This window comes from Wyeomyia smithii, chromosome 1 (assembly GCF_029784165.1).
Source record: "Wyeomyia smithii strain HCP4-BCI-WySm-NY-G18 chromosome 1, ASM2978416v1, whole genome shotgun sequence".
Lineage (NCBI taxonomy): Eukaryota > Metazoa > Arthropoda > Insecta > Diptera > Culicidae > Wyeomyia > Wyeomyia smithii.
Window position 1 is genome coordinate 34,659,757 of NC_073694.1, and position 59,877 is coordinate 34,719,633.

The 59,877-nt window shown below is 39.0% G+C and overlaps 1 protein-coding gene across 6 annotated transcripts; it reads left to right on the forward strand.

Moving 5' to 3' along the window:
• Window positions 1-7,520: 7,520 nt before the first annotated feature.
• On the forward strand, window positions 7,521-52,803 carry LOC129718382 (septin-4). 6 transcript variants are annotated; one of them, XM_055669129.1, is made up of 6 exons: window positions 7,521-7,767; window positions 37,199-37,537; window positions 50,351-50,789; window positions 50,854-51,170; window positions 51,235-51,479; window positions 51,661-52,803. In XM_055669129.1, the coding sequence occupies exons 2-6, from the start codon at window positions 37,531-37,533 to the stop codon at window positions 51,742-51,744; spliced, it is 1,092 nt and encodes a 363-aa protein (XP_055525104.1). In that variant the 5' UTR covers window positions 7,521-7,767; window positions 37,199-37,530; the 3' UTR covers window positions 51,745-52,803. The 6 variants fall into 6 exon arrangements, with proteins under 6 accessions (XP_055525104.1, XP_055525105.1, XP_055525106.1 ...); XM_055669130.1 differs by having other exon boundaries at window positions 7,521-7,702; XM_055669131.1 differs by having other exon boundaries at window positions 7,528-7,680.
• Window positions 52,804-59,877: the final 7,074 nt, after the last annotated feature.

The following is a 59,877-nucleotide window of genomic DNA, read 5'->3' on the forward strand; positions in this document are numbered from 1 at the left end:
ACAAATCACATAGTTTTTTTTTTTTGAAGTAGAATACTTCTCTCAGGAAGTTCGGCTACATAGGGATGTGAAATGAAAATCTAAAACCGAAAAAAGTGAAAAATATGTCCAATTTCAAATGCTAATAAATCGGTTAGTATTCGATGGTTTTCCTTCGTTCTTGCAGCAATAGATTGGAAAATCTTCTAAGATTCTTCCCAAAATAAGATAATTGTAATTTTATTATTCACACTATTGTACTATTGAAAATAGTCAAGCCTTGTCAAAACGAAAAATTCGACCTCTAATTGGTCGTTATATGCTTGCTTCCCAAGCACGGTCGACAGGATCATATACCTTGCAATTGAAAACATGCTATTTGGCCCATATAAGAGCCTGTTTCAGCCGGAGCCGCTCATAATAGTTCTAGACAGCGACAACAGCAGTCGTCCTTCCTTAGCAGCAGCACTAGCCCTGTGGTTGGTCACCACGTCTCAGGAGCAGCGCGGTTTTTCTCAGCGTGTGTCGCCAGACAGCCATTATTCCCCCCGTGTTGGGGCAGCATGAAGATTGCCATCAGGAAATCCAATTTTGGAAATCAAAATGCCTTTTTTCAAGGCAAATGAACAAGTCATTGAAAGTTAATAATTTTTGTCAACGCAAGCAAGCATTCTGTGTTGCATCCTAGAAATTTAAATCTGTCGCACCCGTCGAATTTACTGAATGCTAAATAGCTTCCACAGTGCATGTTGTCCGTGTATCTTAATTCCCCCAATGTTAGGGCAGCTCAAAAGCTGTAATCAGTAACCGATTTTGTATCGCAAAATGCTTTTTTCAAGTCAAATAAACAACTAATTGAAGGTTAATAATTTTCTGGCATCAACACAAGCAGACATTCTGTGCGGGATGCAATCAAATTCTGTTGTAGTTGTCTAATTTTTACTTTTACTTCATTTAGTAAACCCCCCACTGTAGGGGCAGCGCAAAGGCTGCGATCAGCATAACCAACTTTGAATAACAAACTGTCCTATTAGACCGCATCCACAAAGACAGTTAGTTCGACTATGCAGAGCTAATATGAAGTCGATTCAATCAATCAGCAGTAACAGAATTTCGTCGTCTCCCAGTTGCCAAGTTGCAACATGATGCAACACGCAACAGCGAGCAAACGAAATCGCTTGATGTTACAAACCACAATAAGATACGGGTTAAAACCGTTGCGTCTGTGAGAGCACCATCGGTGTTTATTCGCTGGATACAAAAATCATATGCGAATTCTGGAATAATTTGTCTGTAGAACATTAGAGAATGGAACAACTGAACTGAAAGGCGTGGCCTATTTCGTAGCACCCTTCGGCTATAAAAGAGTGTTTCTGGGAAAACTAGCTACATTCATTAGTCGGAAGGTGAGCTGGATGGACCGTCCGGGTTGCGCCTGTGGCTGCCTTTAAAATGTCTGAGAACGAACGCCAACGCGAGCGATCGGGCGAGGCGAAACAGTTCGGGTGTGCTTAGACGATCGTCATTTTTCGTTGTTGATATTATTCCCCACATGAAACGACGCGCTTTCGTACCATAGCGGCGATATTAGCGGTAGATGCATTGCCAACACTTTCTCCAGTAAAGCCGTGTCTAATTTTCAATGTGAAAACACCTTTCTATTGTGTTGGCCGTGCGCATTAGGCCTCTACCAGGCTAAACGCGAAAAGCGGCGCGAACCGATTCGCCCGGCCGTAGGTTAATATACAGCCGTAAGTGGAGCTGTGTAAAAGTATTCTACTTCAACCTTGCGGTCGTGGCTTTACATACAACCCTCCTGTGATTTTTGCTTTTAAAAAACTTTTAGCCGCGTCCAAAAAATAGGTAGTCTAGAGCATTAAAAGGTGAAAAAATTTATGTTATTATTTCTAGTTTTATTTGCCATTTATTTACAAACATACAAATTTTTATCGAAACTAGTTCTTTCTTCTTGTTGTTTTTCAATTTTCGGTCCGTTGTATAAGAACCATGAATATTTGCTTACGGATTGAGACCTTTTCAATTATTTCTCCGTCCTTTAGGATTTCGAAACTTGCATTTTCCTCGTTGAAAATGATTGTTTGAACTAACTTTTCAATACACATAAAAGTGGCTCAGATATGCACTTTGCATAGTGGTTTAAAACACGTGAAAAACGTGATCGTCAACCTTTTGAGTGTAAAAATGCCATTTAAATGCTGTGGTATATTCGACAAGTTTTTTTATATGTTGAGGAGAAACATTTGATGCAAATAGATTTTTGATTTATCTGTCTAAAAGTGAGATGAAAATTTTATTTATTTTATTACTTATCAAAACAAAATGAAATCTTCAGCAAAGTTGTAGATAATCATATGCAGAAAAAAGTTTACTGAAGAGACTTCGGTTCTATCTCATGAAAATTGAATACATACAGGTAGTTTTAGACACGCACAGTCTCAAAATGTCTAAGAAATGAATACCAATTAACTTTTTGGGGTGTGATTAGTCATTAATTTTTTCACATTTGAGAATTACATTATTCTGCCGAACATACCTTAAGCATATTTTTAATGTTTTCCTAGGTTCTATGACGTTTTTGATAAAAATGATCTTTTTCAAATATAAACTTGTTTCAGTTGAGAGGATGTTCAAGAGCGGTTTATAAAAAAAAAACTGGGTTTGGCACATTTTTTTGAGCATTGTATTTTGAATTTCAAACAGATTGTTCAGGGGTCAAACTTTAAGTCATTTTTTATCAGCTCTCCCGTTCCCATTCACACTATTTCATGTTTTCTCGGCAAAATTAATTTTTTTACGTTTTTTCAAACTCTCGCTAAGTGTAACGTAATTTTTGGACACTCCCTGAATAATCAATAGTAAGCAGAGATGTTGACAAGATAACCAATATGTTGTTTATAGAAGTTTTCATACCAATTTCGGAGTTATTTGTAACATAATATAAATATGTACCGTATCGAGGTAAAATGTACCTTATATCGAGTGACGCTATATCGCAGGTACCTTATAATGAGGGTACCTCATATCGAAGTTTGCCTGTACTATATGAAACATGACATATTTATTCACAACTTGAAATGGAATATAAAATATATTAGTGAACTAGTTTACCTAAATAATGTTTCAGAATACAAGGTGAAAAACAAGCACAAATAACGTTATCAAAAAATGTCCCCTGGAAACCATCCCGAACAAGAAATACATATCAATTTACTGCTCATATGGTACGGTAGGATGTCATCTTCAATGTGCTGAGGAAATATTATGTATTGAATTTGTCTCGATTTAGTAAACAATATTTTTCTAAACTACTTTACAAGCTCTTCTGGGGTGAGATTGTGCCAAGCTATAATGATCGGCGAAGTGTGCGGAATTCACATTCACGACAAAATTATATCAGTGTACACTGAAACACTCGCATTGTTCACATACGGTATGTTTCCTAGCTATGGTGTTATTTTAAATAATGACTAAAAACTTGATAACTATAAGCTAACAACTGTTAGATAGAAAATTACAATGACTGATATTACTTATGGAATGTAACAAAAATTTGTACACCTATTCCATATAAACTGATGAATTTTAAAGCGAGGAAAGAGGGTTGTGGGTACGTGTCCAGCGGCTTTGAGATCACCAATGGAATATACAGTGGTCAATAACAAATAATATTTGGAAAGAAAAGTCTTCTGAGGCTCTATGTCTTAACGTTTTTCCTTTTTAGGAAACCTAGAGACGCTACTATGAGTATAGAGACTGTCTATAAGCCACGTTCTCATAACTGGTCATTCCTGATATCGAATTGATCCAATCATATATTTTTTTTATAATTTGTATGAAACGTAGTTTCGAGTCAACCCCTTCCAGCCCCTTAATAGTTCACGTTGTTGATGGTCGTCCCTATACTCACTATTTTATAATGATATCCATGTAAATTATTCGTAGATACACTACTGGTCATTTTTCAGGTATTAAACTCAAAATTTTTTTTTCGTCACAGTGTCACCTCATAGAAAGGGGTGAGATTAGGCCAAAGTTCATGTATTTTCGGCAAAATTATAGTTTGTTGTAACTGAACCATATTTGCGGTAAATGTTAACAATACATTCAAGCATGCATTGACGTATTTTGGATTAAATCATTGCTTAAATGTATGCGTTACAAGCTAAGGAACAAAAAAGCAACATTTTTCGTTGAAGGCCGTACCGAAAACGTTTAAAAAGGCCTAGTTTGAATAATTCTCAACTTTGTATTTGTTTTCAATTGAAGCAGTAAAAATGAGTTTTACCTCTAATCAAAATTCAAAATTCAACTTCCATTTTTCATCGAGCAGGCTTCAGTTCCACCCGCGCTATTTTGTTTTGACGGTGAAGTGGTACTTGATTAACCACCATTAGCGTCAGTCAAATTAAAATAGTAAAATCAATTTTTTGAAATACTATAGAAATCGATCAAAAAATTCTGTGCATGGAGAATCGTATCTCTGTTTAATGGAAGATTCTTTAGATTAATCTTCACAGAGAGCCAACGGAAGTCTTTTTCGGTAGAGAGACTTGATCATTCGATGGTCCAACTTCAAACATCTTGACCAGCTGGTAGGCCACGAAATATATAAATTTTAGTAGTAAGCAAAGCAAAACCTTGGTGCTACATTCCGATTCGGAACTTGACCTTCTGTTTATTACACAGACTTCGCAGCCAACAGTTAAGTGTACCAGACAATTGCGGGGCTAGCGTTACGATTCTACTGACACTAACAGTCTCTCCCGTCAAGATTCGAACCTATGACGGCTGGCTTGTTAGGTCAGCATCGTACTTCGAGACCAGCTGGGGAGGCTAGTAAAACAGGTAGTAAAAAAGGTAAATTTTCAAGGTCAAAAAGGCTAGAAATATATGCAATATATGAAAAGTATCCAAAATGAAATCCTAGCAAATAGGTTTTGGAGACCAAAATGTAAATCAACCTTTTATACAGTACACTGGCGACACAGGTACGCTCCAAAAGCACAAACCGGAAATGATGAAAGATCAAAGCTATTGAACCATTCCTGCGATTTTTGTTGTCTCTGACCACTAACTTTTTTTTAAAAGACTTAAATAAGTTTCCTCTTTAACCTAACGTTGAAGCGTCGAACCCGGCGAGCAATTTCTATACGACACTTTCACGTGAGTTGACGCGTTTTGGCTAGGGGCACCAAAAGTCATAGAAATGGTTGGAAAGCTATAATCTTTCAGTTTTTTTTTTCGGTTTGAGCTTTTGGAGTGCACTTTTTTCATTTTGTCGACTAGTGGTATTTATTCTAGTTTAAGAAAATTGAAAAAGAATTCTTTTTAGATTTTTTGCAACTTTTATCCACTGCTAACTCAAAGTCTTCTTAGTTTGACAATTGGGTCCTAAAGTTATACCAGGTTTTATATATCATTTGATAAAGCCGCGTTTTCTGAGCAAAACGTGATTTAATAAAAATGGTTATCGTGTTCCTTCAATTTTTAAATAAGGAATAAAAAAACTGCTCGAAAGGTCTTAGATGACGTTTCGCCCGTGTACGGTATATGAGAGAATTGTCATTTAAGGGATTTTGAGCAGTTTTCATTCTTCATTTAAAAATCGAAGGAAAACGATAAACATTTTTTAAAAATCACGTTTTGCTCAGAAAGATGTACTCTTCCTGCTGATATATAAAAATCAAAAAAACCGTTTAAAACTTTAGGACCCCATTACCTAACCTTCTAGGATGCGCGATCTGTGTTTACCAATTTTCGAGCAGGTTTATTCTATTCATATTTTTCGAAAAGGTTTCGAAAATCTGAAATACAAGGTTAAATATTCAAAATTATGTTTTGAAATAAAAATAACACCAATGAATTTTTCCTTTTGTGACAATCATCATTATAAAAAAAAACTATGTCATAACTGTTATTGATTTTGGGTGAGAGAGAAAATAGTCTGGGAAAAATTGGGAAATTTTATTTTCGAAGTTCACAGAATTGTTATATGTATATGTATTTTATTTATCTAATGCATGAAGATGATCGCAATCCATAATGTGGTTAAACAAACATTTATTACCATTTGAAATGTGATGAAACATCCCTGGTGGAATCATTTGCACTCTCTCAGAACGAACTTTAGTATAAATAATATAGATACAATCTTTTGTCGAAAAAATGGTCGAAATTTATGGGGTAGTAAAAAAAATGTTTAGATACTGAAAAATCGGTATTAGGTGGACACTAATAGGCCAGTAAAGGTCAAAGCAGAAAATAAATTCAAAATTGGCTCAGAATCGCCTAGATACTCTTTAAATGGTCAGAAAAGGATAGAATAAAAAATTATCCAAATCTAATCTCAGAATTATTGAAATTAAAGGCCAAAGAAGGTCATAATAATAGGAATGAATTCTTGGAAAATTGAAAAAGTGCCAACACCTAGGGTAATAGCTCCATTATTCATCTCAACAGTCAGATTCATCTCAACAGTGCACCTATATTCATCTAATTTCTCTCATTTGATCAATTCTCGATTTTGTCAAGTGGTTGAAAGTTTTACGTTGAAAATATGGTAAAATTTGACGATAAATTGATCAAAAAGGCGTGATGAGATTAATATAGGTAGAGCTTTTTTACCTTTAATATCCACTATAACCACCATGTGTCTCCATTGGAAAAAGTTCCACCAACGCAAAAATATCAAACGATAGAATCCCCTGGGTCTTGAACTGAAGCGGGTTTCTTAGATCAAAACACTTTAAAATCCAATGATTTTTAGGAAAAAGGCACAACATGATTATAGTTCAAAAGATTGCAGTCAGAACAATGTGTAGTTTATAAATTCGGTGTCAAAGAAAAAAAGTTTTGCAATGTAAAAACTATGACAAAATTGCGTTAAATTCATATGATTGGATAATTTTATAACATAGCTGAGACGGAACTATGAGTTTAAGCTTTGTAAAAAAAAAAATACTTCATGCCCCTCCTCCCTTCTCCTCACCTGAAATTCCGTGCACTGTTATGTAGTCTATAAATTTATGGTGCATATAGAAGACCTTTACACTAAAAATAAGCGAGCGAATTTGATTGACTTCAAAACATCGTTCAAGTTTCTCCAGTCGCGTTCATCATCTACCAACTGCGGTATCTTCTAGCGTAAACGTTTTCCGCGCGTTTGCCCGTCGCGGAGAGCCCGGTTGCAGTTCGACCGCCGAGGCCTTCAACAACAACAGCTACAAAGATCCGAGATTCGAGACCTCCGCTGAAGCCCCAGCCCGCAGTGCTTCGGATCCAACTGAAGCCCCATCGAGGTGCGGTGTGCAGTATGACGATCTCGCGCGCGCACTCTCGCACTGCCTTCCCCGACTGAGCAGATCACTGTGGGTTCACTCTGCGGCCGGAATGAACTCACCGCTATGTGGAAACCGCACACATTTTGATATCGTATTACCGGCAGACCCCGGGTCCCCCGCCCGGGTACCGTGTGTGCGCACCCAGCCTAGAGTCAGAGTCAGAGGAAGCCGCCCGGTAGTGTGTTGGATTAGTTGCGTTTCTCTCATCGGTTCGCGCACACACGCCTTTCCCGTACGACGTCGCAAGGCAGTGTTGTGATCTTTTATTGTTACCACCGTTGTCGAAAGTCACGCGCGAGAGTGTTAGTTTACAATAATTGTCAGCCGCGGTCGTCACGCTGTACGGCAAAATAGTTTAACAGGTTAATCATACTGAACCCGATTTCGTCGGAAAACCGTCGACTGTTATCGGGGAACAGTAATTAGTGTATGTTTTAGTGGTTTAATCTTTATGGCGACAAAGAAAACAGAAAAAAAACAGAATGCCGCACTCTGACGGGAAACAAATTCCTATCTTCTCATATCGTGTACGATGTTCCCGTATATACTAAACAACAATAGTAGTGCTATCAGTTGGTGACCATAGTCGTGTTATGCGAGTGTCGTATTAAATCAATTTCGCTCCATAAATTGACACTGGCCAGCGGAACTATGAGTGACATAAGCGGTATGGAAAATATTCTGATTGTTGTTTTTGCATGCGGGTGGGAGGTGCAGGTGTGCTTTGTTTCAAGTATTGAAAGATTAAAATAGACTGTTTGAAGTACCTATGAACATATTTAAAAAGTATAGGATTTACTGATAAATGAAACATGATATCACAGTTGCGGTTTTATCTGCAATGATAGTTATGGATTTAGTTTAAATAGTTTATTTGACACGGCACGATACATTCCATGTTTTACTGAGCCAAATAAAATTCGTATTATTTCTACGTTAGCTGCAAAAAGAGGGAGGCACTTTTTTTAATTTTCGCGGCCGGCTATGAGCTAGTGGGAATTTCAGGTTAGAGGAGGGGAGATACAATTTTGACTTAAAACTATTTGATAACTTTTAAAAACATTTTTTTTTCAATAATTATGGGTAATAGTATTGCAAATACATAAAAGATTTTGCAGTACTGTGCAGTATGAACCTCCGAAATGCGGCCCATGAATGCCTACGCCTGTAAAATGACCGTCAAAATCAAAGTTGGTTTAAGTGATGATGATCAACTGATGTGTTCATAGCCAATAATGATAAAAATCTGCAAAAAAAAGTTAAATGGTTGTCTGTATACTAATTCCGGCAAGATTTGTAGCGAAATAAAATATGTACATTTTTATCGATATTACGAGAAAAAGTATACGTTATATGGATTGTGATATGATGCACGATTGACGGCGTTACCAAAAAAAAAAGAGAACAAAAGGAAAAAACGCATCGGTATTTATATACCTGACAAACAAACCGGAATGGAACTGATTAAATTTTCTAACTGTTACCATCTCGTAAACATTAGATACGAAGTACTCTGATCAGTGTTGATGGGAGTGCTATGAATCGTTTAGCGTTAAGAGCCGGTGCTCAAGCGCTGTGATGAATTGTATAGAAGTTTGACCGCGTTGAATTCATCCAATCTAGCTAAAAGTATGCCAATTTTCACTTATAAGAATCCTCAAAAACAAAAGTGACTGCAAATAGGAGAAATTCGTTAACGGCACATAATCAAACATGCAATCTCGCGAAGCGAGGAATGATAAACAACTCCAAGAGTGGTTGTCTGTGTTCGAACGAAAGAGATATTATAAAAATGCTGTATACGCGTAGGACACGTGCCGCTTTAAGCTGCGAAAACATTGCTTGAAAAAATCTCTTATTTTTTTAATGACTTTTCTTTCAACAATTTTGAACGACGGAATCCATTTTTCAACAACTCTTGACTATTTTTTTGAAGATATTTCAATCATATAGTCATGATTATTTTTACCAACTTTTTAATGACATATCAATAAATTCCGGGTTTTTTTGACAATCTGCTAATGATTTTTACTGCCGCCCCAACAATATTTGACGACTTCCCGGCGAGCGATATTTTTATAACGTTCTGATGATCTCAGATAACTTTCTCGTAATTTTTATCTTTCCTAAGGCTCCTAGACGCTTTTACTTTACGAAAGAATGTCACTTTTTTCGTCCCACGACTTCAATAAGAACTTTTGCCAAGCAAGCGGGGACAGTGGTGCGTGAGCTTAAAATCGTGACCTTTTTTCATCTACTTCCCAAATTCTGGTTTTATTGACATAATATCTCCAGAAGAAATTCAATACATAGAAAGCCCTAAAGAGTAACAACAAGTTCTAGTTCGAAACTCCGTTAAAGGCACTGCAAATCTAACTTTTCAGTATTGCACTTCAGTGAAATGCTGTCTTCAGCAAGGTTATAGATAATGTTGTCACAAAAAACTTTGCTGAAGACATTTTTTCAGACATATCAGACTAGTCCCTAAAACTCGACTTTTTTAATATTTGAAAACTACAGCAATGAAAACGTAACAATATTCAACATATATATTTGTATATCATCGGAACACACAACTTTGTAGAAGACACAAAAAAGCTAGCTTTCACATAGACTTAGTTATTGACAAAAAATTAAGTGTATAAGAAGCCTCAATAATTTTGCATTTAAGAGAAATGGTGTCCTCTGCAAATAATAATATAATATTGTTATAAAATATTGTTTTGCAGATATACCGTTTTATTATTATTATTTTTTCTTTCCATAACTATTGAACCACATATCAAATTGTTATGAAGTTTGTTATTTGTAAGTTTGAGAGGTGACTCGTTCGTATGACACTAGTAATGTTCAAATAAGTCGTGTAATCTTTGAGATAATAGAATTTCGTTGTTTTATTAACAATTTAATACATAACGGTTGCTTTTTTTTCCTGTATGGACTTCCTCACTGCGACCAGAATCGTAGATCTATTGTGAGATATGCCCGGTCGTCTGCTGTATCCCGCACTTCTGTTAATAACAATACCGCTATTGAGAAGTGGCATGCTTATTATTATTGTTCATCAGTGCTTGTGTGTAATGTGATACTCTTCCTAACACGCTTACTGTTCTACTATACCGATACTCGTTCCTCTTGCCAAATATCACCAATTATAATTCCCTGGAGAAGCTTCGTCGGGCGTCCTTCTGGCCAGTTTTATTGATAAGAGGGACTTATTTTTTGTTGAGTGGAAGTCACGCAAAGGTATTGTAGATTTCAACGTAAAGGAAGGGTAACTGGTGGGGAGCCTGAGAATAAACTCATGTTAAGGTCTTTTTTGACATCGGATGGCCTGGTTCTAACTAAGTTTCGAACCCACGACCATCCGCTTGACAAAGCGGACTCTGTAACCTTGCGGCTACGCGCTACGACTACGTAATAATAACGGTTGCTTAGTTCGATTATAATCAAATGAAATGGGAACGTATAGGGCAGCCAAACTTTGAAACCACGTGTTAAATCATAATTCATCAGTTAACCGTTAACTAGCCCGTTCATCTGATAATATTATTGATCAAATCGGTTGTGTACTTTCTGAGATAATGAAGTTTTGTGATTTTCATAATTCGGTACATTACAGACGAAGTTACAGTTCGATTACAGTAAAATTCAATAGGGTGTTATGAGTCAGCTAGACCTTTCATATGACACTGATTTTGTGGAAATCAGTTCAGCCATCTCTGAGAAACATGAGTGAAATTAAACAGTCTTCAGAAGTCGTTTCTTTTCATAACTTTTGAACCACATGTTCAATCTATATAAAATTTAAAAGTTAAGGGTTTAGATAGCCCGCTCATTTGATACCAATTTTATTGAAATCGGTTGTGTGGTTTCTGAGATATTGATGTTTCGTTATTTTTACATTTTTAAACATAACCTCTAAAATAAAAATCCAATTACAATGAAATTGAATAGGGCCTTATGGGTCAACTGGAACTTTCATTTGCATATAATTTCATTAAAAGCGGTCCAGCCATCTCTGAGAAAAGTGAGTGAAAATAAAAATCTGTACATACATACACACACACACACACACACACACACACACACACACACACACATACAGAAAATGCTCAGCTCGTTGAACTGAGTCGAGTGATATAAGCCATTCGGCCCTTTGGAGCACTTTCATATCTTCGGTTTTGCAAGTGATTGCTGTACCTTTCTAGGAGAAAGGCAAAAAGTTAAAAAAATTATTAATTAGGAGTAAAACATTCGTGCTGAAGAAATAGCGAAATTAAAGAAATTACTTTGAATTCCGTACACTTCAATCACGAGCAATACCGGGAACGTACGAATAGCACAATACCAAATTTAAATTTTGTTGAAGCCATATATTTTGATCAAAGCAGTTACAGTTTTAAGGTGAAACCTCATTGAATCCAAAAATGGCCGACTTTGAGTTACCCCTTCGAATTAAAAATAGAATTTTCATAGGGAACGCAATGAGTATTTCCCAGTCTTGTGCTTTTGAAAATTCGAAGTGGTGACCCGAAGTCGGCCATTTTTGGATTCAATGAGGTTTCACCTTAAATAGTCTTTGAATTTCGTTTCTTGTCATAACTTTTGAACCACATATCAAATTGCTATGAAATTTCTTACTTGTGAGTTTGAGAGACAACCCAGGGGAACCTATAAAAAAGCCAAACTTGGGAAAATGAGTGAATTTGAAAAGTCACCGGAACATGTTTATTTTCACAATTTTTGAACCACGTGTTTAATCACTATAAAATTCATCAATTAACGTTTAACTAGCCCGTTCATTTGATACCAATATTGTTCAAATCGGTTGTGTACTTTCTGAGATAATGAAGTTTCGTGATTTTCATATTTTGATACATTACAGACAAAGTAAGAGACCGATTACATTGAAATTCAATAGTGTGTTATGAAGCAGCTAGACCTTTCATTTGACACTAATTTCGTGGAAATCGGTTCAGCCATCTCTGAGAAAAGTGAGTGAGTTTATGTATTCTTCGGAATATGTTTCTTTTCATAGCTAGATTTCACATTTTTAAACATAACAGGCAAAGTAATAGTCCGATTGCAAAAAAATCAATAGGGTCTTATGGGGTAATTAGACCATCCAAATGACACTGATTTTGTGGAAATCGGTTCAGCCATCTCTGAGAAACATGAGTGAGATTAATCACTCTCCAGAACACGTTTCTTTAAATAACTTCTGAACCACATGTTTAATCTTCATGAAACTCAAAAGTTAAGGGTTTTTTAAGTAGCCCGTTCATTTAAAACCAATTTTGTTAAAATCGGTCGAGTAGTTTCTGAGATAATGATGTTTCGTGATTTTCACATTTTTAAACATAACCTCTAAACTAAAAATCCGATTACAATGAAATTCAATAGGGTTTTATGGGGCAACTAGACCTCTCATTTGCAATTAATTTCATGAAGATCGGTCCAGCCATCTCTGAGAAAATCGAGTGAGATTGGGAGAGCGTTACATACACACACACATACACACACACATACAGAAAATGCTCAGCTCGTCAAAGTAAGTCGATTGATATACGAGATTCGACCCTTTGGAGCACTTTTATACCTTTGGTTTTTCCAGTGATTGCTATACCTTTCTAGGAGAAAGGCAAAACATACAAAATATGTCTTTTTGAATTGTATGTCAAGCAATAAAGATACTGGAAACGACAAACTATACAGATTTTGTCTGTTTGTTATTTTTTACCATTTTTTGGCAATAAATAGGTCTGTACAAAAGCTATTCTTATGGTGTCTTCTACAATATGTGTTTAGACGATGTACAAATTTACGTTGAACAACATTGCCTTCTAAATGCTACAGTTGTTAAGATATTTAGGAAATGAAATTTTGAGTACTGGGGTGACATTGCGCATTTCGATTCGAGCAACTCGAACAAAACTGAATGATCGCTGGGGGGCGTTATGTTTCGGTTTTCGTATTTTTTTCGACTTTGCGGGTTAGATGAGCCGCAGGGCAAATGACAATGACAGCTCCTTTTAAGCTTAAAGCATACCTGGCAGTATGTGACCTACTCGAAAATAGCGAGAATCGTTCGAATCGAGCTGCGCAATGCCACCCCTGGTCTAATATAACACGGTGCATCTCCAGAATAAGAGAAGTTACAAGAAAAGTGTCTTGGCATTGTTTTTTGTGACATCATTATCTATAGCTTTGCTGAGGACACCATTTCTCTAGATAGTATTTGGAGTATCGTTTGCATTAAAAAAATGAACTTTTTTTGGATGATGATAAAAACTAAGCCAGATAATTGAATTTGATAAATTTCCAATGGAAGGTAACAAATCGATATTCAGCAGCTCCATCTCCTCCAACAATCGCTTCGAGTAGTGGGCCGACGCCTGATCCGGCCAGAACACCGCGTCTAAGCGGTAACCTAACTTCCGGCACTATAAATTTCCCCGTTCACGGCCAGTGCGAAGCGAAAGAAGAGCGACTTTGACATCCTTTTCTCGCTCATTGGTAGCCACAGTAGCACCTTCTTGGAGAACTTGGTATGTAAAATGAAGTCTTTCGTGGGGAAGTAAAATGCGAAGTGCCCTACCAGTCGTTGCCATCCAGGGTGAGATAAGTCTCGTTGATCATCTCCAACGCCACGTAGCGATTAGCCGGGGAGACAGACTTGACCATCTTATTCAGGCGCTGCGTCATTGCTTGCAGCTCCGAGACCAGTGGATGGGACTGCCGCTTCCTGACATGTATGTCCAAGCTCCCCTTTGTTTTTTTTTCTTTCAAAGTTTGGTCTTTTGCACCGACCTCCCAGCCAAGCACATTCAGAAATATAGCCACTTTCCCTTCGGTCTTCCTCTACAGCATCCTTTGGAGCTTCTTGTCACTTGGGTTCGTCGGCCGTCCGGAACTGGGCTACCTTTCGATACTCTGATTGTTGTCCAATAGTCCCACGCTGTTTTTTTTATCATACAACATTTATTTGACACGGCACAATACAAATTAATGTTTTACCGAGCCAATTAAGTCTAATGCCTTATGGTCTAAAATATTTTATAAGCTAAAGGCAAAATGTCCAACAGTATTATCACCCTCCGTTGCGCCTGTTCTATAATGCACCTCGCTCAATTACGCAGACTACCTTGCGAGGAATATTTTTGTGACTGAGGGAGAATATCATTCACGCGCAGGTACAGCAGCGACTTACTCTTATATACAGTGTCGGACATAAGTTAAGCAACTAGGTTGAGGTATGCAAACCAGACTCAAAAAATATTGACCTAAGCGACGCTCATTGCTTTCGGGTTCGGATAATGTTTTTTTTTTTTTCATTTACATCATTTCAGAAAGATTGCAGTTATTTATTTGGAAATAACATTATGTAAGTATAGAAGAAGTTGAAATACGATGATTTTTAAAACGTCAAAAAATAAGAACTGAAAGATATCAATTGATTATAGCTGATTTTCTTAATGTTTTGTTGCATATGTTTTATGCTATTGCTGTGCATCGTCGTGAGCCAAGTCTTAATTGTTCCCTATTTCGGATCCTGATGTAAACAGTCGTTTCCAGAGCAACGTTCGATTACGCGGACCACTCGTGGGCTAGTTTTTCTCTAACGGCCGGAACGGGCAGCCGTTTCAACCTTTTCTTTTTCTTTATATCGCTTCACTAGGCGAAATACCTACCACTGACTGGTGAATACCAAAAAGTTCACTTAGTTCTTTGTGAATACGTCCTTGTTGAATGAATTCAACTTTTTTTTTGGTTTCAAGTCGTTACTGTACACATTACGTGACATTTCTACAGATCACTTTGCTCAGTACTTCAGCAAATAATGAAAACTCCTAAATTCAACAATATTTGTTCAATTCAACAAGTTTGAGAGTTAGGAACTGTAAAACAGTAGTAATTGTCCACGTAATAACCTATATCGACCACTTTGTTTACCAAATTTGCGAGTTGCCTAAATTATGTCGCACTTAATTAATATTTTTGAACAATGCTGCCAATAAACTTCTCACAACGTGATTCTACAAAATGGTGTGTAATGGCTTGTTGTTAGAGTAACATATGGATTGAATAAATACTTGCAAAAGTGATTCTACTTCAAGCAATAATAAAAGTTATTTGTTGTACCACCCAGTTGCTTAACTAATGTCCGACACTGTATATGAAAATATATGTCCCAAAAAAAATCGATGTTGAAAAAGTCAAGGTGCTCAGCCCTGAATTGAGAGATAATGTTATTTATAGCATTTTTGTAAAACATTTCGACATTCTAAAAAATTGTTTTCAGGTTTATGAAAACATGACTTTTATAAGCTACAAACCCACTTTTTTGCACTTTTTTCAATTCTGTTCGATTCCTATACTTTTTCGTACTTTTTTTTATTTTTGTGGGGTTGTTTTCGAATATTTTGCATGATTTGGTTCAGCATTGTATTCTGTTTTTTGACTCCCAGAGCCCATTAAACACCACAAAAAAAAATTTCTAATAATTTTTAGATAAAACTCTTCAAAACACAAATAAAAAAATACCATCTGCCTACTCTTATTTCAATTACAAACGGGTCAACTCGCATGGGACCAATTGACATTCCGTATGACCTCACACGGAATGTCGATTGGAAGTTATACGAGGAAATGATTTCAAAAGCGGTCGAGTCGATTCAACATCATCCACCACTTGAAGAATACAACCTCCTCGCGGGCTTGATTCTCGACGCCGCGTTGCAAGCCCAAACGAAGAAATATCCCGGCGTAACGATCAAAGAACGGCCTCCCACTCCGTGGTGGGACCAAGAGTGCTCCGATGTCTACACGCAAAGATCCGACGCGTTTAAGACCTACCAGAAGGGAGGTATACCCGACGACTATATACGGTATTCGGAGCTTAATACCAAGCTTAAAAGCCTGGCTAAAGCAAAGAAACGCGGATATTGGCGTCGGTTCGTGAACGAGACGTCGAGGGAGACATCGATGAGGACTCTTTGGAACACAGCCCGAAGAATGCGGAATCGCGTAACGGTCAACGAAAGCGAGGAGTCTTCAAGTCGGTGGATATTTGATTTTGCCAGGAAAGTATGTCCGGACTCTGTTCCTGAGCAAAACATTGTTCGCGATGCGTCTCCGGGCCACGACGCGATTGAATCGCCTTTTACGATGGCAGAATTTTCAGTTGCCCTCCTGTCCTGTAACAATAACGCGCCTGGGTTAGATAGAATCAAATTCAACTTGTTGAAGAATCTACCCGGCAATGCCAAGAGGCGCTTGTTGAACTTGTTCAATAAGTTCCTGGAGCAAAATATTGTACCGCAGGATTGGAGGCAAGTGAAGGTGATCGCCATCCAAAAACCTGGGAAACCAGCTTCTGATCACAACTCTTATAGGCCGATTGCAATGCTATCCTGTATCCGGAAATTGATGGAAAAAATGATACTCCGTCGTTTAGACCATTGGGTCGAATCAAATGGTCTACTATCAGATACTCAATTTGGCTTCCGCCGCGCCAAAGGGACGAATGATTGTCTTGCGTTGCTTTCAACAGATATTCAGCTGGCGTATGCTCGCAAAGAACAAATGGCGTCTGCGTTCTTGGACATAAAGGGGGCTTTTGATTCCGTTTCTATTGACATTCTTTCGGGTAAACTTCACCGACAAGGATTTTCTCCAATTTTGAACAATTTTTTGCACAATTTGTTGTCCGAAAAGGCAAATTGAGTGAATTTTCTTCGTACAATAACCGGACAATGGTGGGGAGCCCATCCAGGAGACCTTATAAGGCTTTACCAAACAACGATATTGTCTGTTATTGAGTACGGGTGTTTCTGCTTCCGCTCCGCAGCAAACACACATTTGATCAAACTGGAGCGAATACAATATCGTTGTTTGCGTATCGCCTTGGGTTGCATGCAATCGACCCATACGATGAGTTTGGAGATCTTAGCTGGAGTACTACCATTGAAAAACCGCTTCTGGAGCCTGTCTTCTCGTATTCTAATCAAATGTGAGGTCTTGAACCGTCCCGTGATTGAAAATTTTGAAAGGTTAATCGAACTTAATTCTCAAACCCGTTTTATGACATTGTATTTCAATCACATGTCCCAAAATATTAACCCTTCTTCGAATATTCCAAATCGTGTCGACTTATCAAATACTTCTGATTCTACTGTGTTTTTCGATACATCCATGATAGAAGAAACTCGTGGAATCCCGGATCATTTACGCGTGCAGCAGATCCCTAAAATTTTTTCCAATAAATATCGAAACATCAACTGCGACAATACCCGAGCAGGACAAAATTTCATTATAATATCACAACCAGGTATTGGAAATACACCTCATTTTGATCTTAATATGGTTTACATAGTTGGTAAAATAACAAAAAATAATACCAAAATATTGTTCCTCCAAGACTATATGAATAACAAAGCTTGATATTTCAATAACAAACCAAGAATTTGCATTAAAAATCACGAAAATGACCGATTCAGATATTTTCAACTTATTGAACACTGATCGCATAACTGATACATCATAAATAATCAATGTCGAACAATTTTCACTTAAAAACTCACTTTTAATCAGATATTTTAGAATCATCTCAAACATCTCATTGAAGGCATAGCGAGATATGATATCAAAATTTTATGATATTTTCTTATGCACGTTTGAAACGTGAATATCTTTCAAATAACACGATAAGTCCTTATAACTAAATATGTTATTGATGAGTTATGATTTTGTTATCCTCTCCTGCCCGGGTATGTACTACACTGACGGATCACTTCTTGATGGGTCCACTGGCTTCGGTATCTTCAATAACAATTTAACCGTCTCCCATAAGCTCGATAATCCTGCTTCTGTTTACGTCGCAGAATTAGCTGCAATTCAGTACACCCTAGGAATTATCGAAAAAATGCCCACGGACCATTATTTCATCTTTACGGACAGTCTCAGTTCCATTGAGGCTCTCCGATCGATGAAAGATGTTAAGCACTCTCCGTATTTCCTGGGGAAAATACGGGAACATCTGAGTGCTTTATCCGAAAAATCTACTCAGATTACCTTAGCGTGGGTCCCTTCTCACTGCTCGATACCGGGTAATGAGAAAGCGGACTCTTTGGCTAAGGTGGGCGCAACAAACGGTGATATTTATGAAAGACCAATTGCCTTTAATGAATTTTTCGCATTTGTACGTCAGAATACGATCTTCAGTTGGCAAAATTCTTGGACCAAGGGGGAACTGGGAAGGTGGTTACATTCCATAATCCCCAAGGTGTCGACGAACCCGTGGTTCAAGGGGTTGGATGTAGGTCGGGATTTCATTTGCGTGATGTCTCGGCTTATGTCCAATCACTATAGATTTGACGCGCATCTCCGTCGTGTTGGGCTCGGGGAAAGTGGTATCTGTGCCTGTGGTGAAGGTTATCACGACATAGAGCACGTTGTTTGGTCATGCCCTGTACACCGTGACAGGTCTAGATTAATAGCTTCCCTGCAGGCCGAAGGTAGGCAGCCGGCTGTTCCTGTTCGTGATGTCTTGGCGAGCCGTGACCTATCCTACATGTCCCTTATATACGTTTTCCTGAAATCCATCCACGCCCCAGTTTAGTCCTATTCCCTTCCGCCTACATCCAACCAAACGACAAGAACACGTTAAGACCCCGGAACCGGAAACAGCAATCAGACCCGCACGATACTCTCAAGGCCCGAGGTAAACAATTCGATATGCCAGTCAGTAATATCTTGGCCCAGCAGCGGAACAAATTTAATATGCTGCTTACCTATGGCAATGAAAATCATCAAACAGCAAACCTGTGCTTTTAATGCAAAATATTCTAGCTTTAAGTTAGATTTAGTTTCAGCTCGTAGTCGGCAGCGAGGATAAAAAATTTGCTTTTAGTTATTAAGATACTTTAGAAAGTAAGCTACCAGATATAATTGGCGCCGTTAAACATTGAATTTAATTTGTGCCGTGTCAAATAAACTATAGATGAGGAAAAAAAAAACAAATAAAAAAATTTTTTGAGCAAGAACTGAAATTTTCATTGCGAAGCGAGATTTACCACGACAATTTACATAAAAAAAGATACTTGATATCTTATCGGGGAGCTGAGATATTGGCATTTTTCTATGTGATGGAAAACTACAACATTTAACAAACATGTTAAATAACTGTTTTATTTTGGGAGATAAAAAATAACACTGTTCAGAAAACAAATGCATTTTTGGATGGCTGATAACATAGTAGAAGGTTTCAAAATTTGGAAAAATCTGCGAAAAAAGCTAGAACGAAAATTATGATTTTTCGTGCCTTCTAATAGAAAACTCAATGTTGCTCGTAATATGTAAGAGATAGAAACATGATATCTTCGGTAAAGTTTTTTGTTTTAAGATAACCTTAAACTTTGCCGAAGACTCCTTGCGTCTGTCTTATTCTGATTAAAAAGTTAATTTTTTTATCTCACTTTTTGGTGGTTTGATCACCCATCTTTCTACATTAAGAGATGCATTTTCGAATATTCTGAAACTCCTCCGAACATACCTTATGGCTATAATCAATATTTGAATCACTATTTAGGAAATTATACGCACAAACGGCAAAATAAAGCACTGCACAATGGAGATTTAGTGGCATTTTTGACAAAATGCATAGTTTTCCACCACATGTAAAAACCCCAATATCTCAGCCCCCGATAAAATATCAAGGATATTTTTTCATGTAAGTTTTCGTCTTGAATTCCGCTTTGCAGTAAAAATTTCAGTTCTTGATCAAAAAAATTTTTTATATGTGTTTTGAAGGGTTTTATGTGAAAATTATAAGGAAAATTCACTTTTTTGTGATGTTTAGTGGGCTCTGTGAGTCAAATAATTGAATGCGATGCTGAACCAAACCATACAAAATTTTCGAAAACAACCCCACAAAAATAAAAAAATATATGGAAAAATGTAGGAATCGAACAGATTTGGTTTTGTAGCTTGAAAAAGTAATTTTTTCATAAATCACGTTTGGGAAACCTGAAAACGACCTTTTAGAAAGTCGAAATGTTCTACAAAAATGCTATAAACAACATTATCTTTCAATTTGGGGCTGACCACCTTGACTTTTTCAACATCGATTTTTTTTGGACAGCCTTGATCTGTTAAGCAGAAAGCCAGATGTCTGGGTGACCGAGTATCTAGAGACTACGCGTCGATACCTTCCATGAGTTCGTGTTTTATACAGATAGATTATCAACGCGATATAGTTGTCGGTATAATCTCACCGAGAAAACGAAAGTGGCGAGACGTTAACGTGGATAGAACTTTTGTAGCATTCGTAACATTGTGTAGTCGGCTGAGATAAATCAATGGGATATTCTTTTCGGTACTTACTAAATGATTTGCTAAGGAAATATTCGAATATTTTAGTCTGTCTTGATTTAGTCGCAGGTACGGATTCCTCGCATGCTTTTTTTTACCGTGGTATATCAAACAGAATGAGTTCGGATCGCGTAATAATTTTCGCGGAGGTTATTTTGAACTTATAGGCGCGATATTTGTTATTATGAACCCGGTACTCGAACTCAGCGCATCGTTTACCAAAACGAAACCTGCTGCAAACCCTACCCTTTTCTCCAACATCCCAGTGATTTCTCGTGGAAGTGCAGAGGTGTTCTCGGCTTCCAATAAAGCGAGTATCACGTCAACATATTCCTATACACATTCCTCCTTTGACCTGCATTCGGATGCGGCCGGCGCTGGTATTGCCTAATATAAAGATTAAGGTCACCAGTTTTTACACATCGAGGATGAATGATAGTCCCAAGCATCATCCATTGGTTCTCTGTGTAACAACAGCTGATCTGGCAATAACGGAGTAGCAACCGCGGGCGGTCAATCATGCTCATGCTCATGCTCATCGATTTTTTTTGGACAGCCTAATATGTATTCTTTTGCAATTGAAAATAAAATTGTGTTTTTGAATGCTTAGAGAAAAATCGTGAAGTAGATTTGGTTAGTGTGCCTGAAGATCATGAAAATCCTGTGCTAGGTTTGTGTAACTTTTTAGCTTTTCTCATTTTTGCCGATGTTAAACAAGTAAACAATTTTTGTAAAAACTTGTTTCTGGAAGTATAATCAGTTCGTTTTTTTTGTGTATAACTGATTTTAATTGTGATAACATGATTATCACATGATAAATCGTCATGCTCAAACTTTTGTAGGAGTATGTGGCGGGACTATCATCATCCTCAGCTGAGCATATAACTACAACAAGTCCTGAAAAATAAACTTTTGCCTCTCCCAGTATCTATGGAGTTAAATGAAAAACAATTTTGAAACATCGATTCATTTATTTTCTTTTATCGTTGGAACATCTGATTTCAGAAAAAAAACAAAAAAAGGTTGGTAATTTGCACTAACAGCTCCACCGCATGCATGTTGTGGAGGTGAAAAGCAACTGCGAAACGGAAGTATCGTAATCTATCCGACAAAACAAAACCGAAACAAACTGTTAACTCCTGATAAAATTTGTTACCCTTCGTAAGTGCATGCTGAAATAGTGATGTTGTTTTTGTTTGAGCTCTGCTGATGTAGTAAAAATGACATTATCTATGCATAAAACAATCCAACGATTAAAATAAAAATTACAGGTTCGATTTTATATTACAGAAGTGAAACGGTGCATGATTTCAAAAGCGCAAACAGTTATTGTTAATAAAACTTATTAATTATAGAAAGAAAAACTACCGTTCCGCGGAATAATATTTATTGCTTGATTGAAGCTAGTGAACCGCTCGATTCAAAATTAGCCTTCCACTAGATGAGTTCAAAGTACTATACTTTTTACACATTCAATAAGACTGGCTACGGGTTTGAAATTTGGAAAATTGCACTCTTGGTACGGATCTATAATTCACCACTTTTATCCGAAACCGATACAGAGTATCATGCCAATGTATAACCTCTGTTCGTACGCGGAAACATGTGCATCTCAGTTTCGTTTTTTTGTTTCAATTATACACTCTTCACTAAGAGAAGAAAGAAATGACCACAATAATCGGTGGAGGAGGGAAAAAAACAACACACCTGTCTCACCCACGGAGCGGGTGGTAATTAGGTGGGTCTCGACCCGCATAGGAAACTCTCGACTCGCGCCTCCGCACCCGCAATCGCTGTGCGCAAATCCAGCCGCAATGCCGGAGTTCGGCAATAAATGCCATTACAATGCATCATCATTATTATTTGCTGCGCGGAGATCAAAGTTTTGAAACATCATTAAAAATTCACTCTCCCGCTCGCAATCAGCAGCCAAGCAACAACCAATCATGAGTATTCGACAGGTGGGTTCGAAGCGCTCTCTTGCTACTATTTTCACCGTGGGATTGTTGTTTATTTTTTGCTGCGCTTTCTAGGGGGAAAGGTGTTAAACATGCGCTTTTGCAGGGACTATCAGGGACTATTTACCGAGCTGTAGAGATAAAATAATATACGATTGAATACAAAAAACATTGGTACCATCAGATTTAAAGAAGCGGGGGCCTAGTGTGGTTGGTAACGTCTCCGCCAACCACGCTCGACGCCTGGGTTCGAATCCCACCGCCGACATAGGTGTCGATGGTTGTGAGGTGGCGTGATCCACTCACAACCAACCCAACTGGTCTAGATTCAATCCTAGCCGACACCGGGAGATTTTCTGAGGCAAAAAATCTCTGGGATCACGCCTTCCATCGCATGAGGAAGTAAAGCCGTTGGCGCCGGTCCGTTAATAAACGGGTCGTGAGTTAGGGTCCTAGGTGTGGAGTCGCCTCCCTGGGCGTCGGTGATTGGCCACAACAGTGGCGGAACTAGACCGACGGAAAATAAGCGAGAATAAAAAAAAAATCAGATTTAAAGAATGATTTTTTCGACAAAAAAGGCAATTACATTCACTATGAAGATAGTTTTAGTTTTAAATCGCAAACATGTCGATGCTGGTCATTTGTGAGATATGTTGATTCAAAACATGTTTGAAGTGTTTACAGTATCGAGTTTTTTTTTCAGTATTTTACTAGCGCTGCGAGTATTTTTTTTGCCATTATTTATTTGCAATTTTAAAAGGAGTCCCCTCGTCAGTCGGAATTGATGTTTATTATTATTATTATTATATTTTTTTTTTAATGTAACGCAAAGGAATAATCTTTTGCATTTACTCATGGGAAAGTTTTATCATGAAAAAAATGTTGTTCGTAAAAAAAATGCCGAACAGGATTACGAAAAAACTACTTAAGCAATTTTCATAAAAAAAATTTCACAATGAACATAATTGAATACGTAACTACTCCAGCATATAATAATTAAACCTATTTTTTAGTTTCTCAACGCTTTTATTGCAAAATAATTGGCATTATAGATTTGGTTTATTTTTTCATTATTATTTTTGGATAGATTATGGCAAAAGTACATGACTATATGAAGAAAACCCTTTGAAATGATAACGACACTGAATTATCACATTGATGAGTAAGTAGTGGATTTCGTGTTTTCATTGGTGAAGGTAGAAATACAGTAGTGAAGAGAGAAATTTACATTTTCTCCGTATCTAATTTCTTTCTCGACCAGCTGTTCAAGTCTAATCGCCCCAAACGGTCGCTAGAGACGCGCGAATCACTTTCGGGGTCTGTTGGAACGTTGCGTGAGCACGTCTCACGGAAGATGCCTAAAAACGAATGTTTTCTGGCGATTATTACTACCGCTTTCAAACATTAAACATATACACACGGCCGCTTGTTGTCACCTTAATGGGCATCCACTCGTGGCGGCTGTAAAGTTTAGTTAGAGATGGATGAAACAAAAAAAAAGTTGGAAATACGCGTACGCCGGCCATAAAGGTCATCCGATTGTTTTGGCCTATTGGGACACCCAGCGAGTCTAAACGTTTGTTCATTCTTGAATCCCTTTCCCCCCAGCCCGTTGCGGGCTCTACGTGACCAACTAGACACCACAAGAATCCGCTTGTTTAACGATGATGATGATGGCGATGATAGTGCGAACGAGTTCCGAGTTGCCGTCTTTGGATAAAATTAGACCGCAAAACGGCACAAGATGTAATCAGAGAACGGCAGCCTCCGTTAGACGCGACGGATGGATGCAACGCTCTATTTCTGTACGAGGGGATTCGATGGCGACATTGCAGTGTTTGTTGAAGAGTCGTCGAAGTCGCTAGGTGGTCATTGCGTAACTTTTCAGTGCACTCAAACCGCGCTGACATAATTGGTTGTATTCTCAGACAGCCACACTGGCGCTCAAGATCAGTGCTGTATTCTCAGCTCTCTCTGTTTCTCGAGGCTGACAGACAGATAGGCAGAATTCAATACAACTGTGACAGATTGCGTGGATTGATTTCATTCGAATGAAACTTGATATATTCTTAAGTGTCAGTATTGCAATCCTACGTCAGTTTGGAGTGCGTTATAAAACATGCTATCAATTCTGAACCAGCTGATTAAACTGATTTATAATATCGTTCATGCAGTGAGCCCGAAACCGGTTTCGAACAGTAATCTACCGTTCGAACAAAACTTTTCTGATCACAATTAACTTCATTTGTCACTGTGAGCGATTATTAGCGTAACCTGAAAATGCCACATGATTTCAGCAGGTTTAGGTTGAAATTTGGAACATACTTTTATGATGTATTGGAGTCTAACCGAATTGGCATTCGTTCAGGTTTTGTTCATTGACAAAGACAAGCCAGCTGAAATTAGTGACCTTGTATCTGCCCAAAAACTGTCTCCTGTTCCCGACTACCGGAACAGACAGAGTCGACCTAAAATCAAAACGCTGTTGGTGCCAGCCCAATTTTAGTGAACAGACGGAACGAACACTTTAACAACTAGGGGTTCGCAGAGACGTCGAACAATAAAAACATAATTATAGATCTTTCCGATTTCTATAAAATTGTGCGCCTATTTAAAGCGCTGTCCAATGGCGCTTCCATCAGCACCTCATCAGATCGAACCATACTTGTTGAACTAAGTTGAATGGTCCTCCTATCAACTTTCCAAAACTCACATGCCGAACTTTCAACACCACCAGCTGCACTGTGAGAAACAACATCTTAACCTGATCACCCATGAATCGCCTCCAGTAAACTTTTGCTTTCATCTGGTCGACTTATATACAAAAAGTTATGAATGCAGCCACTTCCGAAACTGTTTTTACTTGGCATTTTTTATCGGCTAGCCGCAAGTGTAGTGCTGGTGAAAATCTCGCAACCAAAAAAAAATAACGCGCACGAGGTCGATTAACTGCGCTTTTTCCTCAAACCGAAATAGTTTCGGGCGTCTTTGCGGAATCTTAAGGCCTTCTCTGTTGGGGTAGCGGGCCATGGCAGGAAAAGTGGCAGCTATCAAAATATAGGATGAATACATTCAATTCATTGCGGCAATCTCCTCTTGCTCTCGCGTGCTTCGGCTGTTCGAGTACGATTTCGCTACCTGCACCGCAATCGACGCCGCTGTGCTGCGTTTCGCGTTGCCGTTGAAGAAATTATTCGTCTCTCCAACGGCGCATTCGCAATCATCGACGACGGCATGCATGGACCACTTGTAGCTCAGTCGAGGAGGGAGGCAATTATGCACAAACTGAGAGCATATCGGTGACGACTCGGCTTCCTGTTCCGATACTCGAAAGTATTTGGAAAAAATACAATACATGCTCTATCTTTGCAGTAATCACAATGATTTGGAGTGAAATAATACTTATTCGACTCGGTAGATAGCGGGTTGCATTGCTATCGATAACACTGCAATAAGACTAATAATTTTATTCCGATTTTATCTATCCATCCTCAGGTAACAAAATGTAGGGCTACTTGGTCTTATTTAATTTCGTAAACGAGCTTATTGCAGCCTCAACTGTTATAAAAAACAACAGGTTGAACACGCTAAAGTTGTGCGAAACCACATCAGTATTGTTGCGAGGTTTTTTGTGACATATCTTTTGTATATATGTATAGCACTTACTTACCTACCTTCCTGTTGGAACATCCCTCAGGATTTCACCTTCGTCACAATGTTACGCCAACGCACTAGGTCCACGGCAGTTTGTCCCCAGTTTCTTGAGCGTTCTGCATTTACGAGATCTTGCTCCACTTGGTCCAATCACCTAGCTCTACGTCTTGTACATTGTACCCTTCCATTTCTGGATAATGGGCTCGCCGTAGAGTTGCGCTAACTCGTGGTTCATTCTTCGCCTCCATGCGTCATTCTTAAATACTTCGCCAAAGATGGTCCTTAGCTCACGTCGTTCGGAAACGGCTAGTGGTTGTAAGTCCTCCTCGAGCATCGTCCATGTCTCGTGCCCGGAGAGGACTATCGATCTTATAAGCATCGTGTACATAATGCACTTGGTACGAGAGCGAAGTTTTCCAGTACGATTTCCAGCTACGATACGTCTGCGGATTTCTCTGCCGCAGTTGTTGTCTGACGCTAGCAATGATCCGAGGTACACAAAATCGTTAACCATCTCGAACTCATCACCGTCGATCACTACGCTACTGCCTATTCGCGCTTGGTTCCCCCTGCTAACAGTTACTTGGTCTTCGACGAATTCACCTTCAATCCAGCCTTTTCAACTTCACGTTTCAGTTTGGTGTACTGTTCAGCAACAGCCTGAAACTTACTTCCGACAAAGTCCAAGTCCTCAGTGAAGCAGATGAACTGGCTAGATTTATAGAGGATCGTGATTCGCATGTTAAATGTCTCACGTTTCATAACACCTTCAAGCGCAATGTTGAACAGGAGGCAAAAAAGACCGTCGTTTTGTCGAAATCTCTTGCGTGTTTCAAACGGGCTTGATACCGCACTCGAAATCTTTACACAGCACTGTTGTACACCATCCATCGTGGCCTTAATCGGTCTTGTTCGCAGGAAAGCCATTTTCGTCCATAACTGCTATTGGGATGCTATATTGGATATTGGATGCTATTGGAGGATCTGCCGCAGTTTAAAAATTTGGTCCGTTGTCGATCGCCCATCCACAAAACCGGCTTGATAACTTCCCACAAACCTTCGTAGTAGCGACGAGAGACGGCGAAAGATGATCTTGAAGAGCACCTTGTAGACTGCGTTGAGAATCGTGATCGCTCGGTAGTTCTTACATTCCAACTTGCTCTTCTTGTTGTTTTATTGGGCAGGTAGCTGTTTTGTATTTCAGATCATGACTATCAGCTGATGCAACCAAGAAGTCAACCTCCTCGGGCCCTGGTTGATAAGCTTAGCTGCGATGCCGTCCTTTCCAGCTGATTCGTTGTTCTTGAGCTTCTTAACAGCATTCTTAACCGATATGTACTCGGCAATTTTAACACACGTGTGTACTCGGCAGGGTACCCGGGTAACCACCAAAATGAAATGCTTCTTACTTCCTCGATTCTTGATCGATTTTCGATCTTGAACCGTCAAAAGATTGGAAAATTTGTCTATTTTTAATATGTGGGGCCGAAAGAGCCATTGGTCCTTATATGGTTACCGTGAACCCGGATCTTCGAGACCGTGTTCAAGGTCGGAAATCTGCCCCGAAATGGCCATTTCGGACAACTCATAAAATGGAAACTCAAAATGAATGCGGTCACTGGCTCATGTCGGTCTCAGATTCTAAAAGTAGACAGATTTTCTAATCTTTCGACAGGCCAATATTGAAAATCGGCCAAAAACTGAAGAAGCAAGAAGCATTTCATTTTGTGAGTACCCGGGTACTCTGCCGAGTACTAATGGGGTATAAAAATTTGAAGCCTCCAGCATCGACCCCTCCTGCCGCTATAAACAGTCTGATGATGGGAAATGGTTTATTTTGACTGGTTAGGAGCATTCCATAAGTTTCAGCTGGCTGGGTTGAGGTTATCCTTGTTCTTTAAAGCAATATAGTCTGAAAAGATACCCGGGTACCCTGCCGAGTACATAACGGTTAACTTCACTTAACGTAGGGGTCGGTATGTCTACCTCATCCACTGTGGTGACGAAATCGTTCCTCCTACCGTCTTGGTCCTCTGCCTCTCCGCCATTCAGGTGTTAATGGGCAAACAATTCGAATCTGCACAAAGTAGAAATACTCATAGAGAGATATAAGCTATGAAAAAAAATCGCCAATTTGGCAGCTAGGTTTCACATGTCAGAGGTGCCAGATCTCTTCTCAAAGCGCAATGTTGACTAACTTTTTCATTTGACTCGTATAACTGATAGTGACGGTGGAAGTCCTGGGGAATAATCAAGAGCATCACAAAAACCGTGAAAGTGTTAAATTTTATGTTTATATTTAATTTTTTTACTTTCACCATAATTGATAATTATTTTGTTGACCATACGAACGGTTTGTGAACCACCAATTAAAAATCATTGTGATGAAGCAATTTTGGAGCATTCTCAATTCATTGTTTAGCAATAGAACGTGAAAACGTGTGAAAACAAATATATCCTTTATTGAACCTGATTGCAATACCTCTCAATGTGTTACCTTTCTTGTTCGTTTGGCTGGATTTTGACATGGTCGTTTTGCTCACAACATTTTCTCCACATATCTCTCCCTCTGAGTATTGCTAGTAAGAGTGATTTTTTAAGAATTTGGTTTTTCTTTGAATAAAAAAACGCATAAAAATTACAAAACTGTTTGAAATCTTTATTTGAGCCGATAAATTGGCCATTTCCTTTTTAAAGATAATTTCATTCAAATGTTTTGCCACGGCTACGTTCTAAATGGTCTAACGAAAAGTTCAATTTTGGGTCACTTTTTCGAGCATTTCGGCAGATATCTCGCGAATAACGCGTGTGATGTTGTCTTCCAAGGCTGGAATTGTTGTTGGATTATCCGCATAGACGAGAGACTTAACGTAGCCCCACAAAAAATAATCTAGCGGTGTTAAATCGCATGATCTAGGCGGCCAATTCACCGGTCCATTTCGTGAGATGAATTGCTCACCGAACTCATTCCGCAATATGTCCATTGATTCGCGCGATGTGTGGCACGTTGCTCCGTCTTGCTGAAACCACATGTCACCAAGACCCAGCTCTTCCATTTCCGGTAAAAAAATTAGAAATCATCGCGCGATAGCGAGCGCCGTTGACCGTAACGTTGCGATTTTGATCATCTTTGAAGAAGTGCGGACCAATGATGCCTTCAGCGAATAAACCGCACCAAACCGTGCATTTTTCTGGGTGCATTGGCGATTCTTGTGGTTGCTCTTTGATCCAACGGCAGCAATTTTGCTCATTAACATACCCATTTAACCAGAGATGAGCTTCTTCACTGAACACAATTTTTCGGTAAAAAAGTGGATTTTCGGCAAGTTGTTCTTAGGCCCATCCACCAAAAATTCGACCCTGCGGCAAGTCGTTCGGCCTTAATTCTTGTACGAGCTGTATTTTGTAAGGCTTTACACCAAGATCCTTTCGTAAAATCTTCCATGTAGTCGAATAACACAAGCCCAATTGCTGCAAATGGCATCGAATTGACATTTCACGGTCTTCCACTACACTGGCTGATACGGCAGCAATATTTTCTCCTGTACGCACTCTGTGTATACGTGTTGGTGGGTTTATGTCCAACAAAGTAAAACTGGTTTGAATTTCGTCACAATAGCTTGAATAGCTTGCAGTAGGTCGATTATGACCATAAAATGGTCGTAATGCGCGAAAAACACTTTTCACGGAGGACAAATTTTGGTAATGAAATTCGATTATTTGTAAGCGTTGTTCAGGCGTAAGTTTGTTCTTGGTAAAATGGCAAACCCAACTGAGTACAATAGACTTTGACAGCTGTCAGAATTCCCGCGTGAACTGTCAAATCTGAATACACGAAAAACCAAATAGCAAAAAAATCACCCTTTACAAAGTGGTAAAAATATAGAAACAGAGACAAATCTTTGTTTCGGATAAATTCCATCCTGTTCGGCATAGAATCGATTTGATTTTTACAAGTGCTCACAGGGATCGCTTTCCAGGCTGTTTCGATTCATTCTTAGAGTTCCTGCTTTTTTTTTATTCTCGCTTATTTTCCGTCGGTCTAGTTCCGCCACTGTTGTGGCCAATCACCGACGCCCAGGGAGGCGATTCCACACCCAGGACCCTAACTCACGACCCGTTTATTAACGGACCGGCGCCAACGGCTTTACTTCCTCATGCGATGGAAGGCGTGATCCCAGAGATTTTTCGCCTCAGAAAATCTCCCGGTGTCGGCTAGGATTGAATCTAGACCAGTTTGGGTTGGTTGTGAGTGGATCACGCCACCTCACAACCATCGACACCTATGTCGGCGGTGGGATTCGAACCCAGGCGTCGAGCGTGGTTGGCGGAGACGTTACCAACCACACTAGGCCCCCGCTCAAAGAGTTCCTGCTTGTTTTGGCTTCAAAAACGAATTGAACGAAATCCCGAAATGGACCTCGGAAACAATTAAGTATTTTTAAGTCAATTGCGATTTTCCGCATAAATCGACGATTCGGGACGATTTTACAACAAACTGGTTCTATATTTTGTCGCTACTTATAGCAGGAATCAGTGTGGCTCACAGAGCAGAAAAATTCCAACGCTTTTGCATGAAAGTGAATAATAGTCACCATAAACGTCAATGCTTTTTTCTACCATCAAAAGAGAACATTTCGCTCTCATGCGACATTCATTCTCTCTTCCACCGTTTTTTCAGTATTCGTAAAAAAATGAAAGCCAAGTCATCCGTCAGACGCAGTGAAAGCGGGTTCGTTTGATGTTCACTGTTTAAAATTTTCTGAAAATTTATTATTCTGAGTTTCATTTTATGAACTGTAATGTTGTAAACTCGGTTTGTGTACTGCGACTAGTTATGGATAAGCACATTGTTTATATTTTATTACGTGGCAGCTCGTTTCAAAGATGAAATTCTAGTGTGTTTGAAAGGTACTGCGTTCATTGGAAGTGAAAATTTAAACAGATTGGCTGTAATTTTCACAGAATTCTGGTAGTCATTTTCACTACTTTTATCTGTCCTGGTCTTACTAGAACTGTTTACTTCTGCTGCGTCAAACTTGGTGTGACATGTTGCCAGGGACAGATTTAGAGTTGTGGGGCACGAAAATTCCAATAAAGAAATATGTCATACAAAAATAGAAGTTGAATGAAGGATTATAGAAGGATTGTGTTAGTTTTATTCAAATTTCTGTTTTTTTAAACGTCGAGAATTTTTTTGTGTTTTCAATTTTTTGTATTTAGTTTTGCGTCATGAGAAGTGAACTTTCATGGAAGTCCCCAAAATGTGAAGGCTCAAATGCTATGGCCACCCTGGACACCTTATAAATCATGAATCTGGATATGGGTCATTCCATACGAAGTGTACATGCCACTTGGACACGACCATCACAGCTTTTGCTCAAAGTTGGGGGAATTATTCATCTATTGTCTCTTTGGAAAAATCCCAATTTGGGTGTCGATTGGAATACCCCCCGCTCTGTGGGACCCCCCTCTTTATTGCAAAGTCACGCAATTTTTGTCAAAAACTCTTTTTTTTTCTTACAATTCAAAGACGTAAGATGTCCGAAAAATATTGATAGATGATTTTTGAAGAAAACAAACTAAGGAATCCAGAAAAAAAAAGTTTTGACCGGAAGTGTTGCCAGATAATTGTTTTTTTTTATTTGAAAACTAAATTTACAATTTTTGGCAAATGCAGCCATTTTTATTTTAAATTTGATAATTTTATTGTGTTCCTTGGAAAATTTTACGTAAGAAACACTTATCACCCCGTGGTAATATGAGCCAATCTCGAGATATAGCATTTTTACGAAGATAGTTTTGAATTTCGTAAAAATGTTGTATCTCGAGATTGGCTCATATTACCACGGGGTGATAAGTGTTTCTTATGTGAAAATTTTCGAGGAACACGATGAAATCATCAAATTTAATATAAAAATGGCTGCATTTGCAGAAAAATGTAAATAAAGTTTTCAAATACAAAAATAATTTATCTGGCAACACTTTCGGTCCAAACTTATATTTTTTCTGGATTCCTTGGTTTATTTTCTTCAAAAATCATCTATCAGTATTTTTCGGACATCCCTTACTAACACACAGAGAATCTTGAGTAAGAATCCCCAGGATACCGATTAACACGGTGACGGAATCGTGAAAGAAATCGCAAACACGATCCGGAGGATTCCTGCTCACGATTCTTATTCAAGAATCCTAGAGCCATATACAGGACATTCCTGAGGATTCTTTTTTCAGGAATCCTTTTCAAGGACGCTCACGAATCCAATGTGAGGAATCCTAGAGAATCTATGCGAATCGTATGTGTTCGTCCGGGATATTACGTCTATGAATTGTAAGAAAAAGGAAAAAAGAGATTTTGAGCAAAAAATGCGTGACTTTGCAATAAACAGGGGGGTCCTACAGAGCGAGGGGTATTCCAATCGACACCAAATTTTGGATTTTTCCAAAGTGACAGTAGATAAATAATTCTCCCATGTTTGAGCAAAATCTGTGGTGGTCGTGTCCAAGTTTGTGCTTTTTCGTGGAATGATCCCTATGCATATTACCATACTAGTAAAAATGCTCGCCGCTTTCAAAAATTTTGCATTGGAGTGTTTTTTTTTTGTTTTGTCTGACACTGTATAAGGATGTAGAACGAGAGATCGCAGCAAGCCAAGAGCGCGAATAGACACAAATTTTTGACGTGGTTTTAATTTCACTAGAAAAATTCGAAGTTATGTGACTTGTGGTACATTTTCTGAATTACCAGTAGTGCAATAGTGTATGTATTGTTACGTGCTTGAGGTGTTATCATTAAAATGATTCAGGAATAGAAAAAATGCCATCCCAGATCGATCCGGCATAATGTCCTTCAAACCTTCAGCGGAATAGTAGAAACAGGCGTTCGTGGTAGCATCAGAGCCCCACTAGCGTTTGGTAGCATTTCTGGATCGCAGTCGAGTTGTTTTGAAACAAAAGCCGCAACTGAAAAATTGACAGTGACATCAGCGAAAAATTTAGAAATAAAAAAAGATGGCCACCATCATTTCGTCGCTGTCGCTGCGGGCGTTCAAGGTCAAAACGTTTTTGATTTCGATTTCAGTGGCAGTTTGGGTCCGGCAAGACCGAACATAGACCGAAGTCGGAGCCATTAATTTTCTCAAGAAACAGGAGATATAGACAAATTCTTAGTATATATGGAACTTTCCTAATTCATATTCCTTTCAGAGAGCGAGTAATGACGCTATAACCATAAGCTAAAATGCTAGGACTAGAGTTAGTACTCAAGTCCTAACCGTAACAGTTGAAGCAAGTAAAGGCGCTATATCCTTGGTTTCAAACCCCGAAGATGAGGGGGAAATACCTATGTTCCATCCCAGGAAATTGGTCAACAAAGAAGTGTACTTTCTTAGCTTTGTCACTCCCAACGAATTATAGGGAACATCCATTAATGACGTAGCTTTTTTTAGGTTTTTTTGACCCCCTCCTCCCCCATCGTAGCATTTCGTCACAAAGTCAGGACCCCCCTCTAGATAATTACGTAGCTAATAACAACCCCCCCCCCCCCCCCCACATTTTTTTTTTGCAAATTTTATTATCCAAAACATACCTTGAGTCATTAATTAACAAGAAAAGACAAGAAAGGAATAAAAATGACCCTAAGCAGACAAAATAGTGATAAAAAAGAACAATTAGAAAAATCCAATTTTTTTCTTAGTTTCATGTTTGCTACGTAGCTTGGCTTGAACCCCCACCCTCCCCCTCGTCACATTTTGTCACAAAACTTTATGAATGTTCCCATATAACTTATTACATACAGATCGGTTGGTACGGATTGTCACCCCAAGTAACACCTGCAGCACCAAAATGAAAGGAAAAAGTTATAAATAAGTCATAAATAAATCATAAATAAGTTACAGGGAAAACATTAGGTTTTAATTCACTCGCATTGATGTTTTAATTTGGGATTCGGAATGATAAGTTGAAGTTGTAAATATATTACGAATTGCTGTAAGAACTTATTTATAACTTGTTTATAACCGGCTTTTTTCTTGAGAATGTAAGAGAGAGAACAGTGGTGAATATGTTTTTGACAGCAAAACGTATAGTGGAGAAAAAATTGATAAATGGCCGCAAAAGTTGTAGTTAAGTTTTAAATCAGTTGTGTATGTGATTAGATGGTGTAAACTATTTTCTATTACTGTTATAATATTCAAAATTATTATTAAATATTTAAACACCCAGAGAAGGTATGTTTTAATAATTTTACAGTAAATTATAATCAATCGATTTATCATTCAATTTACATAAATCGTTTGATCTAATGCTCAACGATCGTCGGTTTTATTTTTATTATTTCGATTATCGTTAATAACCTCAGATCAACGTTTGAACATTTCTGTTTTATTTAAATTTCTCAATATATTACCTAATGCGTGGTTTAGTTTTGGAAATGTTTATTTTTTTTTTTTACTACAATAATCAAGATAGTGACGGCAATTTTTCATAGATTGTAGTAGCTTTATATAGCCTTGATTAATTGGTCTCCAAATTGTGGCAGAGTTTACTCCTCGTTTAGTTCGCTTAAAGAGTAAAAAAGTTCAAATAATTAGTTCATAGTGCCTGACTTCTTAGTTCACCTTTTACATGTATAGGTAATGTTTCAATGTCCATTTTTTAAAATTATTTTTAATTATATTGCGATATTTTTCCCGAAATAAACTTTATCGATAGTGGTTATATAACTGACAAAATCTTTGGGCAATTGGTGTACCCATTGTTTTCCTGTATGGACTTCCTAACTGCGACCATAATCGTTGATCTATTGTGAATGCCCGGGTGTCTGCTATATTGAGAAGTGGCATGCTTATTATTATTTTTTATCAGTGCTTGTGTGTAATGTGCTACCCTTCCTTTTACACGTTTACTGTTCTCCTATATCCAGCCTCCTTCCTCCTGCCAAATATCGCCAATTATAATTCCCTGGAGAGGTTTCGTCGTGCGTCCTTCTGGCCAGTTTTATTGATAAGAGGGACTCTTATTTTTGTTAGGAGGAAGTCATGCAAAGGTATTGTAGATTTCAGCGTGAAGGAAGGGTAACTGGTGGGGAGCCTGAGAATAAACCCATGCTTAAAAGTCCTTTTTTTGACATCGAAATGGCCTGATTCTACAAAGATTCGAACCCACGACCACCCGCTTGACAAAGCGGACTCTGTAACCTTGCGGCTACGCAGCTGAATGGTTTACCCATTCAGAGTATGCTAATAATCAACATGGCTGCTGCCTCGTTAGCGCAAGCGGAGTGCTAAAATAATATCCAACACTATTTTTCTGTGCTACAGGCACGTTTCATAATATAATCCTTTCGAAAATACATACCTAAGGCTCATTTCTCTAGAAATCATCTGTTACTTTTTTCTTTATTGCAAAATTTTTCAAAAAATATAATTTTGATAACTATCATATTGTGGTATTTGCGAAGCGCGTAAGTTTTAACGAAGTACTAGGCAAATATTCACGATAAATCTAAAATGACACGTAGTGTGGACAATTTTCGTGACGCTCTCGTTGTATTCAGTTTTTGGGTTTGTACTTTATATACATTGCCGTAAGACGCAATTCTACGTAAAAAAGACAGTATTTTTATTCTTCATGACCCAAACTGTAAATAATTGCACTATAATAGAGTGTTCACCTCAATGAGTTCATAACTACTAATGTCACAAGTGTTATCAATTGCTCACTGTCTTTTATTTTATTCGAACATTCATACAAACGCTATTTCCTAAGCTCAATGGCTTGTACAAGAACTAAAACCCCATTTGATCAATTAATCTGAAAGTTTATGGTGCTACTCCGAACTGTTATATCTGATATTTGCACCTACCTGTGGAAAGCAAGATTTGTACTTGTCTATTTTTTTGTTTCCAGGCAAATTTAGCGAATTAGCCTTTCTTCTCTCAAAAATTGGTGAAAACGATGCCGTAGTGGTGCTCATCACTGGGTATTTGAACAAAAGTCAGTACTCAGCTTCAAAGCACGCTCTTTGTTAGAAAATTTTGGCAGTCTGTACTTCAAAAAAACGGAAAAATGAATATCATTTGATATTATCTAAGTAACTAAGAAACCGAAAAATAACAAATGAATTAAACATTTCGTGTTGCGTTACCATTCACATTTTGTAGTTAAATGGTTACCGCACCTAGTCGCCGATTGAAATTCACTTTAATTTACATACTCATACAGCTGATAGACAGGTTTGCTGCGTTTTGTGTGCCCAAAACAAATCTCAGCTCCTCACCTCTTGCTCGGCGCGGTCTTACATGACCCATGTTCGCATGGCGACCGTGTATTTGGTGAGGTGAGCACACACCAGATGGAGTACCGCCTGAAAACAAACGGAATAAACCAGATGTCTCTGCAGCACCGGCACAGATCCTTACAGTGTTAGATGAATGAATTATTCGCCCCCGCCCCTGGCGCATAGCTCTTTTGCCGAAAATTTCCCCCTCTTTCACCATCTAACACGCATACAAATACACGACAGCTACTCGCCGATTCCGTCCTCCTGCCTGTGGCAACCTACAGCCACGCGTGCCCGGTGCCTACGCAACACAGACGCGCCGCACCCCGCGGATAACCGCTCGTGCTACAGTGCCAGTGGTATAACCGAAAGGTACGAGGGGTCGGTCGCGAATATCCCATTCAAGCGCGCGCAGCCGCGTGGTAAGGAAGAGCAGAAAATCTATCCAAGCTGTTTTAGTGTGACTGATATCAAAACAGACAGTCGGATAGCCAAACCCCGTCAGAGTGCAGTTCCGAGTAATGATGGCTACGGTTCAGTGATAAAGAAAAAGTTTCTCCTCTCAAAATTGTACAACCAAAATCTTGCAGGTTCGGGGCAACGAAAAAGTGTGAACGTGTGAACATATTGACCAGGTGCTCGCTGGTGGCAGCAGCAAGTGTTGAAAATGTCTTGAAAGTGACCAAGCAGCATCCAGATGCAAACGAAAAGGTGAAACCAGAAGAAAAAGCAGTGTGTTACTGAAGGGGCGCAGCGGAAGTGTGGCGCGAGGAAAACCAGGGCGACGTCCTGTCTATCCAGCAAATCGAAGCATCAGGAGGGAGGAATATTTTCCACTGCCAGCCAGCCAACTGGCCTGTATTGGGATAGGCACACTACAACAACACGGGAACGGGAAAAACGCGCTAGCGAAAACCCAAATATGGCTGGTGAGTATGACAAAAGTTTCTATTGTGTTGTTTTTTCGCTCTTTTAATTTGATTTCCTGCCAGTGCTGGCCCAAATACCTTCCGACCATAATCGAATTGAACGGCTGTGACACAATTACATAAGACGGAAGTATGTGTTATTGTTGTTTTGTTGCTAAAGAATGGCAAGGAAAGCAAAAAGAAATGCTATATCTAGCCAGGAAAACCAATCCGTTCCGCTTTGCCCATCAGACCTATCTATCCATCTATCGGTTCATAAGTACACAAAGTGTTTGTTGTGTGTGATATTTGCATTCCAGTTATTCGTAGGCGAAACCGTGAGTGTCGGTTTCGCTAAAGTGGACAGAGCGCGGCGTCGGAGTTGGTTATTTCACCTGATAGGCACTGAACCGACGCGATATGGATGGCGTATTTGCTATTATAGGAGGGGGGCTTGAATAGCCAATACGTAAAACCGTGGCCGTGGGGAGTTAAGTCATAATTTCGTCGTTGTTCCACCTTGCCCGGTCTACCGAGCCACACATGGATAGGCACGTCGTATCGGGTTATGATATCGGGCGATGGTGTCATACAATACGGTCAGCGAACCAAAAGTGCTGCTTGATTGCACTGCTAGCTAGCATCCTCCCTTCGGAGGTGGGTAGAATGAATATAGCGAAGTGCAGTGTTTACCATGCAGGAAATGTCATTCTATAAAATGTTTGGACTGGCTGGTAATGAAGACGGCTTTTATTGGCAGCCAAGAGACTTATCAATTGGACAAATGATTTGGCTCGATAATTGTGGGAATGATGATGAGAGCCAGCCAGCTGTGGGTCAGAGTTTCCAGTTTAGGCAATCCTACAAAAGCCATGTTAAATTCTTCACATTTACTGCTAAGAATGATAATTAGATTTATAGTAATAATGAATATTGATGAAAAATGAACTAAAAATAATTCAATTTAATGTTCAACAATTATACTTATTGTTAACACATAAGATCCGATGAAGATGCTTCACTAGATATGAATTAGATAATAAATCACCACGATGATATAAAACGCAAGAGCTGATGGAACTCACACAGATAGTTATGTTTGCTGATTGTACCATTGACAATAAAAAATGTTACATCTTGCCTGATTTTTGAGTGAAATAATGTGATTAATCATTCGATGAAAATAAATTTTCAACTAACCTAATCCGGTTTATTGTGTATGGCCAATGTTCTGGAAGAAGTTAAAATACGTCATACTGCAATGACTTCTGTTTCTTGGGCTATAGAAGGAAACAACTAGCCGTAATGCAGAAGTAAACAAAGACTCAATTTCTAATTGAATCAGAAGATATAAAGGAAAATGAATTCTTCGAAATGGAAAAAGAGTTGGTAAAATCTCACAGCGAAAATATTTTTTGAGCAATACGATAAATCCATTTTTATAGCATCCAATCCAGCATGCAATTTCTTATTTCGAAGAAATGACCTGGAAGACTCTTGAACGTAGCGTGATTTATTTACACTTTATTTGACATTTTAACGTATAAGGATATCGGCTCTATTAACGCGTTAATTTCTTGCATGATGGTTCTTCATAATGCAGAGCATCTTCCTACAAAAGATTAGTTTCTTTCTATGGCTTCATTAACCCTCCGGACGATAATTTGGTAAACCTGATGATAATGGCGCCGATACCCTATTAGCTTGGAATAAAGGTCTTTCGCGAAACATTTATTCACCTTAACCCAAATTACAATATGTAATAAGATTCGACGTTTTCTGTAAGAAAGTGCGTGCAGGAGAATCAACAGAATCTAGTTTTTTTTTTTTTTAAATTAACTTTAACTTCAGATACAAGCTTAAATCCTTTTTTGTCAATTTAAATTCTTTATCAATAAGAGAGTTTTGAAAATCCAGCTGAGTTAAGGTGAAAAGTTTGTGAAAGTCAGAAATGTGCCTCACATAAATGTCACACAATGTTTTTTTGCGACTGGATACCGTATAATCCGGACTTTTGCACTTGTGGCCGAATTATGATGATAAGAGCTCCACTTTACTTCGTAAGCAGGAATACCACAGATCCCTGTCAAGGCAACTGTTTCCGCAGATCCATCGCAGATGAGGGTGGTGCTAGGTGATGAAGAAGAAGACATTTGTCTGTATTAGTAGCGAAAAAACACGTGCTTTTGGGTTGTGACGTAGATCTCCATCAACGAGCAAATGCCATTTGAAAAGGTATTCCGCATTGTTTGATAGAGCAGGAAGGTATTTTCAGCCGAAAACTCAGAAAACTTGTGAAAAAATCTACCGAACATTGTTTTTGGCGTTCTACGTCATCACTGTTGCGCTTCAAGGTGAAACAATACTCATTACACATAAAATACCGTTTTCACAGGTGTCGCATTACCTATTACCAAGTCTTGTGCTTTTGAAATTTCGAAGGAGTGGCTCAAAATCGGCCATTTGTGAATTTAACACCGCTTTACTTTAAACCGGAAATTCGAGTCATTCTTCGTACCTATGTATATATAGGGTGCCAGCCAGAATGGTCATCTCGAATTTCAAAAAACCGCATACAAAATGTTCACCTGCTCGAAAGAACACCCTGTGCAAAATTTCAGCTCAATCGGACTTGAAATGGGATGGCGCAAAGCGATTGAAGTTTGGCCTTTTTGAAAACCGAAAAATCACCCAAGGGGGGAGGGGGTACGTGAAATTTCGGTTTTCGAAATTTTTTTTGACGCCAAATGACTTAAAAACGCATGAAACGTCGAGAATTGGTGTCATCTGAAAAAATTTTTTTTGCAAAAATTTACTCTCTGGGACTTAGTCGTTTTTTGAATTGTGGAAGACAGATTTCAAAATGTTTAGAATTTATCTTTTGAAATAGATCACTAGTTTCTCAAAACAGCCTGTATAATGATATACACTATAACTAGCATCGAATACATTACGTTTCATTAGGCTGGTTAATTTAACAGTGCTTATTTGAAAAAAGCACTTCGGTTCGTTTGATTGGTGTGACGTCTTCTACAAAGTTGTAGATGATTTTTCTGTCTTTCTAAAAAAAATACACTTAAAAAAATTATTTATTCAATAAAAAAGTTAGAAGAAAAATTTGAAATTAATTATTCAAAAGAGCTCATATTTTAAAATATCTGATTTTTTTAATAAAACCTACAAAAGATTACCAAAACAATGAAACCAAAAATCCAGAACCAGAAATTTAGAAATCAGGAAAAAAAAGTTATCGTTTTTTGAAAAAAAATTTTTTTTTTTAATATTTTTCAATTGTTTTTTTTAAGGGCATATTTTTATTTTGGAAGGACAAAATATTATCTACAACTTTAGCGAAGACACTATGCCAATCAAACAAACCGTTTCGACTATAGATATATTTCTAATTTCCAATAGAGCACTCTATGAGGAATTAAAAATATTTTTACAGTCAAAACGGTTTATTTGATTGACATAAGGTATAAAGTTGTAAATAATAACTTTGTTCTTCCAAAAAAAGTAACCTGTGAAAAAAAAAAATAAATTTAAAAAAAATTCTAACTTCTTTTTCTGATTTCTCCATGACCGGTTTCGTTGTTCAGGTAATCTTTCGTAGTTTTTATGAAAAAAAACCAGTTTTTTTTAAATGGGCTGTCTTGGATAATTAATTTTTAACTTTCTCTTATATTTTTTTTTTTCAAAAATAATACAGGTCGGACTCGATTATCCGGAGACTCGATTATCCGGGGGCTCGATTATCCGGGGCTCGATTGTCCGGAAAAAATGGTTCGATTATCCGGAGTATTTTTTTTTCTTCTGCATTTTTATAACGTACTTTTGTCTTCCGGGTAATTGGGAGTTTCGGAGTCGTTCAAAATTTTAACAACAGTGCCCCCTCCTGTTCAGGCAGTACGTTTTTAGCAGTTTTCTGCTCGTTCCTTCAACCAATTCTTACTCTACAACCTTCATGAGCAAGGTTTTATGGTTTTTTGTTACTGATGAGGACAACCACTAAAGGTCTAATATAATGACCATGATCAATGCAGTACTTAGATCCACGAGCAGGCCTGTTCCGGTGGTGTTCCGGATACTTCTGGATAATTAAAGCAAAACTCATCAAGCGAAACCAATAACAATTTGAAATCCGCAAAGTAGCCCATTAGTGGCCATATCGAGCGTCAAGGTATAGGTCACTTAAGAAATAGAAAAAAATCATGAGTGTTATCAAAATCGAACAGGGTCTGTATACATACACCTCATTTCTTCTAAATATTTAACATAATAAAAACTAAATAATAAAATATTAACTTAAAAACTAAATAATAAATATAGACCGTTCCGATAATCATAAATACACTTACTATCAACCGTCATTTCAAATAACATGCAGTATTCAACCAAACGTTGGCTGCGTCCTGTTGTTTACATCCAAAAGAAATAGATGCTGTCATTTTTCTAACATTTAGTGCGAAATTTTGAAAATTCGTGGCCTTTCTCCCGAGCAAAGAAAGCGAATTGTGCACAAATGGGGCACCGAGAGTGGTCTTTCTATAAGAAAATTAGCCAGAGAAGAAGGTATAAGTGTCGGAGCAGTTCAAACCGCATTGCGGAAGTATTGTGAAGAGTGCACATTTACTGATGCCCCAAGACGTGGTAGAAAACCCGGGCCTGTTGATCCCACAATGGACAAAAAGGTTAAGGAATACTACAAGCGGCATCCTTCAGTATCAGTACGAGATGTGGCGAGAAAGCTTGGAACCTCGGCGAGTAACGTTATGCGTGCCAAAGGAAGAATGGGTCTGCAGACCCGTCGGAAGCAGAAGCAGCCAAAACTAAATCCAAAACAAGCTGAATCTGTGAAACCGAGAGCTCGGAAGCTTTATGACAAACTTCTGACCAAAAAAATGGGGTGTGTTATCATGGATGACGAAACCTACATAAAACTGGACTATAAGACTCTGCCAGGACCGAAATTTTATACATCACCGAAGGGAAAGGATGTCCCTGGACCAGTGAAAGCCATTTACACCGAAAAATTCGGCAAACCATTACCTTCGGTTTGGCAGGCCATTTGTGAATGTGGGAAAACATCTCGTCCATTCATTACGAATGACATAATGAATGGTAAAATTTACGTGAAAGAGTGTTTGCAGAAAAGGTTGTTACCCATGGTTAAGCAGCATAACAATCCTCCAATCTTTTGGCCCAATCTTGCTTCCTGCCATTACTCTAAGGATGCACTAGGGTGGTATAAAACAAATAATGTCACATGTGTCCCAAAGGAGTTGAATCCTCCAAACTGCCCTGAAATTCGCCCTATTGAAACTTTTTGGGCTTTGACCAAGGCAAATCTGAGGAAATATGTCAAACTAGCGGACAATGTTGAAAAATTTAAAAAAGATTGGCTTGAAGTGGTAAAAATGGTCGGAGAACACACTGTGCATAAGCTAATGGATAGTGTTAAGAGAAAAGTTAGAGAACTCGCGTATCCTACGAAAAATAATCCCAACTTGAATTGAAACTGGAAAGAAAACACATTATCTATATTTCAGAATAAAATGACCCGAAAAATCCTGTATTTTTTGTTTTATTCAAGAAAGAAGATGTATTTATAATTTTCGGAATAGTCTATATATAACATAATAAATAAATATATAAATCGAATCACATTCTCTTATATTTCCTGGAAAACATTTCCTTTGATCTCTCGAAGCAAAAGCTGTCTTTGGCAGTTTCAATTTATTTTATTTCGTTTTTTCATCTTCGAAATAATCAATATAACATAATTTATTATTACGTATATATGTATAACAAACGCCGACAAACAGTCTAAAGACAAAACTCACTGTTCTAGATGATGAAAGATATTAAAAACTGAAAAATTAAAAATGGCTCGATTATCCGGAGGGTTCGATTATCCGGAGCGAAATGTTTTTCAAAACTCCGGATAATCGAGTCCGACCTGTAATTTGTTTTTAGAGTGTATATTTTTTTTTTTTTTTTTTTTTGAAAGACAAAACTATTATCTACAACTTTGCCGAAGACGTCACACCGCTCAAACCAACCGTGTTAGCTCTAAAAATATTTGTAATCATCAATACCTATCCGAAATAGCATTTTTCAATAGCTTTTCAAAAATGAGTTGAGTTTCAAAAAAATTAAACCAATAGCACAACATAGCATCTTTTGCCTGTAAAAACGTCTATGCAAAGTTTCAGCCAATGGGCACGTTCACGTTTTGATGATGTAAACTTGACAGAGAATGTATGGTCGAACTGTCAAAACGACGCAAACCCAGAGACAACGATTCAATTGTGTTGCGTATCTGATTGAGATCCCTATACTCTCATTATCACTGAATAACATCGATACAGTCTATTGTCCGATTATATATGCCAGAGCACTGTGTGTTCGATCAAGTGTTGGCAAAGGACATTATTGTGGTAAATAAAAAGAATAAATTGTCTGGTACAACATTCGAAAAAACATGTACAAGTGTCATAGAGAGTATATTTTTCAAACGAAATGAAAAAACATATTCCGTCAGTTTCCACCGTTTTATGTAACTTTTAAGACACTTGGAATCGAAAACATGTATCAAATACCCAAATTTCAGGCACCTCTCGTGTGTGATTTTGCAAATGACATGGAAGCATTCAACATTTTCCGCGAGACACAATCTTATTTTTGGTTGATTTAATTTTTTTTGCACAGAGTAGTTTTTTGAACCATTTTGGTAATTTGTTTTGTAATATCTTGCCATTTTACATGGTATTTTTTTCAGTACAACATTGCCACCCTAACGACAATGATATAACAAATATTATATTTTCAGGAATTTCTCTATTGGAATTCAGTTAAAAGTGATTTTTTTTCATTTTCAACTCATTTTTACCCAATATGATGAACCACCCTGTGTCGAATAAATGAACCACCCTAATCAAACATAATGTATTCGATGCTAGTTATTGTGTATATCATTAGACAGGTTATTTCGAGAGACTAGCAATCAATTTAATTAAATAAATTCTAAATGTTTTGAGCTCCGCCTTCCACAATTGAAAAAACGACTAAGTCCCAGAGAGTCGATTTTTGCAAAAAAACAAAATTTCAGATGACACCAATCTCGACGTTTCATGTGTTTTCAAATCATTTGGCATCAAAAAAAAATTTCGAAAACCGAAATTTCACGTACCGATTTCTGGGTGATTTTTCGATTTTCAAAAAGGCCAAACTATAATCGCTTTGCGCCACCCCATTTTAAGTCCGATTGAGCTGAAATTTCGCACAGGTTGTTTTTTCGAGCAGGTGAACATTTTGTATAGAGTTTCTTCTTGAAATTTTCTGGTCACTTTTTTTCCCATACGATGATTGGCACCCTAGTATATATACTAGGGTGGGGAATCGTTACATGGAAAAAACGAAACTTGATAACAGAAAGCCAGAACCAAGTTTTTTCAGTTCTATTTGGGGCCCCAAACAATCCTAAATTCATCGGAAGTCAATTGGTTTTGTCTCCGCTTGGCGCATTGCATTTCAAATTTATATGGAGATTTGTATGGAAAAACCAACTTTTTTGCATTTTCCATCCTAAAGAGCTTAAAATGGCTCAAACCATAGGCTTCATGACTTCAAATGGTAGGTTTTTTGCTGCCTAACTACTTGGCCGAAGACACTAAAGAGCTAGGGTGTCCCAAAAAAATACTAGAGCTGTTCAAAGTTGAGTATGTCGAAATTTATAGCTGAGTGTATGAAGTCGTTACGACAGGTTACTTCTGATGGGAATCCTACTGACGCCGGTACATTGGTAATGTTGGCAGAAAACAAGATTTTCTGTATTTAAATCGACATACTCGACATACTTCAGTGTCCTCTGCAAAGTTGTTAGGCATTTAAAATACTATACTTTAACATAATGTTGTGCATTGTTAGAGCATTATTGAGCACTCTAGAAAGGTAAATGCAAAAAAGTAGGTTTTCCCATATAAATTTTCATACAAATTTGAAATACAATGCACCCAGCGGAAACAAAACCAAACGACTTCAGGTAAGTTTAGGGTTGTTTGGGGCCCCAAAAGGAACCAAAAAAATTGGAAAATCGATCACTTTTCCCCACCCTAGTGTATATTATATTTAACCATTAATGCCTTCGTCGACATGGGAATAAGATTAACTGCAAAAATAACATTCGTTTATGGGGAACTAAACGACAGCAAGAAGGGAAATAAGATCAGCGTTACGTAACAAAAACTCTCCAAAAACGCGCATTTTTATTGGGCAAATTTATCTTTTGCAAAAAAAATCAAAGTTGACCAAGATTTTTAAATCACTTTTTTCTCCTTTTCAACATCAGATGGAGTTGGAGCGGCATCTTTCTATGACGAAATCTAACACTTCTTAGGGCACATTCGTATATAATGTAACGCGGAATAAAGCAATTTTAAATACTCCCCCACTTCTACGTTACATAATTTTGCATGGTGGTCTCGCGCAGTGTAATGCTTTGCTGCATACCACCTCTTTCATGACCATTAGAATCGAACTTGTTAATTCAGCAACTTTCACGTACCTTACTGCACTGCCCATAATTCAAAAATTGGCTAATATGCCATTTTTACTAAAATCGAGAAAACAGTTTCTCGTGATGGTACACACCCTAAACAAGGTCCCTACGGAAGCCGGTTGTCAAAAAATGCATTAGGGAAGGCAGTAAACGTGAAACAATTTTGGCTAATATCCAAAATAATTGAGAATTTGGCTAATATCCAATATCCAATATGAACCTGTGGCATGTTCACGAACCAGTGTATTATTACTGAACTGTGTTTCTTCTAACTTTCGAAAGTGTGCTGTAGCTTGGTGGTTACTGGCGACAGGTGAGCGATCGTAAGGCCCTTGACTCAAATTTGACTTTTTCACGAAGAATATTTGATGCTACAAGAATTTATTTGTTGTACTGCGAAACCCAATGATCAAACGTTTTTTTCTGTCATAAATCTTTACATTTAAAAAACAGCTATTTAGCTCTTTGATTAGGACTAATATTAATGAAGAGAAGATTCGGATTTCATTTTTGATTTAATGAGAAAAAATAGAAAAGTGGATTGTGAGATTACCATGAATAATAATATTTTCGTTGTATTATTATATTGCTGCACGTAACAATTGTCTCGTCGTCCTTTTCATCCTCACTGGTGCTTCCGTGTTGTTTTATTAAATTTAAAACCATTTTCATCACCAACGAGTACGATATAATTCACATCGTATGGATATTAGCCGAATTGCACACCGTTTTGTCAACTGACCTTTCGTTTATAATTGAAAAAAACGGCTACTGTGTTGAAAACACGTGGCGGAAGGAATTTTTCTACAGATTTCTCTGTTTCAACTCAACGGCAAGGTTCCAGCATGTATGAAGGGTGATATACTCAATAGAAAAGTTGTCATGAACAGTCAAAATATGTTGTACCGACAAAAAACTTTCAAATGCGTTTTTCTCGATTTGATGCCTACGGCATATTAGCCAATTTTTGAATTATGGGCAGTGCATCAAATTTCGAACACTTAAGCTATGATGTAACTCCTTGCACTAAAAATCAACAAAAAATAACTTTCTTGTCGATCTTTAAGGTTCAGCATGTAGTTTATTTCATTTTTTGTTGCAATTAAGGTCTATTTATAAAGAGGTAAACATATTTTTTGTGTGAAAATAACGAAAATTGAGAACTCGGCTTTGAATCAAATTGCGAACACTTCAACGTAATCGCTAAGAGATAGATAGGCAATCCGTCTGAATACTAACTGTCACTTTTTCCAACGCCTGCTGATTCCCTGATAATGGCCCTGCTGTGAAGAGCTATACATCTCAAAGTGCAGGATATTCCAAGGAACGAAATGCTATATAATAATCATACTTTTCATTACACTACCTGTAATAATAAGATTTTTGTTGTAAAGTGTTCGAAGTTTGAATCAAAACGGTATATGTTGTTCGAAATGGCTCAAAGATGGATATGTTGTTATGTTGTTCAAAATCGCCAAAAGAGATGGCTAGATGGACCCGTAAGCTGAGATATTTACGAGCCTTCCACGGTAAACAGTCCTGCATAAATGCCCTGTTACCCAAATAACAATTTCTCCGTGTAAACTGAACTCGTTATATTGTATTATTTTATGTTATGTTATGTTATGTTATGTTATGTTATGTTATATTCAAAATATCATCTGACAATGTTTCATCTTAAAAAGCAAAGCAAACATTCCGATTCAGAAATCAACCCTTTGTTCACTATACACAGACTTCGCAGACAACTATTTAATATACAGGACAATTGCGGGGCTAGCGCTACGATCCTACTGACACTAACATTCTCTTCCGAGTCGAGACTCGAAGCTACGTCGACCGGCTTGTTAGTCCAGCATCGTACCTCGAGATCAACTGAAAGGTATCGTTTCGTCTCAATGAACAAAATTTAAACTACAATCAACAAAAAGAGTATCTTTAGGTGACACAAAAACGTGTTGATGGGTTCGTTAAAATCGTACAGATCTGTGCAGTCTTGTTAAATCTCATTGTAATGAACCTGATCGCGTTATACTGACCGTACCGGCCATACCTTCTGTCTATGTTCAGAAGCTATCATCTTCGCAGATTCCTTTCCGTAACATACGGCAGGATCGTGGCATTGTACGAGGACGAGTCTTTTCTGGACACCTTCTATGCGGTCAATCCAAATTTTGTTAAATGGAAACCAAGCAAAAATAGCAAATTCAAGCATCGAACGTACCAAGGCACAGTACAATAATGCACACTTGATCTCGGAAACCATCGTCATTCCTGGAGATGAATCCCAGCTGCCTGTTGACTCTTGAGATGACATGCCCATAGTATGTCCGGAATGTAAGCTGGCTATCTAAAGTTACGGCAAGATCTTTAACTTTGCACACGTGCTGGAGTCCTTGCCCAGACAAACTATAGGGAAAGCTGATTGGTTGTAGCTTCCTGCTGAAGGCTCGCTGTAATAAAGCAGCAACATCGTCAATGGTTGCAAACAAAAGTGGGCCTAGATTGCTTCCCTGCGGCACTCTAGAAGAAATCGTGAATGGCTCAGAATGTGACGACCCAATACTAACTCATTTACCTTTGTCAGTCACCATTTTACAACCATTCTACAACCACACAAGAGAGCCCCAATTGAACACGATCGGACGCTACCTTGAAGTCTGTGTACACATCATCTACTTGCAAGCCAACATCCATTGAGCGAATAATCAACGATAAGAACTACTACACACAAGAAATATAATTTTGATACGATTCAAACAGCACTGTTTTGACTACTATCTCGAAAACTTTAGAACACGCGTAATGGAAGTCCTCGATGTCACATTTGTCCTCTGTTCTATAAATCGGCGTGAGCATTGATTTTTTCCATCGTGCAGAAAACAATCCTTGTTGCTGAATCTCTCTGTATTAAACAGCTTGACAAAAGGCACCATCAGTCGGTACGCGCAATTTTTCAACATTGATTGTGGGATCCCGTCTGGACCTGGACAAATGGAGTGTTTAAGCATTCGAATACTCAACTATCGAAGCTGTCCTGAGGAGTATCACGTAATGCAGCATTGATCTGATTTGGCGCAGCAAGTGAAGACGAAAAAACTGCTTTAAAATACTCAGCAAATAGCTCGCACTTGGAAGAAGCTGTGTTACCAGACGAATCACTGAGAAAAGAATCGAAACTGGTAACCCATATTTCTTCTGTTTTGATCGAACAAAAGACCAGTTCTTTCTTGGATATCGACGTTCTTTGAGTTCGCTCAAGGTAATGAGAATTTAAGAATCTATTGCACAGTTTGTACCTGTTTCTAGCGAGTCTTAAAGGATTCTTTGCTAGAAACATGCGATGTTTTTCTAAAGTTTCGCTGAGAAGCTGCGTTGAATATGTCGGCAATATCTGTTCAAAAACTGCCAGTAAATTGCTGATAACGCTTTGTTCCGCATCTGAGCTGAGCTGAGACCGTTACGTAACTGTGATGTTTGTTCAAAATTGCAATTTTGAAAGGGAGGACAGGTTGTCCAGCATTACGTATTTTCAGGGAGGGGTCATATCGAGCGCTACTTATCGTTACAGGGGAGGGAGTCTGAAATCTAGGTTTTTAGCGTTACGTAATTTGTGTACGACCCCAAAGTATAAAAACAAACGTGCTTCGCTTCTTGCCACTTGCAGCCACTTGTTCCTATCAGAAAAAAATCATGCGGCTGAATGTCTTTCGAATAAAGATATATCGTCATATTTTGCAAAATTGTTCTTAAGGATTCTATATGGTGGAACCAAAATCACTGTCTAATGAAAATAGAAATTCAATTGTGGCATAAATAACCCTCTTCGGTGTCAACATGACAGTTGGCAAACAGAAGTAATGCACTCGAAATGTATGCTACATTTTTCATAGGTAAGAATGATTGCCAGTGGTGATGATAAACTCTTCGAAAAGTTTTTAAGGGTAAAAAAATTAGAAAAAGGTAATCTCTCGAAACGGGGGAGCTAACTCGTAAACGGTTGTTACTATATCCCACTATGCAAAGTATGCAGTAATATACTGACTCACGATCGCCTACTAAGAAAGAAAAAAACATCTTGTTTCGGATCTGGTTTAGGATTATTGAAGACATTATTCTCTTTCACTGGCCCATAACCTGTTGAGTGACGCAGTTTATTAACTGACCTGATGTTTTCCGTGCATATTCAGATTATGTCTTGACAATTAATAAAATTTAACATAAGCACCAGCCATCCGCAGTTTGATTAACTCAGCTCCATCTCTCCTTTTCAGCCGAACGCGACTACATCGGCTTTGCCACCCTTGCCGAGCAGGTGCACCGGAAGTCGGTCAAACGAGGCTTCGAGTTCACGCTGATGGTGTGCGGAGAAAGTGGTCTCGGCAAATCCACGCTCATCAACAGTCTCTTCCTGACGGACCTGTACCAACACCGGACCGTTCCCTCGGTAGAAGAGCGGATAGAAAAAACTACCAAAATCGACAAGAAAACGCTAGACATCGAGGAGAAAGGTGTGAAGCTAAGACTGACGATTGTGGACACGCCCGGCTTTGGTGACTCGATCAACTGTGAGGACAGCTGGCGGGTTTGCACGCAGTACATCGACGAACAATTCCGGCAGTTCTTCACCGACGAGAGCGGTCTAAACCGGCGGAACATTCAGGACAATCGTGTTCATTGTATGCTGTACTTTCTGCCACCGTGGGGTCATGGGTAAGTTATTGAATGAGTCTAATGAAGAATAGTAGATTGATAGGAAATTTTCTCACTCTTTCAGTCTCCGACAAATGGACATCGATTTGATGCGACGGCTACACAAGAAAGTTAACATCGTAGTGGTCATCGGTAAGGCTGACACCCTCACAACGACCGAAGTGCAAAAGTTGAAAACCCGCATCCTCGAGGACATCGAAACCAACGGCATTCAAATTTACCAATTCCCTGACTGTGATTCCGATGAGGACGAAGAGTTCAAGCAGCAGGATCGGGAGCTGAAAGCTAGCATACCGTTTGCGGTGGTCGGAAGTAACGTGGTGCTGGAGGTTGCCGGCAAGAAAATCCGAGGCCGTCAGTATCCCTGGGGAGTGGTGGATGGTATATTTACCTTTTGGTTGTTTTTCTGTGGAAATTGTCTTACTTAACCTATTACCAATTACAGCCGAAAATCCGCAGCACAGTGATCTCATTAAGCTCCGGACGATGCTGATTTCGACGCATATGCAGGACCTGAAGGACACTACCCGTGACGTGCATTACGAGAACTTCCGAGCGCAGTGCATCTCGCAAATCTCGCAACACGCCTTGCGCGAGCGCAACAAGCTGAAGCGGGAATCGATCGCTTCCAGTAATGAGGCTACCAGTTTTAACGAAACCGATCGGTTACTGCAGCAAAAAGAAGAGGAGGTAAGCTTTCTTTTGGTGTCTTATTTCCTTTCAGGTTTTACCTGATTTGAATAATATCTAACGTAAACAATTAAGCTGTGGTGAGACTTTTTTACCGCAATTAGTCGCTTTTCTTTGCTCCAAGCGTAATTTGATCTGACTCACTCTATACTACTGCTACCGTTGTTTGTTCTTCTTGCAGATCCGAAGAATGCAGGACATGCTAGCACAGATGCAGGAGAAGCTAAAGTCGACCCAGATGAGCGACGCCGTTATTGATGTTTGAATGCAAAAAAAATTGTATACAGTCGTAGGCAGTCAACACCCATCAAATACATTAGTAAATCACGCGCAATGTTTTTAGGTGGGAATTTTCGTTATACATTAAGGCACCTCATAATCAACCGTACCCTAGCGTAAACCTTACAGAATCCTCCGCATCCGCACATCAATATCCTTTCATTGGCTATATAGGAACCGAGTGCAAGTGTCACGTCATATGTCCCCATAATGTAATACGGCAATCTCCGCGAAACCGGTTTAAGCTGGTCATCTTTCTACTCCAATAAATAGGTAATTTATCCCCTTATAACATAACATGTAACTTGATGTCTAGGAAGTTATAAAATCGAGTAAATCGGAATAGCCATTAGAAAGCTATTTATACACGGTAGGCTACAGTAACGCAGTAAATTGCTGAAAAGACCAAAGAGCACATGAACCAATAATTCAAAATAGGAGAACCATCAGACTAACCAGAAGAGATCCTAGCAAAACGTGCAATACAGTGAACAATTATACATGGACACACAACACACACACACACAAACATGAAAATCTCGCCGCGACCATTAAAAGGTAAAGGAGCGCTTTCGTTGGAACTATTTTACCAATTCTACCGTGTGGGAAGTTGTTTTAAACTATCACTTTAATTGTTATTTTTCGAAACATCACACTATATTTGTTAGTGGAAGCGCAGAAGCTATATTTATAATTGTTTGCTTTGAAAGTGTTTATTTTGGCGCCACCCTTCGCAGTGGCATTTGTACAAGAACTTATTTATATTGAGAAAAAAAAACCGATATGAATTACGTTGTCGATCGTCTGATTGAAACTATTTATTTATACACGCTGTAACTACCAACTAAACCATACACTAAATATTTGATAGTTCGTACATTCTGGTGGTAGTGTTTCGGTTCCGCATTACATACGCTACGTTGTATAAGTTATGTCGTGTCTCGTCACGGGAAGAAGATGTACCAACAGAAGAACACAACCAATCACAGAGCAACCATTACAAGTATTGGTAGGATTTAGATATTTCAATAAAAGGTAGAAAACAGCTGTACAGAAGTAAACCGTTACACGATATCACAGCCGAGATTAGACTGGATTCACTAAATCGCATGTTTGTTTAGAAAATCCGATAGGGAAGTGCTGAATCCCGCAGATTTAGTATAGTAATCACTTAGCTTACCAGTCAGCCGTAGTGTCCCTTGTCCCTTGAAATCGTCTTTATTTAACACTCTAGTGCCCAGGTTTATTTCTAGAAGGGCTTCGGTAAAATCACTATGAATCATTATAAACACTTTTCAAGTACTTTTTGAAGGTTTTTAGAGGTTTGACTGAAGCCCGCCAGCGCGGGCACTAGAGGGTTAACTCGGTACCCTGAGAAGGCTCTGCACTCTGCTGGTAGTTTTTAAATATCGAGAATCAAGGCTTACATCCGACATTCTTTCGATATGCCCAGCCCACCGTAGTCTTCCCGTTTTCGCTGTTCTGCAACTCGTGGTTCATTCGCCTCCGTCACGATTAGCGAACCTATACATTAGAGAAATGACAAGACACTCACCGTTAAGGCAACTGTCAACATCAAAACGGGCGAGTTGTATCATTTTGCATTGCCGTTATCCGTTTTGATGTTGACAGTTGCCTTAACGGTGAGTGTCTTGTCATTTCTCTAATGTATAGGTTCGCTAGTCACGATCCATCTTCAATCTTCACTTTCCGATTGAAAACTCCAGGGGTGCGTTGTTTCTCTATATCTAAGACAAGACGCGACAGCTGGTCACCGTTACACGTAGAAAATACAACGAGGTTACTTTTCACTGTAAAGCAGTGATGCTGGAGAGTCATAATTTAGCAATTATAATTGTTCATAAATAATGATGCAAAAGTATGCAAAGTACATGATATTACCGAGTAATGTATTTCTCTGTTATAACTTTAAAAATGCATTGATTAATCTTTTTTTACTGTTTCGGTTGAAGGCCAAGAATTAATTTGGGTACCAAGTAACTTAGGGAGAAAAAATTTGATAGTAGAAGTATGCTTTATTGAACATAAAATAATTAATAAAAATTGAGTATTATTCGCCTATATATTGCAATTTTAATTTGTTTTATTTTCATTGACTTGCAGAAGTTGTTAAAAATAATCATTCTGGCATCAACGGTATGGTACGTTCAAAAAAATTTCTACGGGGATGACGGCCTTTACGAAAAGAAAAATAAGAAGCCAGCTGTCGCGTCTTGTCTTAGCTCTATATAAGCATGGTCTAAGCACAGACAAACAGACGTACCACGAGATTTATTTCCGTGGATCAAAATAACGGTCATTTCAAATGAGTTTCAGTTATGCGGAATATTCCCGCCGCAGCGATGGTGGCGCTGATGTGCCTTTTCCTTTGAACTCAGTTGACAGTATTCGAGCACCGTGCTGCCAAAATCAGCAGAAAAGCTGAAAGTTTATCTTAGTACATCGGAAGGTGACCAATCGTTTTATGGAATTCTCTGGACATTATAGCACGGCGAATCGGTAGACCAACGAAGAGTGTTGCTCCTTACAGGCCCTGGATGACGAGGTAGTTGAGCAGGAAAGGAGGCAATTATCTGCAAAGGTCAACGCTGAATCTACCGAGCAAAATGAAATGTGTGAGCTAATCAACTCAGCTGCTGGACGGAAAGCGGTTGGATATCGCTGGGTATATAAACTGAACATAGATGCAACACTAAGTATAGAACTAAGTGACTTTTCACCTACGCACACTAGGAAACGTGTAAATCCGTGTAAAGTAGCTTTTGTTTCCTCCAAAATGTAAATCGGCGCGTTAAGCGTACCATCAGATCTTCCTGATAACCGCTATGAGCACGCTCTACAGCCAAGTTTTCCACTCTTGTCGAGGTTATTAAAGCAAAAATCGGGTGCCCCGGTGAACCTGACCATATGCACAATAGTTCTGAAACCTGGTTTGCGACATATCAAACTTTAAGTTTTGGTAGAATGAGACCTGAAAATAAACATAACCCCTCAATATAAACTCCCACTCTGACTGTCAACTTCACACTTTTCTTTCGTACTTTGAAGTGCAAAAAATATGGAAATAGTATTTAATGCAAAAAATGACAGTATCATTTTGCTGTCGCTCAATCTCAGGCAGAGTTCCTAGTCTTCTTAATATGATGTTTTTGATAACATGCAGATTAATGATACTGTCATTTTTTGCATTAAATACTATTTCCATATTTTTTTTTTTGGCAGTGCAGTCTGTTGAGTAAAAGTGTAACTGACGCATGCTAGTGTTTGCTGACGATGCGAGCGCAAGCCGAACGCACAGACTGGACCACCACATACGCACACTCTGTTTTCGCAGCGATGTAATTACCAACACTTTCATAGCACACTTCCACCTAGATGGAGTGCGCTGTTTGATTTGAAGCTTGTCATTTATATGGGATCGATCCTGAGATGCCAGTCTTCTTGGTATGATGTTTTTGATGTTATCTTAAGCGTCGAGCTGACCAAACTGCTACACCTTTTTCATATGCAATCTTGAACAACTCAATGATCGATGACGAACTATGCACGGTTTTGCTCATAGTGACAATTTTATGAGAATTTAAGTCATCAGATGGCAGCACTAACCGTCGGGAATCGGTCGTGTTCAAAATGTATGAAAATATGAAAGTTAGGTATCTTGTTCTAGTCAACTTTAATAATGCGTACCATCGGTGCCAAGTGCACCTACAGGAATAAAATAGAGCCCACACGTGGTCCTTAGTCTCTTATCTAGTCACTCCCATCCAAACCTCCACGCGGTGCCAGCTGGGATACGAACAACCAAGGAAAGATCGGGCAACCAACCCTGGTGGAATGCTGACAGAGAAGGAGGGCTCTTTTGAGTCTCCAAGGTTTTTTTTCAATTTTATTTATATCTGTTAGTGTACGGTCATACCCTTGCAACGAGGCGCTACCAATAAAGCACTCACAGCTATATTCACCACTTTTGATACCGAGTAGAATCGATAAATTGATCCCGAACAGAATCGATCGGATAGATCGTCTTCCACTTCATCATCGATGATCAGTCGTCTCCAGCAGGGATACCAAATGTGCAGATTTGTCTGCAAAACGCAGATTTTTAGAGTCCGTGTGCAGATTTTGAGTGATTTGCAGTTTTTCCACGGTCTCTGCATATTTTGTCAGGCTCTCCTTATATTTGCGCAGATTTTCTCAAAATGTGAGCAGATTTTTACGGACTTTTGACTGCGCGAGCGAAATTTTTTCGGATCACGGGTAGATTTTTTTCAGATTTCGAGCACATTTTTCCGGTTTTTCAAGCAGTTGCAGACATTTTTCAAAAACATCTGGCATCTCTGGTCTCCAGCCTTGCAACAGGAACACACGTATTTTAAGCCACGGCAACAAATTGTGATATGTCGATCAAAATTAATTATAACTAATTATCGTTAAGTAATTAATAAATGTGTTTAGGGTTAATGAATAAAGTGTTTCCGAAAAATGGAATAAGCGTCGCGCGTTGCTCAGTGCCTTTATTTGCTGTTCGTTTGGCTTCCGAAAAACATTAACATTTTCCAAGATCGGGTAATTTCGACCGATATTCCTATATTCAACAATATCTCTACCAACAGACGTTATTAAACTAGTCCTAATGGTTTTTAATATATAAAACATTGCGAAACAGAGATACAAATTTTGTACGTAGGACTCGATGCAATAAATTAGAGTCAAAAGCAGATGACACACGGTTGAAGGCACGTTGAATACCAATAATGTCACAGTTTGCACTGTAGTTGGTGCGACGAAAAGGCAGTTGCAACGCAGGTGACCTCCGCAGGGTTTTGGATGGCGCGTTTAGGTTGATCAAGCGATATGGCCGGGCAGTCAATCCGTAAAGTCAAAACAGCGCTTCGGAAGAAATCCGTATTGGTCGTCAGCAAAAGTGCGTTGACAATGTGAAAAAATTGGTTGAAGAACGACTAGGTCAAATAGCTTCGAAATTGCAAACAAAGTAGAAATGCCTGAATAATTATCTTTCTTCAAGCGATCGCCTTTTTTATGGACCGGGAACAGAAAGGCATGTTTCCAAGTTGTAGGGAATCTACCTGTAGCGAGTGACAAACGAAACAAGTGGGTAAGCGGTGTGTGCAATCCAGCAATGCATTTTTTAAGCAGTGTAGCTGGGATTCCATCCGGGCCCGGAGAGTACGTGTGTTTCAATTTTCTAGCAGCGGCAAGGATTGCATTATCGTCGATGTTTATCGAAGCCATGGAGTGCCCAGGGAAAGGGACGTTATTAGCATCATAAGAGATCTCTCCATCTGTTGGTATTTCGTTGCTGAACACGCTTGTACAGAGAACATTCGGCAAATAGCGGCAACATTATCTGCTTTCTCACCAGTCCATTCCATCGTGGATGGTAAACCTAACTAACTCCTTCCACTGTTCGTTGACGTAGTTTCAGAATTTCTTCGAGTTTGCTCTCAGTCTGCCGTCTATATGGCGTCTATAGTTCGCGTAGCACCGTCTACGAAGTCGTTTGTACTCGTAGTTCAGCTGTTGGTAATGATCACGAAGAACAAGAGCACTAGTCGCTGAGAACCGCTTTAACGCGGTGTTTTTCAACGTTTTTAAGCGACGCAATGCCGGTGATTGCCATGCAATGCCGGTGATATTTATGCGATCGGTACGGTAGAAAAATCGTTGACAGCCGAATCGATATCCGTTGGATTTACAGCGCATTTACCAACCGTCGAAGCCGGCTCGCCGAAAATTGCAAATAAACCGAGTGAGAGGCTCGTGATATTCGACTTTGAAGCGATCGTCAAGCGACAAAACAAGTGCCGAGTGATGAGCAACGTTTTTTACGAGAGGATCAGGTGCGAGAACAAGCAGCGGTGCCGTATTATTAATGCTGACGAAACAAAGATCTAAACAACGCCCATTCTCGTTTGTATTACAGTTGATTTGCTGCAGTCCCGCGGCTCTGTAACCATCCAAGAGATCCAGAGCGCAGGCATGGAATGTTGACTGATTTTGGTCGGGATAAAGAAATCCGTCCCGAGAGTAGCGCCAAAACAAACTAGGTAAAATAAAGTCCCCAATAACAATAATATCGTCACACGGTTTGGCTCTGGAGACTATCGTTGACATCGACTGGAGATGCATGTCGATCAATTGCTTGTCGCGTGTTCGATCCGGCGAAATATAAACGGTACAAATGAATAATTTCCGACCAGATAGTTGGACGGACAACCAAACCTGCTCAAGAATTTTTCACGAGTTCTCATGGATCAAGTTAGCTTTTATGCGACGATTGACAGCAATAAGCACGCCTCCACCGGTCCTTTTTAGGGTGTTAAAGGGGCTACAGTCGCAGCGGAATCATACTCCCTCCTCTGTCCTCCATGTTAGCGGCTCAAAACGGCGTCTGTGATCCAGGTTAGGGGCGGCCGATTGTCGTCCTCGTGCCAACGTGGGACTCTAAACAGTGTTGCGCACAATGGTCCTCCGGCGAGACAGGGGGTTGAAGCGTAGGCCTTACAAGCCGCTACCGTAAAACACTCACAAGTAATGAACGAGGAATAAAGAAATTCGGACTAGAACAATCGGCACAGACCCAAGGGAGCACTCAAGTACTCTCTGAAGTATTGAAATCCCGCAGATTCGACGTCGTAGCGCTGCAGAAGGTGTGCTGAAAGGGCTCAATAGTACGTACGTTCCGGGATGGTCATGCCATCTACCAGAGCTGAGGCAACACAACTGAGCTGGGGACAGCTTTTACAGTGATGTGCGAGAATGTGCAGGTTGAGAATCAAGGGCCGGCTCATATTGATAAGCATCATAAACGTGCACAGCCCTCACCTCGGAAGTACCGAAGACGACAAGGATGAATTTTACGCGCAGTTGGAGCGTGAGTACGACCACTGCCCAAAACATGATATCAAGATTTTCATCGGGGATTTCAACGCTCGGGTCGGCCAGGAGGAGGAATACAAACCGGCGATTGGAGGGTTCAGTGCGCATCAGCTGACCAACGAAATGGGCTCTAGACTCATCGACTTTGCCGCCTCCAAGAACATAGCCGTGCGTAGTACCTGCTTTCAGCACAACCTCCTACACAAGTACACCTAGAGGTCACCAAATTAGAGAGAAACACAGATCGACCACGTTCTGATTGACTGTCAGACATCGACGTCAGATCCTATAGGAGCGTTAACGTCGACTCGGACCACTACCTCGTGATGGTTAAGATGCGCCCAAAACTCTCCGTTGTTAACAACATTCGGTACCGACATCCACCTCGGTTAAATCTCGCGCGACTTGAGCAGCCTAACGTCACCAAAAACTACGCGCATTCGCTCGCAGCTGCGCTGCCGGAAGAGGACCAGCTGGAGGAAGGTCCTCACGAGGACTGTTGGAACAGCAAACCCAAATTTTCCGAGAGATGCAGCAAACCCAAATTTTCCGAGAGACGAAGCGCCGCCTGGAGGAGGCAGAGCTGATTGCAAGAATTTGGGATGCAGAACAGCTACCGGTGGAGTGAAAGAATGGGGTTATTTGTTATTTCATCTATAAGAGGAGCGACAAAACGGACTGTGGAAAATACCGTGCTCTCCGAAATCAATTTTCGCCGTTTCTCACCGCTAGCCAACAGATTTGAGGGAAGTTATCAGGCCGGTTTCATGAAAGGATGGTCCACGACGGACCAAATCTTTACCATACGGCAAATCATCCAGAAATACCGTGAATACAGAACCCCCATGCACAGCCTTTTCATCGACTTCAATGCCGCGTATGACACTATCGACCGAAAAAATTTATGAAAGTGATAAACGAATACGGCTTTTCGAGGAAGCTGATTAGACTAATAAAGACTACTGTTGATGGGACGCAGTGCTGTGTGTGGATTTCGGTGAATTGTCAGGTCCTTTTGATTCCTTAAGGGGGCTTCGACAGGTCGATGATCTCCCCTGCTTGCTATTCAACATTGCGCTACAGGGTGTAATAAATCGTGCGGACATCAGCACGCGGGGTACGATATTCAACGAATCCAGTCAATCCGTTTGCTTTGCTGATGACATGAACACCATCGGCAGATCATCTGCGGCGGTGG

Bases quoted from the DNA above. Each gene is read 5' to 3' on its own strand.
- LOC129718382 (XM_055669128.1), top strand. The intron at 51,171-51,234 runs GTATATTTACCT...TACCAATTACAG, and splicing joins TCCCTGGGGAGTGGTGGATG to CCGAAAATCCGCAGCACAGT. The intron at 51,480-51,660 runs GTAAGCTTTCTT...TTCTTCTTGCAG, and splicing joins TGCAGCAAAAAGAAGAGGAG to ATCCGAAGAATGCAGGACAT.